This window comes from Phyllobates terribilis, unplaced genomic scaffold (assembly GCF_046119375.1).
Source record: "Phyllobates terribilis strain yellow unplaced genomic scaffold, ASM4611937v1 Scaffold_168__1_contigs__length_4147262, whole genome shotgun sequence".
NCBI classification, from domain to species: Eukaryota; Metazoa; Chordata; class Amphibia; order Anura; family Dendrobatidae; genus Phyllobates; species Phyllobates terribilis.
The window spans coordinates 1-72,089 of NW_027362928.1; the positions used below are offsets into that span (position 1 = coordinate 1).

General features: G+C 45.6%; 2 protein-coding genes across 4 annotated transcripts; both read right to left on the minus strand.

Annotated features, from left to right (window-relative positions):
* Positions 1-11: 11 nt before the first annotated feature.
* Positions 12-11,884, minus strand: SMKR1 (small lysine rich protein 1). Of its 3 annotated transcripts, none has more exons than XM_073664505.1 (3): positions 11,756-11,884; positions 10,852-10,901; positions 12-608 (listed from the first exon to the last, which is right to left on the minus strand). In XM_073664505.1, exons 2-3 carry the CDS (start codon positions 10,852-10,854, stop codon positions 384-386), a joined length of 228 nt encoding a protein of 75 aa, XP_073520606.1. In that variant the 5' UTR covers positions 10,855-10,901; positions 11,756-11,884; the 3' UTR covers positions 12-383. The 3 variants fall into 3 exon arrangements, with proteins under 3 accessions (XP_073520606.1, XP_073520607.1, XP_073520608.1); XM_073664506.1 differs by having other exon boundaries at positions 10,852-10,902; positions 11,774-11,871; XM_073664507.1 differs by having other exon boundaries at positions 10,852-10,894; positions 11,756-11,858.
* A 14,331-nt stretch (positions 11,885-26,215) lies between these two features.
* On the minus strand, positions 26,216-56,551 carry LOC141207937 (striatin-interacting protein 2-like). Its single transcript, XM_073664504.1, has 5 exons — positions 56,542-56,551; positions 55,609-55,681; positions 55,465-55,531; positions 43,529-43,733; positions 26,216-26,732 (listed from the first exon to the last, which is right to left on the minus strand). The coding sequence occupies exons 1-5, from the start codon at positions 56,549-56,551 to the stop codon at positions 26,482-26,484; spliced, it is 606 nt and encodes a 201-aa protein (XP_073520605.1). The 3' UTR covers positions 26,216-26,481.
* Between the last annotated feature and the right edge of the window lie 15,538 nt (positions 56,552-72,089).

Here is a 72,089-nt window from a genome sequence, read left to right on the forward strand (position 1 = left end):
TTGCTGTGCGCCCCGGGTTATTGCCTAATTTTTACTCATAGACTGAAAGTCTATATTGTATATTACCTTGTTTTATTCCCAATTTACCCGAACAATAAATTTTTATTTTATGTGTGGTAGATTGCCTTTAGGAGATTATCATTTGTCATTACAGCAATGCTAGGTTACACATTTTCAGCAATTCACATTTTTTTACAATTCTCCACAAGGAGATCCAGTTAAAACCAAAGAAATGAATATTCTATTCCTAAAAAAATACTTTAAAATTCAATTGTTTCTGATCTAATTTACAATGTAAACTGTGCATTAATATTAACAGTTCATTTCTAGAACATTGATGTTATTATATGGCACCAAGTGGTCATTGTAGATTTTGGTGGAAATTACTTCTTCTTCTTCTTTCCTTTCTTCCCTTTCTTTTTTGGAGCACCAGACCAGCTAAATCCACGAAATTCCAAGCAGTCCACTGCATTATGGGAGATGTAGTAGGCATTCAGCATGGCGGCTGGACTAAGGATGTCCACTTCAGGTTTAGGTTGCTTACTCTTCTTTGACTTTTTTCCTTTGCGGGACTTTGAAGAGCCCTTGGATTTGGCACTTTTTGTGGGCTGAAAACATACAAATTACTTCAGTATAAAATGAAGGCTAACATTAACTATTATAGTGTTATAGCAGAAGATGAGGCCCCTCAAGTTCAAAGACCTCATCTATGCTCGACATTACCCTTATATGTATGGAAGCATTAAAGGGGTACTCCCTCCAAGATCCCAATATGTAGTAAGTGTAATAATAATAATAATAGCAAAAGGTTCTTCTGATAAGCTATGTCACTTACCCCATGTGCAGGGCATTGCAGTAGCTTTGGAATCCATGGTTACGACAACTAACTAACTGTCACTATATGAGTGGTTGTAACCATAGAGAGAGACCGGCCAGAATGCCTCTCTGAGAAGAGTCTGCACAGGCCACGTGCAGAGAACCGTAAGTATAACTGGTTGCTATGGACAATAGCTGTTTTGTTTGACCGAACTGGGACTAGCTCAGCCCTGTATGAGTAGCCAAGATCTGTTCGGTTCTGTTTAGTTAGCACCTGGACAAGGCTAGGGATTTATGTTTGAGTTGGTTTTTGTGCTGTACAACCCGTGGAAAGCAACAAAAACTGCATGTGTTTGGAACAAAACTGCATTGCCTGTGTGAACGCTACCAAATGCATTATGCCTGCCAGAGATGGAAACCCATGGATATCTAAGCTACTGCAATGTCTTGTACATGGGGTAAGTGACATCGTTTATCAAAAGAACTATACTACATTTCTAATTGGAGGTATTTGCTAATATTGTTATTACACCTACTACATAATGGGATAGGATCTTGTGGATAGGAATACACCTTTAAGGACAGCTTTACCTGGATAACAAGAACCTCTTTTATTATTTTTTACATGTCCAAACCATCCATTGTTTACAAGGCAATTTAGGCCAAAATAGTTAATGGGTTCCCTTCTTTATCACCATGTTCTATAAGACCTTTTTTAGGTGGTCAATCATTTCTATGCAATTAAACAGTTAAAGTGTTAGATATTTTATCACTGGATATTAAGAGTCTTATCTGATAATAAAGGAAATCAAGACAGAAGATGCGTGTTCTTGTAGACTTTACTGAAATGCTATATTCACAAATGACGAAAAGACTTGTTATTACTAGGAGTCCGTGGGATGTTATGTTGGACAAGAGGGGAAGATATTTGAGTATGTTTGCTGTCCATACATCTAGTTCCTAGATTGACTGACTGACTGATTTTGTTAAATAATGGAGTTTATGTTGCCATAAAATATCTTAAAGGAGTTGTTCACTACTGGTAAACTTTTTGAAAATAGGCCTATTGTGGCGCTGATATAGACAATCGTACCAGCCGTAACCCTGCTTCTCCTTGTACTGCTGCAGTTGCCACTGCCAAGTTCCAGGCTTCCTGTTATGGTGAAAGCTGTCAGATGTGCACTGTGGCCAATCAGTGGCCACTATTTGGCTGAAGATGCCATGTTCCATCCAAGTTGGAAAAGAGAGCTATGGGACTGTTTCTTCCGGCTCAGACGGAACAGGACGTTGTAGCCATTCATTTATCACCTGCTTTTTTTTAACCCCATTACAGGCCCATTTTTAAAATGTTTAATAAAAGTGGACAACACCATTAAAATAAAATATCCTATCTGGGACTTTGAATTAAATTGACGGTCTGTTAGTGGGTGGTCTGACCCTGGGCACCCCCTCAAATCAGCTCCAAAGAGCCACATTTCCATCATAGTTTACCAGGGATAGTTCTGTACTTTTAGTAGTGGCTGTGCCCAATATTACAACTCACTACAGCACTATGCCATTTAAAGGGAATCTGTCACAGGTTTTTGCTATCTCATCTGAGAGCAGCGTAATGTAGGCAAGAGAAGCTGAATCCAACGATGTATCACTTAGATCACTGAGTGCAGCCGTTCTGACACAATCAAAGCTTTTAGATTTAGAACCCGCAGAGGCGCCTGTTTGAGCGCAAAACAGCTGTTGTCTGTTCATTCTTCCCAGCTCCCCCTGCTTGTTTGTCAAGCCACATGAAATAAAGGACATATATTTTTATGGCATGGTGAGTGCTGCTTTTCTTTTTTTTTTACGATATATTTGAACATTACAGCACGGCATAGCACCACCGCAAGCCTTTAGCGCGGTACCTGGCCCAAGTTACAGGTGTATGTGTAACATACCTGGCGGCGTCCTTGCATGGTGGTCCATCTCCCACTGTGCAAGAGCGCGCACTTGATCTCCAGTCCAGAATGTCTCTCTGGCTTCCCTCCATGCTGTCTGTTTGTGTCTGTTTCTGCTGCTTAAGGGCGGCGCCCGATCACTTCCTGCTTTTTGTACCTGCTGTGGGTCACACCCCTTGTGCGTCCTCAGCCTATTGCTGTCTGTCACCTGGTATATAGCTCAGCTGCTCCCATCTATCCCTGCCTGAGCATAGTGTTTCATTCAGTGTGTGCTTTCACTCTGAAGATGCCAGGTCCCGTTCTTTGTCTCCTGTCTTGCGGTATCAGTTCCCGTGTCTGAACTGAGTCCTGTCTATGTCTCCTGCCTTGCGGTATCAGTTCCCGTGTCTGAACTGAGTCCTGTCTATGTCTCCTGCCTTGCGGTATCAGTTCCCGTGTCTGAGCTGAGTCCTGTCTTTGTCTCCTGCCTTGCGGTATCAGTTCCCGTGTCTGAACTGAGTCCTGTCTGTGTACTCTCGCCTGCTGCCTTTCCTGGAGGCTGTATTTCCAGGCCTGTCTGAACACGCTCCTAGCCTGTTCCTCCCGCCTTCTAGGGGCCGATTACCTAGATCCGTTCCTGTATCTTGTCTGTCCTGTCTGAACACGCTCCTAGCCTGTTCCTCCCGCCTTCTAGGGGCCGATTACCTAGATCCGTTCCTGTATCTTGTCTGTCCTGTCTGAACACGCTCCTTGCCTGTTCGTCCCGCCTCTCTGGGGGCCGATTACCCAGACCTGCTCCTGTATCTTGTCTGTTCTGTCTGAACACGCTCCTTGCCTGTTCGTCCCGCCTCTCTGGGGGCCGTATTCCCAGACCCGCTCCTGTGTCGGTCTCGTCCGTACACTCAGTTCCAGTCTGTACTCTCTCCTATCTTTCATCTGTCTTTTCTCTATGTCCGTTCCTTTCCTTTTTCTGCAGAGTCTGAACTCGTACCTAACTCCTGCCTGTTGTCTCTGTACTCCCGTTTGTGAGTTTGTGGTCCACTCGCTACTTCACTGCAAGTACCCTGTGGGTGTCTGGCTCTGCCTTTCCCTTCCTGTCTGTTCCGTGTGAACAGAGCCCTGTCCCCCCTACTCAGCCTTGCCTGCTCTGACTCCTTTGCTCACTGCTCCGGCGGTTCTAGCCTGCTCTGACTCCTTTGCTCACCGCTCCGGCGGTTCTAGTCTGCTCTGACTCCTTTGCTCACCGCTCCGGCGGTTCTAGTCTGCTCTGACTCCTTTGCTTACCGCTCCGGCGGTTCTAGCCTGCTCTGACTCCTTTGCTCGCTGCTCCGGCAGCCTTGCTCCGCTCTGACCCTTTTGCTCGCTGCTCCGGCAGTCTCGCTCCACTCTTGCTCACCGCTCCAGGCGGCCTCGTCCTGCTTTACTCTTGCTCACTGCTCCAGCAGTCTCGCTCAGCTCTGATCCTTTGTTCACCGCTCCTGGCGGCCTTGTCCTGCTCTACTCTTGCTCACCGCTCCAGGCGGCCTTGTCCTGCCCTGTTCTCGCTCACCTCTCTGGGCGGCCTCACTCTGCTGTGTTTGTCCGCCACATCTGTGGCTCTGTTCCTGAGTCCCAGTGTGTACTGGGTCCTATCCCGCCAGTGTCCCTACCTGCTAGTGCCTCCCTGTCTGCACTCTAGCTGTGCTTGCCTGTACCCCTCTGCCTGTATTGTTCCTGAGTCCCAGTGTGTACTGGGTCCTATCCCGCCTGTGTTCCTACCTGCTAGTGCCTCCCTGTCTGCACTCTAGCTGTGCTTGCCTGTACCCCCCTGCCTGCTTACCCGCCTGCCTGCATACCAGTCGTGCCTGCCTATACCCACCAGTCTGTGTGCCAGCCTACCAGTCTGTTCCTGTATTCCCCTGTGTGGGTCAACAGCCGTGTCCGGGGTCTGTCCTGGAGTAGCACCTGGTCCCTTTGCTCGGTTCCTCCTTGGTGCACTGGCGTCGTATGCCGTCATGCGACCCTGGTCGGATCGGGTGAATACCTAGTTAAGCCCCTCCAGGCATTCACTCTCCGGCATGATCCAGTGGAATCACTACAATCACACGCACACGCCGCTCAGCCCGGGCGTGTGCATAACAGCATGCTCAGGCCATGGTTCCCGTTAAGCCCCACGGCCTTCGCTCTCTGAGAAGTTTTCCAGCGAATACATGCATTAAAATAAATAAATAAATTTTTTTTTCCTTAGCTGAGTTCCAGGCGAATTACGCACCGTCCAGATGGATCTATCAGTTCTCGTTCCTGCGGATCCGCCACGTTACTATGGGGATCCAAGACAGTGTCGTGCATTTGTGGAGCAATGCATGCTACACTTTAAGGCCTACCCTCTCTATTTTCCTTCCGATTGGGCTAAAGTGGCCTTTATGATTGACTACCTAGCGGGTGATGCCTTGAAATGGGTCACCCCCCTATGGGAAGCATGGGATCCTGTCGTCCTTGACCTGCAGGCCTTCCTGGTGGCCTTTCGTATGGTCTTCGAGGACCCTAACCCTGAAGCCCCTGCTGAAGCTTCACTTCCCAATATCCCGGAGCAGCCCCGACGGGTAATGTGTGTGGGTAGCGCAATAGTCCTCCAGCCCAATGAGACTACTGCCCACCCAGAATCCTCACAGGGTGACTACGCTTTCCGGAATACTTCTCCCAACCTCAAGAGGCAGTCCAGACGTGCTAGACGTAGAGGCAAGCCGTCACGCCAGGGTCTGTCCTCCTTGAGACCTCCTGACCCCAACCTTGAAGTCCCTACTGAAGCTTCATCTCCCTGTATCCCGGAGAAGCCCCAACGGGTAATGTGCGTGGGTAGTGCACCAGTTCTCCTGCCCGAAGAGATTTCTGCCGATCCAGACTCCACACAGGAGAACTTCCTGCACCCGGCATTAGATGCTTCACCCACTTTAACCGGTGTGCATGTCCAAGGATGCTCCAAAGCTGTGGTTACCTCAGAGTCTGTGCACCTCTACTACCTGGTGGAGGACCCCCTGTTGCCTCCTGAATCCTCCGGGATACCACTCGATGACAAATGGAGAGAGACTTCTCTACACCCGGTACTCGATACTTTGTCCGCTTCGTCCTGTGAGCCTGACAATGGGTACCCCAAAGTGGTAGTTACCCCCGAGTCTCTACACCCCTCCGACCAGGCGGAGGACCTCCAGTTGTCTCCTGAACCCTTCGGGGTGCTACCTGGTAGCGAAAGGACAGAGACTCTCCTATACTCTGTACCTGATACCTCGCTCGCTTCGTCCAGTGAGTCCAACCTAGTGTACTCCGAAGCAGAGGTTACTCCCGAGTCTCTACACCCCTCCGACCAGGCGGAGGACCTCCAGTTGTCTCCAGAACCCTTCGGGGTGCTACCTGGTAGCGAAAGGACAGAGACTCTCCTATACTCTGTACCTGATACCTCGCTCGCTTCGTCCACTGAGTCCAACCTAGTGTACTCCGAAGCAGTGGTTACTCCCGAGTCTCTACACCCCTCCGACCAGGCGGAGGACCTCCAGTTGTCTCCAGAACCCTTCTGGGTGCCACCTGGTGGTGAATGGACAGAGACTTTCCTATATCCTAGATCTGATACCTCGCTTGCTTCGTCCAGTGAGTCCGACCTAGTGTACTCTGAAGCAGAGGTTACCCGTGAGTCTCTACACCCCTCTGACCAGGCGGAGGACCGCCAGTTGTCTCCAGAACCCTTCGGGGTGCCACCTGGTGGTGAATGGACAGAGACTTTCCTATACTCGGTACCCGATACCTCGCCTGCTTCGTCCAGTGAGTCCGACCTAGTGTACTCTGAAGCAGATGTTTTCTCTGAGCCTCTGCACTCTTCTGACCCGGCGGAGGACCTCCAGTTGTTTCCTGAATCCTCTGGGGTACCACCAGATAACAAAGAGACAGTGACTTTTCCTCATTATGTACCTGATAACCTGTCTATTTCTTCCTGTGAGCTTGACAAGATGTACCTCGAAGCAGAGATTACCCCCAAGTCTCTGTCCCCCTCCAACCCGGTGAAGGACTTCCAGTTGTCTCCTGTACCCTCTGGGGTGCCACCTGAAAATATGTGGAGAGAGACTTCCTTGTGTGCTGTTCCTGGTACTCCACCCGTTTCGTCTGTTGCTGAGGATGGCTGGATAGGAGGTAGCATCCTAGCTAACCAGATGAGATCAGTTTTTCCTGTGGACAGTGGAAGTGATCTCCTTGAAGCGAACGACTAGTCCTCGAATTCCCTGCGGAAGATTCTGGCAGGCCTGAAGAAGAGGGGGCGTAAGGGGGGGGGTACTGTAACATACCTGGCGGCGTCCTTGCATGGTGGTCCATCTCCCACTGTGCAAGAGCGCGCACTTGATCTCCAGTCCAGAATGTCTCTCTGGCTTCCCTCCATGCTGTCTGTTTGTGTCTGTTTCTGCTGCTTAAGGGCGGCGCCCGATCACTTCCTGCTTTTTGTACCTGCTGTGGGTCACACCCCTTGTGCGTCCTCAGCCTATTGCTGTCTGTCACCTGGTATATAGCTCAGCTGCTCCCATCTATCCCTGCCTGAGCATAGTGTTTCATTCAGTGTGTGCTTTCACTCTGAAGATGCCAGGTCCCGTTCTTTGTCTCCTGTCTTGCGGTATCAGTTCCCGTGTCTGAACTGAGTCCTGTCTATGTCTCCTGCCTTGCGGTATCAGTTCCCGTGTCTGAACTGAGTCCTGTCTATGTCTCCTGCCTTGCGGTATCAGTTCCCGTGTCTGAGCTGAGTCCTGTCTTTGTCTCCTGCCTTGCGGTATCAGTTCCCGTGTCTGAACTGAGTCCTGTCTGTGTACTCTTGCCTGCTGCCTTTCCTGGAGGCTGTATTTCCAGGCCTGTCTGAACACGCTCCTAGCCTGTTCCTCCCGCCTTCTAGGGGCCGATTACCTAGATACGTTCCTGTATCTTGTCTGTCCTGTCTGAACACGCTCCTAGCCTGTTCCTCCCGCCTTCTAGGGGCCGATTACCTAGATCCGTTCCTGTATCTTGTCTGTCCTGTCTGAACACGCTCCTTGCCTGTTCGTCCCGCCTCTCTGGGGGCCGATTACCCAGACCTGCTCCTGTATCTTGTCTGTTCTGTCTGAACACGCTCCTTGCCTGTTCGTCCCGCCTCTCTGGGGGCCGTATTCCCAGACCCGCTCCTGTGTCCCGCTCCTGTGTCGGTCTCGTCCGTACACTCAGTTCCAGTCTGTACTCTCTCCTATCTTTCATCTGTCTTTTCTCTATGTCCGTTCCTTTCCTTTTTCTGCAGAGTCTGAACTCGTACCTAACTCCTGCCTGTTGTCTCTGTACTCCCGTTTGTGAGTTTGTGATCCACTCGCTACTTCACTGCAAGTACCCTGTGGGTGTCTGGCTCTGCGTTTCCCTTCCTGTCTGTTCCGTGTGAACAGAGCCCTGTCCCCCCTACTCAGCCTTGCCTGCTCTGACTCCTTTGCTCACTGCTCCGGCGGTTCTAGCCTGCTCTGACTCCTTTGCTCACCGCTCAGGCGGTTCTAGTCTGCTCTGACTCCTTTGCTCACCGCTCCGGCGGTTCTAGTCTGCTCTGACTCCTTTGCTTACCGCTCCGGCGGTTCTAGCCTGCTCTGACTCCTTTGCTCGCTGCTCCGGCAGCCTTGCTCCGCTCTGACCCTTTTGCTCGCTGCTCCGGCAGTCTCGCTCCACTCTTGCTCACCGCTCCAGGCGGCCTCGTCCTGCTTTACTCTTGCTCACTGCTCCAGCAGTCTCGCTCAGCTCTGATCCTTTGTTCACCGCTCCTGGTGGCCTTGTCCTGCTCTACTCTTGCTCACCGCTCCAGGCGGCCTTGTCCTGCCCTGTTCTCGCTCACCTCTCTGGGCAGCCTCACTCTGCTGTGTTTGTCCGCCACATCTGTGGCTCTGTTCCTGAGTCCCAGTGTGTACTGGGTCCTATCCCGCCAGTGTCCCTACCTGCTAGTGCCTCCCTGTCTGCACTCTAGCTGTGCTTGCCTGTACCCCTCTGCCTGTATTGTTCCTGAGTCCCAGTGTGTACTGGGTCCTATCCCGCCTGTGTTCCTACCTGCTAGTGCCTCCCTGTCTGCAATCTAGCTGTGCTTGCCTGTACCCCCCTGCCTGCTTACCCGCCTGCCTGCATACCAGTCGTGCCTGCCTATACCCACCAGTCTGTGTGCCAGCCTACCAGTCTGTTCCTGTATTCCCCTGTGTGGGTCAACAGCCGTGTCCGGGGTCTGTCCTGGAGTAGCACCTGGTCCCTTTGCTCGGTTCCTCCTTGGTGCACTGGCGTCGTATGCCGTCGTGCGACCCTGGTCGGATCGGGTGAATACCTAGTTAAGCCCCTCCAGGCATTCACTCTCCGGCACGGTCCAGTGGAATCACTACAATCACACGCACAAGCCGCTCAGCCCGGGCGTGTGCATAACAGTATGTTTATATCTTTGTTAGTTTGTTGCCAATTTTCTTTTTTTACAAAGCTTTTAGATTTAGAATGCAGCAGAGCTGAGAAAGCTAACCCCGCCCACACCAGGCTCTCAGTGTACATAGACAGTGAGCTGCTTATCACAGGGGGAGAGGGCGTTGCCGAACTAGTGTAGTTCAGCAGTGTTAATCTCTTAGTCATAAATCCTTCACGGTTAGTAAACAACAGTATGCACTTTGACAAGTGACACATCCCTAAATTCTGTGTTTCAGCCTCTATTTCCTACTGTCTTCACATTACATAGCAAAAATCTGCTGACAGATTCCCTTAAAGCGCACCTGTCAACAGGATTGTGCTTAGTAAACTACGTACACTGTCAGGTGGGAGCCTTTACACTGAGTAAAATGATACCTTTGTTGATGAAATCCATCCAGCGGTTCTTTTAGAATCTTTATTTTCAGTTCTGCCATAATGATATTCTCGTGCTTCAGGGTGGGACTTTAGGGAGGGGCTGTAACTGGTGCTCTCATTATGTATGCCTATCTCTGGCCTCTGACAGGTCACTGTGCTTTCAGTGACCTGTCTACTATTATAAATACTGCCTGTGTAATTTCTGTGGCAAGTGAAAATTTACATCCTTCAAAATGGCCGACCGCGCATGCGCAGTAGCATCTTTCGGTTGCCGAGATATGCTACTGCGCACAGATGGGCGCCATTTTGCTTTTGGAAAAAGAATTTGGATGCAGAAATATGGCGCTGCGCATGTGCAGTAGCATCTCTCAGCAATCGAGAAATACTACTGCGCAAGCGTGGGTGGCGGGGACCATATTGCTGCAGGCAAGTTTCTTTTTCCATAAGAAAGAAAAATGAGCTGCACTCACCAGTCCTTAAAAGCAGTATCTTTATTCCATGAGAATAAAAAGTCCGGCAAGCAGGGAGAGCGGGGAAGAAAAAAGCAGACAACAGCTGTTTCGCGTGAAGACGCTTCTACAGGACTGGTGAGTGCCGCTCATTTTTCTTTCTTATGGTTATTTTGGACTGTTTAAACTTTTTTAGGAGCTTTTGCACCTGCAATGTTACCAAGTCCTATTTAAGTGTCTGCATTGTACATGTTCAGCTTTGCACTGACTATTGCAACTGCTTGCAGGTGGTGCAGGTTTTTCACTTTCCTTGCTGTAAGTTCCTTTTTCGTCTAGCAAAACTGCACCTGCGCGTGCGCAGTAGCATCTCTCGGCAACCGATAAATATACTACTGCGCATGCGCGGGCGGTGGCAGCCATTTTGGGGATGTAAATTTTCACTTTGCCACAGAAATTACACAGGCCATATTTATAATAGTAGGCAGGTGGCTGAAAGCACAGTGACCTGTCAGAGGCCAGAGATAGGCATACATAATGAGAGCACCAGCTACAGCCCCTCACTAAAGTCCCGCTAAGAGCAGAAGCATATCATTATGGCAGAAATGAAAACAAAGATTGTTTTATAATCACTGGACGAATTTCATCAACAAAGGTATCATTTTACTCAGTGTAACGGCGCCCACCTCACAGTGTATGTAGTTTACTAAGCACAATCCTGCTGACAGGAGCGCTTTAAGTAATAAGGTACCACAGCTGCACAGATGTGGTATTGGTGAGCTATTCTAAGGAGCAACTTAGTATGGGTACAGTAGTAAAATTAGTAAATAAGAAAAAACTTGTCTTATTACCATTTTTGTTAGTCGAGAGGTGGCTATCTTTCCATAATATCACCTATTACCTATAAAAAAAAGCAGAAAAAGAGAACAAATTAGTGCAAAACTGATTCAAGACCTGAGTATTTCTATATTAAAGAGGACCTGTCACCTCCCATAAGTAAGTGTGAGAGTTTGTGTATTATTATTTATTTTATATTTTTTTTAACCTGGTGTAAATGCTGCTGTTGTCCTGTTGCTGAGATATGGCCCCCTATTCCTTGTATATAAATCTAGTCTTGTTAGCCAAGTGGGTGTGGTCCCCACCTTTTCTCTGTGTGTATCTACAAGAGGACATTGCCTTTTTGGCTACAAAGTCTAGATTTACAGCATTTACACCAGGTAAAACAACACATATTTATGGGGAGTGACAGGTCCTGATTAGAATAATAGCAGCAGTGATATTGTATGGAAATATCCTGAGATCTGTGCTATAGAGAGAAATGACGAGTGGGGATATGGTGCAGCAGGAACCCTAGAAGTAAACCACTACAGGCCATTCGCAGACTGCCTCCTTATCTGCTGCTCTTCTCCTCTCACCCACCTAGTGACACAACGCCCATGGCGGTGGCCTCACGTGACTATGGCGGCCACCGAGCCATTATCAGCTGTCGTGTGATGCAACATCATCATGGACGTGATGTCATCACTTTGCTTTATAATAGAAAGATTTTTCTTTTCCTATAAACTATTGATGGAAGGGAATTTCCATCTTGAAGGCTTATTTCTGGGAGCCCCAATAACCCGTCCCCTAGTAATGATAGTGATGCCTGCAGCCACCATGTCACCCTTATAAGAGCTCATGTGCACTGGCAGGAGGCGCCTCCGGGCTGCTGGCGGCCGCACATGGATGGCTGCCCGTAGGATACTGTGCGCTCACCGGGCGACGCTGTCCCCGGGGCTCGGGCTCTCCGGTGGTTTGATGACTGCACCGCCTGCCTCCTAGCTGTATACTATAGCATCGTTGCCTTGACTACGAAGGCAGCTCAGCATGGAACGGTTGCCGTGGTGACAAGGAATCCCGCCTACCGCCTAGCCGGATACAGGCGTCACGTGCTAGGAGCCAGGTGGGCGGGGCTTTACAGTCGGCAGTTGTGCTGTGGTGGTCACCGAGCAGGTTGTGAGGCTCTGATCTGAGTGACAGGACCGGGCCGCAGTCTTCACCCCTGCGGATGACAGGAGGCGGCCATGTTGTGTAGATGGAGCAGCAGCCGCCTCCCGTTCACACAGAGGCTTTAAAGGAATTGTTCACCTTTGGGGTCAATTTCATTTTTTTTTCCTTAGTTGCTTGTATTTTAGGTTAAAATCATTTTTGCAATTAGGTTTTATTAAAACAGTTCTGCTTTTTCAGGCTCTTTGCTTCCCGCACATTCAACTTTGTTGTCAGACATCTGCTACATTCAGAAAAGACATAAAAGAGGGTTACATAGACCCTATCAGACGACCACAGGGGGCTGCCAGACGGACCCTCAGATAACTCATCCCGACCCTATCAGACCACCATAGCGGACCGCCAGACAGACCCTCAGATAACTCATCCCGACCCTATCAGACCACCATAGCGGACCGCCAGACAGACCCTCAGATATCTCATCCTGACCCTATCAGACCACCATAGCGGACTGTCAGACAGGGTTGGGATCAGTTATCTGAGGGTCTGTTTGGCATCCCCCTATGGTGGTCTGATAGGGTTGGGATGAGTTATCTGAGGGTCTATCAGACCACCATAGTGGACTGCCAGAGAGACCCTCAGATAATAATAATAATCTTTATTTTTATATAGCGCTAACATATTCCGCAGTGCTTTACATACATTATTGTCGCTGTCCCCATCGGGGCTCACAATCTAGATTCCCTATCAGTATGTCTTTGGAGTGTGGGAGGAAACTGGAGAACCCGGAGGAAACCCACGCAAACACGGGGAGAACATACAAACTCCTTGCAGATGTTGTCCTTGGTGGGATTTGAACCCAGGACCCCAGCGCTGCAAGGCTGCAGTGCTAACCACTGCGCCACCGTGCCGCCCTCAGATAACTCATCCCGACCCTATCAGACCACCATAGCGGACTGACAGAGAGACCCTCAGATATCTCATCCCGACCCTATCAGACCACCATAGCTGGCTGCCAGATGGAACCTCAGATATCTCATCCCGACCCTATCAGACCACCATAGCAGGCTGCCAGATGGAACCTCAGATAACTCATCCTGACCCTATCAGACCACCATAGCGGGATGCCAGATGGAACCTCAGATATCTCATCCCGACCCTATCAGACCACCATAGCAGGCTGCCAGATGGAACCTCAGATAACTCATCCCGACCCTATCAGACCACCATAGCAGGCTGCCAGATGGAACCTCAGATAACTCATCCTGACCCTATTAGACCACCATAGCAGGCTGCCAGATGGAACCTCAGATAACTCATCCTGACCCTATCAGACCACCATAGCGGGATGCCAGACAGACCCTCAGATAACTCATCCCGACCCTATCAGACCACCATAGCAGGCTGCCAGATGGAACATCGGATAACTCATCCCGCCCCTATCAGACCACCATAGCGGACTGCCAGACGGACCCTCAGATAACGCATCCCGACCCTATCAGACCACCAGAGCAGGCTGCCAGACGGACCCTCAGATAACTCATCCTGATCCTATTGAACCACCATAGCGGGCTGCCAGACAGACGCAGATAACTCATCCGGCAGTTAGATGGTGCAAATATTTTAATGAAAGTCAATTGAAAAAAGATTTTTCGCCCTAAATACATGCAGTTGTATAATTGACCTTAGAGGTGGACATCCTCTTTCATTGTTGAATATATCCATGTAAAAAAAAAACAAAAAAAAAACAGTGTGAACATGTGATAGAGGTGCGTTCACAGAGGGTGTTTTGACATCAAAAAATGATTCAAATATTCTTTGATGTGAATTATGAAGTAGATTTGCTTCACAGTGCACAAAATCCACGTTGTGTGAACACCCTCCTAGATAGGCAGTTTGCCCTGCTGTTCGTACTGTTGTGGACTGTAGATTTAAAAAATAAAAATGTTATTCTACCATTCTCGTCTAAATTGGACTTTTCCATATACGGCCCGCAGTATACTGCAGTATAAAGTAGTGTTCAAAATAACAGCAGTCCAATATGACTAACCAGATTAATCACTGTTTGGTATAAATTATATTACCACATCTTAAACAATGAAGCTAATCACTTAGCAAGAAGTCCCCGCAAAGTCCCACTGTTAAAAAAAAAAGAAGACATGTACTGAAGCGGATACAATTTGCCAAAGAACATATCACCTGGCCTAAAGAGAAATGGAGAAGCATTTTATGGACCGATGAAAGTAAAATTGTTCTTTTTGGGTCCAAGGGCTGCAGACAGTTCGTCAGACGACCCCCAAACTGTGCATTCAAGCCACAGTACACTCTGAAGAAAGTGAAGCATGATGCAAGCATCATGATGTGGGCATGTTTCTCTTACTATGATGCCGGACCTACAAGTGCTTCTCACTAAATTAGAATATCGCCAAAAAGTTAAATTTATTTCAGTTCTTCAATACAAAAAGTGAAACTCATATTATATGGAGTCTCCACGAGTAGATACATAACGCTCAAGAACATCCTACATGAAGCAAGCATCCAGCATATCAGCAAGGCAAAACAGTAAAAAGCAAAAGATATCACTCTGGACAAACACATTTTTAACCCCTTTGCCCCGAAGTCTGTTTTCCCCTTCCTGATCAAGCCAAATGTTTCCAATTCTGACCAATGTCACTTTATGGAGCAACAACTCTGGAACACATCAATGTATCCCAGTGGTTCTGAGACTGTTTTTCGTGACACATTGTACTTTATAGTAGAGGTAAATTTAGGTTGATATTTTTTAATGCAATTTTCAAATTCTTAATTTCTATGCCCTTAAACCAGAAAGTTATATCACCCAAAATAGTGTACTCTATTATTAATTTATTTATTAACTATCGCGCTGCTCATTAATCACAATCTATCATAAAACTAATCTGAACTACATGTCTAGATCACCAATTGGAATGTGCATACAATATGGTGATATCTCCTCAAAACATATACAAGTGCTTCTCACTAATTTAGAATATCATCAAAAAGTTAATTTATTTCCGTTTTTCAATACAAAAAGTGAAACTCATATTATAGAGTCATTACAAACAGTGATCTATTTCAAGTGTTTATTTCTGTTATATTAATGTTGATGATTATGCAAGCACAAAAGTCATTATCTCAGTAAATTAGAATAATTAACAAAAAACACCGGCAAAGGCTTCTAATGCTTTTTGGGACACAGCACAATAGGGAGGAGAGGTAACACAAAACCCACATTTCTGATATTTTGATTATTTTTCTACTTATGGCATTTTCCGTAGGGGTTGATTAATTTCATATTTTGATAGACTGGACTTTTACAGCGAAACCAAATATGTTTTTTTTTTTATGAAGAGTGAACAGTAAAATTTTAGCTGAAGCAACCACAATATAGGAGATTGTGGTTGGATGCTAACCTGGTCCCCTGTGGCTGCCATATTTGATGTAACAGCTCGCTCCCACTTGCGATGAAGCCAGGCAACTAGATGTACCAGACAACTGGATTACCTTCATGTCAGACAGATGAGGATTATGTTGGTTTATTATTTTTATTCTTTTACAGGGGACATAGGTTTCAGTGGATTAAAATTAAAGGGGAGTATAACTGTGCTTTTTATTTAAAATAAAGGTGTCTGTCAGGAAAACATTAATGTCAGGGACATATTAACAGAATATTAGCCCCTTCTCCCATGCCCTCTCCTGTAGTGTTTGTCCAGAGATGATAATTATACAGTGTCTTACTGCAAATTATCACCACTTGTCAGCACCGAGCTGTCCCATTTTCCTCAGCACAAAAGCCCCAATTAACACACGCCTGGGAAATAGCTTATGCAAACAATGCCAGCCAAGGAGGCTTGCACTAATTTGCGTGTAACCGTGAGGCTGCTTCCCGAACCTCAAAGGGAAATTTGCAGACACGCTGACTCCGATATGAACTATGAAATATTATGATTTCCATACGTCCGACAGTAACGGGACCCATATGTTTAGTGACAAAATCAGCCCAGGAATGTATAGGTAGTTGTCCAGAGCTGTAGGCAAAATCAGGGAGCTGTAGCGCATAAACACCATAATAGCAGACTGCACCTATGTGATGTGTGGTCTCTAAAGATAAAATCATAAGGGAAAAAATGGCGCCGTTTGCAAGCTTCTGCGATCAACAAGCGATGAGTTATTGCCGAAGTTAGCGTTTTTGATAAAAATTGACAGGCAGGAGACTGGCTCACATGATGTCACCACAAGGGGCGTGTGGGCAGATCTCCCCTTAGGTATAAGAGAACTTATGGACAGTACAGAAGCACTCATTGCCAGGGGGGAATAAGAATTATAAGCAGCGGGTTCAATAACAGCATAATCCATCTGGTGAGCCCCTCCTCCACCTATATTGAATAGTCTCCACGATCGTATAGTGTAAGTTATCTTCTTTCATCCTGTTTATTTTATGTAACTGCATATGCATTTTAATGTCTCCTTTGTAACATCCTTATGTATATTGTTTTCCTAAACACTGCCTCCCTTTTGGATTAAACATAAAATGTAATAGTTCTGTTTCTTTTGTTCTGTAATCGTTCCCTTCCCCGAAGCCATATACGCTACCAAAATGCTGGCATCCGGCCAGGCCTGTATTATATTTCAAACTCGGCCGGTGGTGGCAGCGAATATTAAAAACTGGGCTATTGTGAAGCTGACAGTGACCATACAGAGGGCGTTAAACACGGATTCCAGGCGTTGAAATCCCTGAAGTGTGGCGCCATACGCTCACTTGCCGATATCCACATAGCGAGTAGTCTGGATTGCGTGCTCGCAACTCCGGACGAAAGACGGACGGTGTGACGGCAACGGCGAGATATTGCGTGATCTCCCCGGTGTCGTGCCTCAGTGTGGGTTGGAATTCCTGACAGTGTCATTGTGATTATTTCAATTAAAAGAACTTTATTTTGGGTGTTTTCTATTTACAATATGACTATGGGGTTAGTAATGGGGGCATCTTATAGACGCCTCTCCATTACTAACCCATGGGCTTGATGTCAACAGCCAGTACAAAGCTGACATTACCCCAACCCTACCCCACTTGCCAGTGCACCAGGTCAAGTGGGAAGAGCGGAGGCTAAGCCCCAGAATTGGTGCATCTTCTGGATATGCCATTTCTGGGGAGGCTGAGAGCTGATTTTTTAGTCTGGGAGGAGGCCAATATCCATGGCCCCTTCCTAGCTTATTAATATCAGTCCGCAGTTGTCTTCCTAGCCTTTGCTGGTTAATAATAAGGGGGGGGGGGGGCACGTTTTTATTTTGGGGTCCCCCATTTTAATAACCAGTAAAGGCTAAGTATACAGATGTGAGCTGATATTTATAGCCTCGGAAGCTCCATGTGTATTACCCCCTTCCCAGGCTATAAAAATCAGCCCCTAGCTGTCCGCTTTCCCTCTGCTGGTTAATAACATTTTGGGGGATCCCACGCCATTTTTTTTTTCAGAAAGTTATTTTTTTATTAGTAAAATACATGTACAGTAAGCTAGACACGCAAAGCACTGATTATATATGTCACACATTTCTATCTACAGTGGGGAAAATAGGTATTTGTTACACTGACGATTTTGCAAGTTTCGCCACCTACAAAGAATGGAGGCGTCTGTAATTTTTATCGTAGGTTCACTTCAACTGTGAGAGACAGAATCTTAAAAAAATCCAGAAAATCACATTGTATGATTTTTAAATAATTAAATTGCATTTTATTGCATGAAATAAGTATTTGATCACCTACCAACCCGCAAGAATTCTGGTTCTCACAGGCCTGTTACTTTTTCTTTAAGAAGCCCTCCTACTCTGCACTCATTACCTGTATTAATTGCACCTGTTTGAGTGTGTGGACAGGTATCTTTTATCCAGGTAACGAGTTTAATTAATCACACTCCAACCTGTCCACCATGGCCAAGACCAAAAAGCTGTGTAAGGACACCAGGAACAAAATTGTAGACCTGCACAAGGCTGGGATGCGCTACAGGACAATAGGAAAGCAGCTTGTTGAAAAGGCAACAACTGTTGGCACAATTATTAGAAAATGGAAGAAACACAAGATGACAAAATGTCAATCTTCCTCGGTCTGCACTCCATGTAAGATCTTGCCTCGTGGGGTAAGGATGATTCTGAAAAAGGTTAGGAATCAGCCCAGAACTACACGGGAAGACCTAGTTAATGGCTTGAAGAGAGCTGGGACCAGAGTCTAAAACATTACCGTTAGTAACACACTACGGCATCATGGATTAAAATCCTGCAGGGCACGGAAGGTCCCCCTGCTCATACCAGCACATGTCCAGGCCCGTATGAAGTTTGTCAATGACCATCTGGATGATCCAGAGGCGGCATAAAAAAAAGGTCATGTGGTCAGATAAGACCAAAATAGAACTTTTTGGTATCAACTCCACTCGCCGTGTTTGGAGAAGGATGAGTACAACCCCAAGAACACTGTCCCAACTGTGAAGCATGGTGGGGGAAACATAGTACTTTGGGGATGCTTTTCTGCAAAGTGGACAGGACGACTGCAATGTATTGAAGGGAGGATGGATGGGGTCATGTATCGCGAGATTTTGGCCAACAACCTCCTTCCCTCAGTAAGAGCATTGAAGGTGGTTTGTGGCTGCGTCTTCCAGCATGACAATGACCTGAAACACACAGCCAGGGCAACTAAGGAGTTGCTCCATAAGGAACATTTCAAGGTCCTGGGGTGGCCTAGCCAGTCTCCAGACCTAAACCCAATATATAATTTTTGGAGGGAGCTGAACCTCAATGTTGCCCAGTGACAGCCCAAAAACCTGAAAGATCTGGAGAAGATCTGTATGGAGGAGTGGACTAAAATCCCTGCTGCAGTGCGTGCAAACCTGGTCAAGAACTACAGGAAACATCTGACCACTGTAATTGCAAACAAAGGTTTCTGTACCAAATATTAAGTTCGGTTTTTCTATTGTTTATTTCATGCAATAAAATGCAATTTAATTATGCAACAGTCATATAATGTGATTTTCTGGATTTGTTTTTAGATTCTGTCACAGTTGAAGTGTACCTACCATAAAGATTACAGACCTGCCAATTCTTTGTAGGCGAGAACACTTGCAAAAATCGGCAGTGTATCAAATACTTTTCCCCACTGTATATAGATATTGAAGAATATTTACTTTGAAAACTATGTTTAAATGACAGAGAATTACTCTATGTAAAAGCTAATGTTAAAATCGCATTGCATAAGGATTGCATTTTGATGCTAGGTGATAAAAAAAAAAATAATAATAATAAAATAAAATCGCATTATACTCTCATGAAAATCGCATGCCACCCGTCCGACTCTTGTGCATCAAAATTGGACCGATTTTAAAAACGTTAGTGTGTCTTTGGTCTAAGTGTTCTGCTTAGACACTTAGGCACCGGAAAAATAAAACTGGCAACCTCCAGTGGCTGAAGAAAAAAATACATCACTTAATTTCAAACAGCCATAAATACATTTTTAAACAAATTATAAAACATTAAAGAAAAATTTGACACATTCTACTTAACAATAACAATCTACACTATATCCACGTTCACATGTTCAGCATTCGGTCAGTATTCTACATCAGTATTTGTAAACCAAAACCAGGAGTGGTGACGTGTTTCTATTATACTTCTCCTCTGATTGTTCCTCTCTTGAGAGAGATATTATAACGTTGCTTATTTTCATGTGTACTCTTGATTTATGAAATAAAAATGAAAAACGACGGTTACTCTTTAATCCCAGAGTACATCACAGCTTCAATTGGCAAGTTTTGCAAAGCAGTAAATGGGGCATATTACAGTATGACGACTATAGCCTTATGCAAATATGCCCTGTATTATATCATGCCAAGTCATCTCCTTGTGTCAGTATTAGAAAGCTGCCCAGGTGTTTGTCCAGGGAAGGGCCATAGCTTAGGGCACGTGCACATCACAGAGGTTTTATGAGCAGGTTCGCTACGAGAGGAGGGAAGAGGTTAAGGTGGAAATCGCTGAAACCGCTTGAAAGATTCTCTTATTCTTTGTTATTGTAAAACCACTTTGCTGTATTTTTTTTAGCTTTTTTTTGTGCTTCAAGCTTTGAAAACTGCCCGGTGGGAGAAAAGAAAATCTATGTCAATTCTTTGAAGCATCTCCTAATGGAAAACACTCGAAACTAAGAATTGTCCAAACAAAAAGCTATGAAAAAATGATTAAGAAAATAAACTCTTCAAACACACTTGGAAAAATTATTCAAAACCACTTAAAAAAACAAACAAAAAACTGTCCAAGGAACATTTCCTGAAGCCCTTTCCATTGGAAAACTCGTTATTTTTTTTACCACACACCCTAAAGATTTCATTCTGCTGAGTGTATTTTCTGTCTGTGCAAAAAGTAGTAAGACAAGGACCAAAGTGACTGTGCTAATTCAGATGCGGCATTGTCACACAGATTGTGTGTCCGTGTGAAAATAAATAAAAATGAAGCAGCGTGCACCATTCTGACTTGTTTTTCAAGAAACTCGCGCATAAAACTCAATGTGTGCATAAAAAATGAATGCCAAATTGACATTTTATATGGCATCCGTTTTTAACCAATCCAATGTAAATATAACAGATACTGTATTACAGTATTATTGTTTTCCGGTGTGGATGTAAAAAGCAGACATACAGTGAACGTATAAATGTAAAGAATGGACATGCAAATGAAAATAATCACATTTTTTAATGTGGAAAAAAACTGGATTTTTTTTGTATGCTAAAATTGGTCTTGTGCTACATTTACACATCCGTGTAACACATCCTAGTGCTTTGTTTTTTTTTTCTCGGACAACACACTGACCCATAGAGATTAATTAAAAAACTGATGTGTATATGGATCAAACTGTCCGGTCTGTGAGACTCGGAGCTTGTTACATAGGTTGAGAAAAGATCTAGGTCCATAAAGTTCAACCTTCCTCCAAAAATTGTCCATTTTGTCACTAATTTAACTATAACCCTCAATGTTATGTGTACTGAGGAAATCGTCCAGCCCTTTTTTGAAAGCTGTTATAGTGTCGGCCATTACTACCTCTTGGGGTCGGGCATTCCACGGTCTGACTGTAAAGAACCCTTTCCTGTTTAGGTGACGGAATCGCCTTCCACCCGTAATGAGTGCCCCCTGGTCCTTAGTGTGGTCTTTGGAAGGAATAAGCCATATTCTAGTCCTTTGTACTGACCACACATATATTTATACATGTAAATGAGATCCCCTCTGAGGACTATTTTTTCTGAGCTAAACAAGCCAAACTTTTCCAACCTCTCATCATATGAGAGGCCTTCCATCCTTCTAATAATCTAGTTGCCCACCTTTGAACTGACTCCAACTTCTGAATATCCTTTTAAGCCCCAAACTGGATCCCATATTCTAGATGTAGCCTCACCAGTGCTTTATAAAGGAGCAACAGTGCATTGGGATTACGGGATTTTCTCTCTTTTTATACACCCTAAAATCTTGTTTGCGCTTGACATTGAGTACTGCTGCTCAGCTTAGTTGTAACCAGGATACCCAAGTGCCTTCTCCTCTTCTGTAGTCCCGAGTATACTCCCATTTAATGTGTATACAGCAATAGGATTACTCCATGCTAGGTGCATTGCTGTACATTTATCTACATTAAACCTCATCTGCCAAGTGTTTGTCCATTCAGTCATCTTATCCAGATCGTTCCGCAATATCATGTCAAGATCAGATTTTAATATCCTACATAGTTTGGCATCATCAGCAAAGACTAACACTTTATTAATGACCTTGGGGATGGGATTGAGAGTAAAGAGTTTAAAAAGAATCGGTCCTAGAACAGATCCCTGCGGTATCCCACTGCTGACTATGCCCCATTTAGAGAATGTACCATTTATGATGACTCTTTGTTTCCTGTCATTTAGCCAATTCCTTACCCATCTGCATATAGTTCCCCCAAGTCCTTGCTTCTGTAGCTTCAGTATAAGACTTATGTGGTACAGAATCAAATGCCTTTGCAAAGTCCAGATAAATCACATCAGCCGCATTACCAACATCCAAATTTGCACTCACCTCCTCATAGAAACCCAACATGTCTTATTCTTATTTGTTCTGCGGATCAGACTACCATTAAAGTCTATGCGGATGCATTAATATTTTAAAAACGGAAGCCTTACCATGTTCTTCATAGTTCCATCTGTTTTTCACTGGTCCATTGTTAAGAGTCAATGTTAAGGGACTGAGTGATTCACATAAGGAATATGTACAGTGGGGACTTATATGTAAGAATGTTGCCATACACTGGACAGAGATATTAATAAAAAAAAGAGATGGAAACTAACGGATCAATGGAGAAACTAGAATGAGAAGCTTGCTTGCCCGAGAGGAGGAGAGACCAGAGTCACAGGAACACGTGATATACTGCGACACAGAAAATATAAAAAAAAAACCCCGAGGCCAAGGCAGGGGGGTGGTTCATTGGCCAGATTTGTATCAAGTCAGATGTGCACTGTCAATTGAACTGGCTTAAAGCCGCAACTCAAGAGAAGAATTGCTCAGAAGAGCAGCAGGACTGATCTTTAAGCCAGGGTCAGATGGTCTACTTAATGGGACGGTCAACCGAGTGAGCTGAAAGGCCAGCTTAATGGGACGGTCGACCGAGTGAGCTGAAAGGCCAGCTTAATGGGACGGTCGACCGAGTGAGCTGAAAGGCCAGCTTAATGGGACGGTCGACCGAGTGAGCTGAAAGGCCAGCTTAATGGGACGGTCGACCGAGTGAGCTGAAAGGCCAGCTTAATGGGACGGTCGACCGAGTGAGCTGAAAGGCCAGCTTAATGGGACGGTCGACCGAGTGAGCTGAAAGGCCAGCTTAATGGGACGGTCGACCGAGTGAGCTGAAAGGCCAGCTTAATGGGACGGTCGACCGAGTGAGCTGAAAGGCCAGCTTAATGGGACGGTCGACCGAGTGAGCTGAAAGGCCAGCTTAATGGGACGGTCGACCGAGTGAGCTGAAAGGCCAGCTTAATGGGACGGTCGACCGAGTGAGCTGAAAGGTCAGGAGTTCTACTTAATGGCACAGAAGGGATTTGAGCTGCGCTCCAGGAGATGCAGGCAGCCAGTATAGCTTGCTGCTACAAGACGTTGCCAGTAGACTACAGCACAAGATTTGCATTTTAATGGGGAAACAGAGCAGAGCTTAGGTGGGTATATCAACACAATAAATAGAAAAATTGTATAACTGCTCAAAGTTTTGTGCATTATCATTTGCCAGACCCTGCATCTTTGGCTACTTGAATTGTAAATCGTTACTAAATAGCAAAATTGTTTTTAAAAACGGATGAGGAAAAAAAAACAGGTGCATCACAGACATTGTGGAAGACGCATGAAGAAAAAAATGTTTTGTTTTTCAATGATGCAAAAACTAAAACGGATGTTTAAATGTAAGCTTATTGCTGAAGAGGTTAGGAGTGGAAAGTGACCACCAAAAGAATCTGTCTTTCTGTAGGATTTATCATATAAACGTATTACAAGGACAGACCACTGATCTCTTAGGATTTCCCCTGAGGTGGTGATGCATTGGAAAATTAACTCTTTGCTGCTGGGTTCCCCAACAGTTTACAGCTATTCAGAGTTGCAGCATGGAGACACCCTGCAAAAAGCTTCATGTTAGGGGGACTAGGTAACAAATGAGGCGATTCAAAATGGACAACCCTTTCTGGCCATCTGTACATTTATTGCATTGTACTTATATGCGGAGTTGCTACAGTGGCTTTCCAAGACTTTTTTATTTGCTTGTGGGGCCAAGCACTATCTCAGCCGAATACAGTGGGGAGCGGACAGTCAATCAGTAGGACACCGACAGTGACGCCCAACTGACAAAGCAGACCAGAAGAGAAGACACTGCTCTGTCAACATGACATCTCCGGAGGCAGGAGCGGTCCGTCACTGCTCTTATTCGGGAGACATTGTCTCAGGGCAGAACAGCCAGGTAGTGAGCAACTATCTGATAAGTTCTTAGCCCCAAAGGAAAAAAAAGTCCTCGACAAATCCTTTAAGCTGCATTTACACTGAAAGATAATCGTGAACATGATAATCTTTCAGTGTAAACAGGCTGCCGATCACCTGATAAATGATCAAAATGCCTGTTCATCAAATGAAATGATCTTTTGGTTTGCAGAAAATGTGATCGTTCTGTGTAAACAGGACTTGCTCTGCCAAGAACTATGACAGCCTATGTGCACTGAGCAATGTATTACAGATCTCTCAGTGCGCATCATTTAGTACAGTCTGCCTGTGTAAACAGGCTATTAAACAGCAGCCGATCAGTAAAGGCTTACCCATCTGTGGTCATTAAGAGCCTCCCGTCAGTCCCCATGTAAATGGACCCTTACTTCATAGGAGAGTAACAATACGACAACCAACGCATTATGTCAGCATACTGAACCTGAGGCAGACGGAGAATGTGCCATAAACGAAGATTACACATGCATCATCATTTTCTCTAGGACATGTGAGAAGCAGCAAAGTAGTGTCACCAATAGTTTATATTCCACAGATTGTAAAACATGGTCTCTTTGCCAATAATAATTACAATCCAAGAACCGGATGGAAAGCAATAGCCTTAATTTAATATTCATTTTGTTATAAAAATCTTCAACAGGCAAAATAGAGAAGCAGCAAACATTTGGTGTTTCCAGTGAATACTTTGTATGTATGAACTTGAAATACTGTCTGGTGAGGTGAAACATGTCACCCCAGAGGTCCTTCACTGCTCTCACATTTAAGTAATGTCTTATGAATCAGTTCTGATCAAAGTTTTTCAGAAATATCCTTAACAAGGCCATTTTTTCTACTTGAATTCATGTATTTTGAGCTAAAAATCACTTTTAGAAAGTGGGTTTCATTGAAAATATTCCACATTTTGCCTTTTATAACCTCTGTGTTGCACTGTCTATTGCTGGCTGCAGAATGAGGTATCAGAGAATCCATCAGTAAGCTCACTATGATGGTCTGACAGGGAGTCTGTAACTCTTATCTGTCTTTTTCTTTCTCTCAATTTTGATGTCCTCTTTGGTTTTAAATCAGCTGAATATACAAAAAAATAAAGCCTGTAAAAGAAAAATGGTTAAAGACTTTTATTTAAACCCATTTGGAGAAATAATTTTTAGTCCTCAACAATACATGTATTTAAGGAAGAAAAAATAAATAAAAATAAAATGTCCCCAGAAGTGGGCAACCCCTTCAAGGTGACTGTCCACAAAATGGAAAGGTTGCACAGCCATAAATTGGCCATATGTTCTCATCCATATTAATGCTAGTCCAACTACAGTTCTTGTGATCCAAATTATTAGTGTAATAAGCATATTTGATGCGGTTAGTTTGGGTCACAAAATGTGTGGTTGGGCCAGGAATGGTCTCTGTGAGGGCGCAGTCAGACGGCCGTATAACACGGATGATGATCACATAGCAATGCTTGGACTAGCCGACAGCCCTCATGACCCGAGCGTGACAGCTGCATAGAAATACATGCTGTCATGCACGGATCAAGAGAGCTGCCGGCCAGTCCGAGCATTGCTATGTGAGAGTCATCCGTGTTATACGGCCGTCTGACCGCCCCTAATAAGAACATACAGGTATCCTGTAGCCGTGTGAATTAGTCCTTTTCTGTCTAAGGCATATGGGTTCAGGATCCACCACTATGATCCAGAGAGAAGAGTTGCTTTCCTTCTGGAGGACCCAGCCTATCGGTGCAAAATATTGGCGTCCCATTGATTTTATTGAATAAGTGCCATTGAATGCTTCATTTATTCATTGCTTTCCCTGGAAGCAGAAGCTGATGGCGAGATGGGGGGGGAGGGGTTGCCGCATTGAGTGCAATGTATCTGAAGAGGTATTCCAGTTTAAACATTTTAACTAATTAACTGTATAATAAAGTTTCTTGAGTACTTTGAGTATCAATTCTTTACAGTTTTTAGTCATTTTGAACATTCATAAGGTTTTTTCTACGAATATAAATCGGTCGTTGCCACGTGACGTACACACAGATGCAGTGCATGGCACCGGAAACACTAGTCTGTATACTGTGACAGGCCGCGCTGGTGTGTGACCATCACAAGACCCGGACAGATTGCTAGCCTCAGGAAGCAATCCAATATGGTTCTCATTCAGTGACTACAATTAGAGATTTTGAATACTGTGAGGAATTGGTACACAAGGTAGATCACGTTTTACTTTATAACAAATCACCTTTACTTGCCATTATTGGCAACCTGAATAATGGGTAGACAAACCAATATAGGCAGCTTGGTGTAGGATTACAGGAAAAGTCATCTCAGCTTGGCTTCTAATTGAATTCCTGCAAAGTTGGGGGAGCAGGATAGGGATACATTTATAGCTACTTGGATCTATGATGGGTCTTTTTGACAAGTGATCTAAGACAGTGGACCAAGAAAAGGACGAACAGCAGGTGCTACATTCATCAGTCAGGAATATTGTAGAAGGTCTTCCCACTGGATTGGATTGGAGAACACCTCCCTTTCCAGCCAGAGCTCATAAGTATAATGGAAATCTTCAGGGAGTTCAAGATTTTGTCCCACAACACTCTGCAAACAGTTATCCACCGGGGCAAACTCCCAGTTTGTATTCTTCTCATATCTCCAACTGTTGAAACTCTCGATGTTTCCCCGCAAAGTGCACTCTTCAGCCTGGAAGTCCCAGGGTCTGGCATCTATGTCTAATGTAATAAATAGGGATAGAAAGTCACCAAAATGTTATTTAACTATGCCATTACTAAGAAACATGAATGGGTGGACAATGACCTCTATATTCTGCTGCAATCTCCAGATTTCACACTACAAACTGCATACATTACTAAATTGATCTCTTAGGGTATGTGCAGAAGATCAGTAAACGCTGCGGATTGGTCGCAGCACACTTGCACTGCGTGCAATCCGCAGCGGCCAGATGTTACAGCATAGTGGATGGGATTTGTACAAATACCATGCCCACTATGCATTCCCGTGCTCATGCGACTCACCAGCGGAGATGGACATGCGGCGCGTCTTCACAGAACGCAGCATGTCAATTCCTCTTGCGGAGACGCTGATCTCCACAAGAGAGATTCAACCAGTGCAACGCACATGCGGCTTCACCTGTGTGCAGCGCTTTGAACGCAGCATCAAGTATGCTGCATTCAAAGTGCTACCATTCCTGACGGTGTGCACATACCCTTAGACCCGATGAGGATGCAGAGGTTAATTTGAAGAGCCATGTCAAAGTGGCTGCATAATCCCTTTATGAATATTTAAAGGGGTTTTCCCACAAACGAAAGCTGATTTTAATCAATAGATCTTGGAATAATAATAACTTCCACAATTGGATGTGTTAAATAAAATGTTCCTGTGCTGAGATAATCTTATAAATGTGCCTCTGCTGTGTACTGTGTAATGGATGTGTCTGACCCTGCAGGAACATGGTCTGATCGTACCACAGCTCCTGGACAGGGGAGGAAGCAAAGGAGTATACAGACATTACAGCACGGGGTCACAGCTGATTCTTTTTGTGAGGTAAAACGTTTCACTGCCTGTTTTTAAACAATGTTTTACTTCAAAGAAAGAATCAGCTGTGATCCCGTGCTGTAATGTCTGTATATTCGAGCTGTGGTATGATCAGATCGTGTTCCATACACGGTCAGACACAGCCATTGCACAGGGGAACATTTATAAGATCATCTCAGCACAGGGACAGTTTATTTAAACACATCCAATTGTGGAAATTATTATTTAAAGATCTATTGATTAAAATTAACTTTTGTTCGTGGGAAAACACCTTTAATTCAATTTCACTCTACCTAGCCAGAAAGCGCTTCAGGGACCCTCCTGCTGCCGAGATCTCACATTGCTCAGTACAAGCCGCAGCTCTCAGTCCAGCTAGATGGTTGGAAATTGTATTCACTTGAATTAATGAGCCATTTCTTTCTACGGCTAAACTAAAAATGATCACCTTAATATCTTAACACGTATTTTAAAAGTAAATAAATTAATCTCTTAGACCTGATGAGGTTGGTATAATAAATGCATTTTTTGTGTATTGTGAAAACTTGTGACTGATCCACTTTAAAGGGCATCTGTTAGTAGGTTCAACCCTTCTAAGCAGTTTATATGGGCATGTAGGTCATAAAAAGTGGACTAAAATGCTACCTTAATATCTGTAAACCGATATAATATTCCACAGATATTCATGTTTTTCCTATATGTAATGAGCTGTTAAGATCTATTGGCCGGACATAGATCTGCATGAGAATCTGCCTCCAGAGCTTATTTTAAATTAAAGGGGACGTCACCATGGCGGACTGGAGAGGGAAGAAGGAAAGAAGAAAAGGGGAAGAGAAGGAAAGGGAGTAGGGGAAGGAAAGAAAAGGAGTAAAGTAGGGAAAGGAAAGGAAAGAAGGGGGGGGATAAAAAAAAAAAAAAAAAGAGAAATAAAGGTCTCCATGGGGGGGACTTACTGTAATATTGTAAAACGAGTACTATCATGTAATATCTGTTCCAAGTTTTGATATGTTTAATAAAAATTTATCCGATTAAAAAAAAAAAAAAGGGGGGACGTCACCAACCTGAGACATGTAGATCAAGAGAGCAGACTTTCAGTCATTACATGTCTCATACTGGTAAAGTCCCTTTTCATTTAAAATAAGCTCTGGAGGCAGATTGTCATGCGGATCAGTGTGAATGCACCATGCAAACAATGTACTAATATAATTCCAAGTAATGGTTAAAAGGGTAACGGTCACTTTCATTTTTCTTTCATAAATCAATAGTACACATGAAGGTAAGCAACTTTGTAATATATCGTATCAGAGATCTGCTTCTTTCTGTGACAGAAATGATCAAATTATCAAAATTCTCAATTCTGAGATAAAATCTGTATTCAGTGAAGACATTTTCCCATTCCTGAGATAGGTTTGCATCAATAGCAGCTGCCAACTCCTATGTAGACGGGAGGAGGAGCTAGAGACAGAGCTCCTCCCCCTACATAGAATTGTATCAGTAGTATCTGCCATCTCCTATCTCAGGAATGGGAAAGTCTGTCTTCACTGAATACAGATTTTACCTCAGAATCAAGAATTTTGATAATACCTGATCAATTCTGGCAAAGAAAGAAGCAAATTAGTCTGATAAGATATATTACAAAGTTGCTTATTTTCATGTGTACTATTGATTTATGAAATAAAAATTAAAAAACGGCGATTACGCTTTAAGTATTAACCCCTTAAAAGCCCAGGGCGTACTAATACATACCTGCGCCCTGGGCTTTAAGAGCCAGGTACGTATTTGTACACCCGGTTGATTTTGCCTGCACACAGGCTGTGCGGGCGCGATCGCCGCCGGCTGTCAGATTACACCCGGTGTTATGTGCTGGGAGCGGTCCCACACCGCTCCCGGCACATCGATCACAGCATTGCGGAGGTAAGCGCCGATACGCACCTCTTCCCCGGCGTCCCACGCTGTCTGAGGCCGGGTCCCGTGGTTGTCATGATGACCCGGATGTCGACATGACAACATCTGGGTCACCAGACAGCAGGAAGGTACTTTGATCATGCGCAGTGCATGACCAAAGTATCTTCTGAATCTGCAGCGCTTACAGCCTGTATAGCACAGGGATGGTGCTCCATCCCTATGCTATACAGGCGATCAAAGTAAAAAAAAGTGAAAGTCCCATAGTGGGATAAAGTATAAAAGTAAAAAACTGTTAAAAAATGAAAAAATAAAAATAAAAAAAATAATCCACCAAAAATAAAAATATAATGTACCCATCAATAAATATTATGAAAAAAACCAAAAACAATAAAAGTACACATATTTGGTATCGCCGCGTCCGCAACGACCTGACCTATAAAACTGTCCCACTATTTAACCCCTTTAGTTAACACGGTAAAAGACAAAAATAAAAAACGATGCTTTATCATACCGCCAAACAAAAAATGGAATAAAACGTGATCAAAAAGACTAATATAAATAAAAATGGTACCTCTGAAAACGTCATCGTGTCCTGCAAAAAACAAGCTGCCATATAGGTCCATCAGCCGAAAATAAAAAAGTTATAGCTCTCAGAATAAAGTGATGCAAAAAATATTTTTTTTCTATAAAATAGCTTTCATTGTGTAAAAGCGCCAAAACATAGAAAAAAGATATAAATGTGGTACCATTGTAAAAGTACTGACCCGAAGAATAAAGATACCTTATCAATTTTACCACACGCAGAAACAGCATAAAAAAAACAAAAAAAAAACAAAACACAATTCCTGAATTGTTGGTTTTTGTTTATTCTGTCTCCCAAAAAACGGAATAGAAAGCGATCAAAAATGTCACGTGCATGAAAATGGTACCAATAAAAACGTCAACTCATCCCGCAAAAAACAAGCCGTCACATGACTGTCGGCCAAAATATGGAAAAATTATAGCTCTCAAAATATGGCGTTGCAAAAACTAGATTTTGCAAAAAAAATGCGTCTTTTAGTGTGAGACAGCGGTCAATCATAAAAACCCGATATGATTCTGGTATCGCTGTAATCGCACCGACCTGAAGAATAAAGTCGTCAAATCACTTATACCGCACGAGGAACGGCGTGAAAAATAAACTCTAGGGTTAGTGTTGGGGCTAGGGTTAGGGTTAGGATTGGGGTTGTATTAGGATTGGGATTTTTTTCAAAAGTAAAAAAAAAAGATGACAATATGGTGACTAGTGTTGAGCGCAAGTGCATGCTACTTGAGTTTGCATCGGGTGCTTGGGTATACACTAAGTGTCGCGGATGCTCGAGTGATATGCTCGTGTCTCCGCCCCATATGCTTCGCGGCCAAAAAAAAACTCGCAGGGATTGCCTGTCATTCACAAGCGATCCTTTTTTGGGTGTCTAATAACCGTAAAACATGCGGGCGGGGACTCGAGCATGTCACTCGAGCACGCGCGATACATGGTGCATACCTGAGTACCCGATGCAAACTCAAGTAGCGAGCACTTGCGCTCAAGACTAATGACAACTTATTCAATATGATGACCTAATGTTATCAAAATCTGTGTCGTACATCTGGGTTCAAAATGTTCACTATACCCCTTGATAAAATCCTTGAGGGGGCTAGTTTCCGAAATGGGGTCACTTGTGGGGGGTTTCCACTATTTAGGCACATCAGAGGCTCTCCAAACGCCACATGGCGTCCGCTCTCAATTCCAGCCAATTTTGCGTTCAAAAAGTCACACAGTGCTCCTTCCCTTCTGAACCCTGCTATGCGCCCAAACACTGTATTTTCCCCACATATGGGGTATTGGCGTACTCAGGAGAAATTGCACAAAAGTTTTTGGGGTCCATTTTCTCCTCTTACCCTTGTGAAAATAAAAAATTTGGGGCTAAAACATCATTTTTGTGGAAAAAGTTTGATTTTTTTTATTTTCACGGCATCATGTTATAAACTTCTGTAAAGCACTTGGGGGTTCAGGGTGCTCACCACACATCTAGACAAGTTCCCTGAGGGTTCTAGTTTCCAAAATGGTGTCACTTGTGGGGGGTTTCCACTGTTTAGGCACATCAGGGGCACATACGCTAATTATTCAAGCAAATTTTACATTCAAAAAGTCAAATGGCACTCCTTCCCTTCCGAGCCCTGCCGTGCGCCCAAACAGTGGTTTTCCCCCACATATGGGGTATCTGCGTGCTCAGGAGGAATTGCACAAATTGCATGGTGCAATTTCTGCTATTACCCTCATTAAAATGCAAAATTGGAGGCTGAAAAACATTTTTGTTGCAAAAATGTGAAAATTTTATTTTTACAGTTCATTGTTCTAAACTTCTGTGAAGCACCTGGGGGTTCAAGGTGCTCACCACACATCTAGATAAGTTCTCTGAGGGATCTAGTTTCCAAAATGGTGTAACTTTTGGGGGGTTCCGACTGTTTAGGCACATCAGGGGCTCCCCAAACGCAACATGGTGTCCGTTAATTATTCAAGCAAATTTCACATTCAAAAAGTGAAATGGCGCGCCTTTCCTTCTGATCCCTGCCTTGCGCCCAAACAGTGGTTTTTACCCACATATTGGGTATCTGCGTGCTCAGGGGAAATTGTACAACAAATTTTGCGGTCTATTTTTTCCTGTTATCCCTGCAAAAATAAAAAAAATTGGGTCTAAAGTAACATTTTTGTGAAAAAATGTAAATGTTCATTTTTTTCTTCCACTTTCCCAAAATTCCTGTGAAGCACCTGAAGGGTTAATAAACTTCTTGAATGTGGTTTTGAGTACCTTGAGGGGTGCAGTTTTTAGAATGGTGTCACTCTTGGGTATTTTCTGTCATAAAGACCCCTCAAAGGGACTTCAAATGTGATGTGGTCCCTAAAAAAATAGTTTGGTAAATTTTGTTTTAAAAATGAGAAAATCGCTGGTCAACTTTTAACCCTTATACAGTGGTGGCCGAAAGTATTGGCACCCCTGCAATTCTGTCAGATAATACTCAGTTTCTTCCAGAAAATGATTGCAATCACAAATTCTTTGGTATTATTCTCTTCATTTAATTTGCTTGCAAGGAAAAAAGACAAAAGAGAATGAAGCAAAATTCAAATCATTGATCATTTCACACAAAACTCCAAAAATGGGCCAGACAAAAGTATTGGCACCCTCAGCCTAATACTTGGTTGCACAACCTTTAGCCAAAATAACTGCGAACAACCGCATCCGGTAACCATCAATGAGTTTCTTACAATGCTCTGCTGGAATTGTAGACCATTCTTCTTTGGCAAACTGCTCCAGGTCCCTGATATTTAAAGGGTGCCTTCTCCAAACTGCCATTTTGAGATCTCTCCACAGGTGTTCCATGGGATTCAGGTCTGGACTCATTGCTGGCCACCTTAGAAGTCTCCAGTGCTTTCTCTCAAACCATTTTATAGTGCTTTTGGAAGTGTGTTTTGGGTCATTGTCCTGCTGGAAGACCCATGACCTCTGAGGGAGACCCAGCTTTCTCACACTGGGCCCTACATTATGCTGCAAAATTTGTTGGTAGTCTTCAGACTTCATAATGCCATGCACACAGTCAAGCAGTCCAGTGCCAGAGGCAGCAAAGCAACCCCAAAACATCAGGGAACCTCCGCCATGTTTGACTGTAGGGACCGTGTTCTTTTCTTTGAATGCCTCTTTTTTTTCCCTGTACACTCTATGTTGATGCTTTTTCCCAAAAAGCTCTACTTTTGTCTCATCTGACCAGAGAACATTCTTCCAAAACGTTTTAGGCTTTCTCAGGTAAGTTTTGGCAAGCTCCAGCCTGGCTTTTTTATGTCTCAGGGTAAGAAGTGGTGTCTTCCTGGGTATCCTACCATACAGTCCCTTTTCATTCAGACGCCGACCGATAGTAGGGGTTGACACTGTTGTACCCTCGGACTGCAGGGCAGCTTGAACTTGTTTGGATGTTAGTCGAGGTTCTTTATCCACCATCCGCACAATCTTGCGTTGAAATCTCTCGTCAATTTTTATTTTCCGTCCACATCTAGGGAGGTTAGCCACAGTGCCATGGGCTTTAAACTTCTTGATGACACTGCGCACGGAAGACACAGGAACATTCAGGTCTTTGGAGATGGATTTGTAGCCTTGAGATTGCTCATGCTTCCTCACAATTTGGTTTCTCAAGTCCTCAGACAGTTCTTTGGTCTTCTTTCTTTTCTCCATGCTCAATGTGGTACACACAAGGACACAGGACAGAGGTTGAGTCAACTATAATCCATGTTAACTGGCTGCAAGTGTGATTTAGTTATTGCCAACACCTGTTAGGTGCCACAGGTAAGTTACAGGTGCTGTTAATTACACGAATTAGAGAAGCATCACATGATTTTTCAAAGGGTGCCAATACTTTTGTCCACCCCCTTTTTTAGGTTTGGTGTGGAATTGTATCCAATTTAGCTTTAGGACAATTCTTTTTGTGTGTTTTCATTGAAGACAAATTAAATAAAGATAATAATACCAAAGAATTTGTGATTGCAATCATTTTCAGGAAGAAACTGAGTATTATCTGACAGAATTGCAGGGGTGCCAATACTTTTGGCCACCACTGTAGCTCCCTAATAAAAAAAATGTTGGTTCCAAAATTGTGCTGATGTAAAGTAGACATGTGGGAAATGTTATTTATTAACTATTTTGTGTGACATACAGTACAGACCAAAAGTTTGGACACACCTTCTCATTTAAAGATTTTTCTGTATTTTCATGACTATGAAAATTGTACATTTACACTGAAGGCATCAAAACTATGAATTAACACATGTGGAATTATATACTTAACAAAAAAGTGTGAAACAACTGAAAATATGTCTAATATTCTATGTTCTTCAAAGTAGCCACCTTTTGCTTTGATGACTGCTTTGCACACTCATGGCATTCTCTTGATGAGCTTCAAGAGGTAGTCACCGGAAACGGTTTTCACTTCACAGGTGTGCCCTGTCAGGTTTAATAAGTGGGATTTCTTGCCTTGTAAATGGGATTGGGACCATCAGTTGTGTTGTGCAGAAGTCTGGTGGATACACAGCTGATAATCCTACTGAATAGACTGTTAGAATTTGTATTATGGCAAGAAAAAAGCAGCTAAGTAAAGAAAAACGAGTGGCCATCATTACTTTAAGAAAAGAAGGTCAGTCAGTCAGAAAAATTGGGAAAACTTTGAAAGTGTCCCCAAGTGAAGTTGCAAAAACCATCAAGCGCTACAAAGAAACTGGCTCACATGAGGACCGCCCTAGGAAAGGAAGACCAAGAGTCACCTCTGCTTCTGAGGATAAGTTTATCCGAGTCACCAGCCTCAGAAATCGCAGGTTAACAGCAGCTCAGATTAGGGACCAGGTCAATGCCACACAGAGTTCTAGCAGCAGACACATCTCTTCAACAACTGTTAAGAGGAGACTTTGTGCAGCAGGCCTTCATGGTAAAATAGCTGCTAGGAAACCACTGCTAAGGACAGGCAACAAGCAGAAGAGACAAGGAATGAACATTAGACCAGTGGAAATCTGTGCTTTGGTCCGATGAGTCCAAATTTCAGATCTTGGGTTCCAACCACCATGTCTTTGTGCGATGCAGAAAAGGTGAACGGATGAACTCTACATGCCTGGTTCCCACCGTGAAGCATGGAGGAGGAGGTGTGATGGTGTGGGGGTGCTTTGCTGGTGACACTGTTGGGGATTTATTCAAAATTGAAGGCATACTGAACCAGCATGGCTACCACAGCATCTTGCAGCGGCATGCTATTCCATCCGGTTTGCGTTTATTTGGACCATCATTTTTTTTGGAACAGGACAATGACCCCAAACACACCTCCAGGCTGTGTAAGGGCTATTTGACCAAGGAGAAGAGTGATGGGGTGCTATGCCAGATGACCTGGCCTCCACAGTCACCAGACCGGAACCCAATCGAGATGGTTTGGGGTGAGCTGGACCGCAGAGTGAAGGCAAAAGGGCCACAAGTGCTAAGCATCTCTGGGAACTCCTTCAAGATTGTTGGAAGACCATTTCCGGTGACTACCTCTTGAAGCTCATCAAGAGAATGCCAAGAGTGTGCAAAGCAGTCATCAAAGCAAAAGGTGGCTACTTTGAAGAACCTAGAATATAAGACATATTTTCAGTTGTTTCACACTTTTTTGCTAAGTATATAATTCCACATGTGTTAATTCATAGTTTTCATGCCTTCAGTGTGAATGTACAATTTTCATAGTCAGGAAAATACAGAAAAATCTTTAAATGAGAAGGTGTGTCCAAACTTTTGGTCTGTACTGTATCTCTCTGATTTAAGGGCATAAAAAGACGGATTTTGGTAAGACCTTACCTGTAAAATCCTTTTCAGCGAAGGAAGGAAGGGAGACACAGGATCATTACTAGTGGGTAGGCGGAGCCCCACAGGATAGTTCACCTCAGATTTATAAAAAGTGACGACCGGCCCCTCCAGCCTAGGCTCCTCCTACTCCCATGATTCTCCAGTCCGTACACAAGCTAAGGAAGAGCAGATAACACCAGCGGAGCAACACAACCTCTTCTGAAAACTCAGAAAAAAATGAGAGAACAGGTTATGCATATAGTAGAAGAAACCACACAGTCCCAGGTACTACTCACTGGACCTGACAACTGCGATGAGCTGGCAATGCTGGAACAGAGCCTTTGCGCGCCAACCCCAACCCAGATAACCGCCATCAGAGAGGGGTCGCGCCGCATCTGAAAAACTATAATAAACTTCTGCCATGGGAGGGTGCTGTGTCTCCCTTCCTTCCTTCGCTGAAAAGGATTTTACAGGTAAGGTCTTACCAAAATCCGTCTTTCAGCAGCAGAAGGGAAGGAAGGGAGACACAGGATCATTACTAGTGGGACGTCCCAAAGCAGTCCAGAACTTAAGGGTGGGAAACAGTGGCAGAATCGCCAACACCCCAACAACTTAGATAAAAGCGCAACCAGCGCTAAACTAAAGTTAAAGAGATAACCTAAACCACCGCAGCCTGCAGGACCCTACGTCCTAGGGCCGCATCAGCGGAAGCACTGACGTCCACCTTATAAAATTTTGTAAAAGTGTGAACGGAACGCCAGGTAGCTGCCCGGCAGAGTTGAGCTACCGAGGCCCCTTGGTGAAAGGCCCACGACGACCCCACAGCTCTAGTGGAGTGAGCTCGAACCTTAATAGGGCAAGGCTCGCCTCTAAGCCGGTACGCCTCTAGGATAGCCGACCGTATCCACCGAGCTCTAGTGTCTTTGGAAGCCCGCTGACCACGTCGACGACCAGCAGGAATCACAAAAAGAGAGTCCGACTTCCGAAACCCTTGCGTGATTGAAAGATAAAATTTCAAAGCCCGCACTAAATCCAACGAGTGCAAGGCCCGCTCCTTTGAATTCCTTGGTTCTGGACAGAGTGAGGGCAACACGATGTCCTGATTAACATGGAAACGTGACACCACTTTAGGCAGAAAGTCACAACGGGGGCGAAGCACCACACGATCCGAGTGGAATTCCAGAAAAGGGGGCGAGCAAGACAGTGCCGCCAATTCAGAAACCCTTGTCAAAGAGGTGAACGCCACCAGAAAGGCCACCTTCCAAGAAAGCAAAAAAAGCGTAGCAGAATCCATAGGCTCAAAAGGTCTGTGTTGAAGAGTCTCCAAGACTAGATTAAGACGCCAAGGAGCCACAAACTTCTTCCGAGGCGGAAACTGACGTGTTACCCCGTGAAAAAAGGAACGCACATCCCTGCGCGAGGCAATAGCCTTCCGAAAAAGCAAGGATAGAGCAGATACCTGACCCCGCAAGGTACTGACTGCCAGACCCTTGTACAATCCATATTGCAGGAAGGCCAAGAAGTTGGGAATGGAAAAAACCCTCGGGTTTCTTGAAGATCCAGAACACCACGAAAAGAAGGCCTCCCAAGTTTTGTGATAAACCCTAGTCGTAGGAGGCCCTCTGGCCACTCGCAGAGTGGCAATGACCTCGGCTGAAAACCCTTGACGGGTCAAGATTTCGGTCTCAAGAGCCACGCCGTCAAACGAAGAGACTTCAGGCCCGGATGACGAATGGGTCCTTGGGTTAACAAGTCCGGGCGAAGAGGTAGTGGAAACGGAGGTGCTGCCAGAAGCGACACCAGCGTTGAAAACCACGCCCTCCTTGGCCAATCTGGCGCCACCAAAATTGCCGAGATTCGCTCGAGTTTGATCCGTCTGATCACCAGAGGTAGTAAAGATACCAGTGGAAATACGTAGATCAGCTCGAACTGGTCCCACGGGGCTACTAGAGCATCCACCGCCACGGCCTCTGAGTCCTTGTACCTGGACATGAACGTCGGAATCCTGGCGTTCAGCCTGGATGCCATCAAATCCACTTCGGGAGTTCCGCAACGGGAGCACAGCAGTGCAAACACTTCCGGATGAAGACTCCATTCTCCCGGATCCACTTGCTCGCGACTGAGAAAATCCGCTGTGATATTCCGCACTCCTGGAATGTGAATCGCGGAGATGACTGGAACCCTGGACTCGGCCCATAACATGATCCGAGAGACCTCCATCATGAGTCTGGAACTCCTCGTCCCGCCTTGATGGTTGATATATGCGACCGCTGTCGCATTGTCCGTCTGAACTCGGACTGGCAGACCGCTCAAAGGGACCGTCCAATGGCGGAGGCAGAGAAAAATTGCCCTCAACTCCAGGATATTGATCGGCAGAGAAGACTCTTCTGACAACCAGACTCCCTGAATCCAGAGATCGTTCCAAACTCCCCCCCAGCCCGTCAGGCTGGCATCGGTGGTTATGACCGACCACCGTGGAAGGAGGAAAGATTTCCCCAGGGATAACACCTCCGGACGTAACCACCATCTGAGAGACTCTCGCACCCTGCGGGAGATAATGACACTGCGATCCAGCGAAGCCGGCGATTGATCCCAATGGGTCAGAATGAGATCTTGGAGACCCCTGGAATGAAATTGAGCAAACGGTGGTGACAATACCATCAGACCCAGAAGGCGCATACACCTTCGAAGGGACATTGCCGTCGTCGACCTCATGGCTTGAACCTGGTGACGAAGGTTTGCTTGTTTGTCCGGAGGCAGGGACACCACTGCCCGTACCGTGTCGAAATGCATTCCGAGGAACAGGATTGACTGTGACGGCTCCAGAGATGACTTCTTCCAATTGACCAGCCACCCGAAGTCTTCCAGGTGCTGAAGGGATAGATCGCGAGCTGTCACCGCCTCCTCCGCTGTGGATGACACTATCAACAGGTCGTCCAGGTAGGGAAAAATCGTAATCCCTTGTCTTCGGAGAATTGCCATAAGTGGCACCAGAATTTTTGTAAAAACCCTGGGCGCCGAGGCCAACCCGAACGGCAGGGCCACAAACTGATAATGAGCCTGACCTATGGCAAAACGCAGGAAGCGCTGGTGGGCCCTTCCAATGGGGACATGCAAATAGGCATCTCGGATGTCGATTGACAACAAAAAATCGTACTGTGACAGGGCCGCCACAACAGAGCGAAGAGATTCCATGCGGAACTTCCGGGTCCGGACATGAAGATTCAACTCTTTGAGATCCAGAATGGGGCGAAACTTGTCCTCCTTTTTGGGAACCACAAAGAGGATGGAGTAAAACCCCCTTCCCCAGTCCTCCGGTGGAACCGTAACCACTACGCCGTTCTGCAGAAGAGAATCGACCTCCCGCAGCAGTGCAGCTGCCAGCTTGGGCTCGGACGGGATGCGAGACTGGCAAAACCTGTCTGGGGGTTGAGAATGAAACTCTATGAAATAGCCTGCCGAGATAACCCGCGTCACCCAGGCGTCCGATACGTGGAATGCCCAAGTCGACTCGAATTGGAGCAGACGACCCCCCACCCGGGAACCCTCGGGTGAGCACCTGGCATCAGTCCGCCTTAGCGGGCTTTTTGTCAGTTTCCCGTTTGTCTTGACGGAAATTCTGTTTCCAGGGAGTACGGGATTTTTGAGAGGTCTTCTTTCCAGAAGACGAGGGACGACCCGATCCCCAAGAGGGCTGACCGAACCGTCCCCTGGGCCGAAAGGACCGACAACCACCACCGACACTAGACTTGCCAGACGTAGACGCCGCTGCTCTCCGCTGCGGCAAAGCCGTATCCTTTGCTTTGGCCTTAGCAATCAGCTCCGTGAGGTCAGAACCAAAAAGCTGACCGCGCTTGTACGCCAGACTCAGCAAACCTTGCTTGGATACAGCGTCTCCAGTCCACTGCTTCAGCCACAGCGCTCTTCTGACTGTGACGGCCGAGGATTGCGCTCTGGACAGAACCGAAGTAGTATCCAGAACTGCGTCTCTGCCATATCGGGCCGCCTCTTCCAACAACTGGATGAGTGTTTCTACCTCCGATAACGGGGTCCCATCTTGCCACGCCGTCCGTAGCTGATCCAACCACCGCAGAGACGCCTCACCAGCACACATGGCTCCTAAAGATGCTCGGAATCCATGACCCGCGGCCTCGTAGATGGATTTCGCCGCTAACTCTGTCTTTCTGTCTAGCGGATCCTGCAGACTCGCCTTCCCTTTAACAGGAAGCAGAGAAGATTTACTCAGCTGAGATAAAGGAACGTCCACCTCAGGAGAGGGAACCCAATTAGTGACCGTCTCCGTGGAACAGGGGTACAGAGCATCAAAAATCCATGTCCCCTGAAAACGCTTATCCGGACACAGGCGTTCTTTCTCCACCGCTCGCTAAGCTCATCAAGTGATGGCAGAGTCGACCGAGTCCGACGCGACTCCTAAAACAGCCGGGCCGACTTACCAGGGCGTCTCGATACCTCATCAGGCAACTGTAACGCCTCTCTCATAGCCACAATAAAGGCATCCACACGGCCCAAAAGTGAAGCAGAGCGCCCCTGCCGATCCTCTTCGTCAGAATCGGAGATCTCCCCAGCAGAGCTTGTCGGAGTTTCTGAGGCCTCCGTCTCGCTGTGCGGAGGGGACAGTACCGGCCTGTGGCGCTTCTTGCCACGAGAAGTCTGTTGGGATTTAGCTTATACCCAATGACCTAGAAGGCCAGACAGGCTATCAATGGAGCGAGTGAGCGCCTCCACTTTAACATCACTGAGCCCCCCGACCAGCGTTAAACTTGACGCCGTCGAGGACTCCTGCGTGTCAGATACGCGAGACAGATCCTGAAGCGGACCTGGGAGGCGGTCCGCGCCTTCTGGACCCTGATCCGACATGCCCTCACACAGAAATTTGAAAGGCCGAATAACCCCTTAAAGGTGTGGTCAGTAACTAGGACAGAGTGATCCCGTACCACAGCCTGTTCTTCCCAGGGGAAACCAAGCGCTGAAGGGTTACAGCTCCTCTAGGAGAGAAAGCTACCCCAGCTGCCCGACAGAGCAAGGTTTAAGGGTTAACTGCCTTCGAGGGGTTAATGCTGCAGACCGCGGACAACCTCTGCTTTTTTTAAAAGAGGTGTGCGAGCCCCAGAAATACCTCAGCTGAGAGGTAACAGCGGCAGGTACAGCACAGTCTGACTACCTTAACAGGGTTGCAGAGAGGTGCCCCGCGCTGCGGAGGTGAGAAAGGAACCTTCTGCCTTAAAGACAGAAGCGATTCACCCAGCTGGCCGCGGTGACTGCTCTTCCCGGTCGGAATGAGGGAGAGAGAGAGACGAGAGACGAGCTAGGAGCAGGAGGACGCCGCTCGGTATGGCCACCGTGCATGAAGAAGCCGGAAGAGGAAGGGGCGGGAACCGCTCCAGCGCGCGCTTAGAGCGCTTCCTGCCCGCAAAAGACAGGCAGCCGAGGGGACGCGAGGCCACGCCCCCCGCTGCCGTTCAAAAAAGCGCGCGGCTTCTCCGTCCTCCGCTCCCGCTCGTCTGACACCTCACTGCAGGGATTCCACCTGCGGATAAAAAGAAAAAAACAGCAGTCACCGCATTGATTAAAGTAGCAGCGGCTGCCGCAGCAGCCGCTGATGGACTCATACATACTGAGCACTTACCCAGCTGAGCGCCACAGGGACCCCCAGGGATGTGTGGCACCGTGGCCCTTAGCTTCCCCCACGGTGGAGAGCGCAGGGACCCCACAGGCGCGGTTTGCGTTTCCGCCAGGAAGCGCCCTGTATCCCCCGGGGCCGGCAGGGTTCTGCGGGGACCGCCTTAGGGGGTACGCAGATCCGCCAGGGGAGGGATGGGGGTCCCAGCAGCGCTGAGACCCCCTGAGACCTCTAGACCAAGGGGGGTCCACATCTCCGGGATAAAAATAAAAAAATCTTCTGAGGAGCTGCAAAGGCAGCGACTATCGTCTGCGACCTCAAATTTTAGACTGGAGAATCATGGGAGTAGGAGGAGCCTAGGCTGGAGGGTCCGGTCGCCACTTTTTATAAATCTGAGGTGAACTATCCTGTGGGGCTCCGCCTACCCACTAGTAATGATGTGACACCCCAGGGGTCTGGTTGCCACAGTAATAGAGATATTATGTCTGAGAGCAAGTGGGAGGTTTCTCTGGTCAGGAGAGCCTGGAGTAAAGTTCCAGACACAGGAAAAGATACATCAGGAGCTCTGTAGGAGCAGAGGCAGAAGGCCAGGGGCTGTGAGCAGAGATATAGCTCGCCCTGGCTGAAGTTACTAAAACCGGACACAGGAGTCCGAGGCTGTGGGGACTGATATATACCCAGCAGCAGAAACCAGCCGGCAGGGGATTCCAGGTCCTCTGGCCATAGAAGCCCGGAGGCTCAGTCACAAAGAAGGGACCAGCGCCGCCATCCAGGAGCGGAGGCTAACAGAAGGCCCCAAGTCACCAGCCATACGGGTGAGCACCACACGGTATACTCAGGGACGTGGGCTACTTGTAACCGCTGACAGCAAGGTAGCCAGGAAGAGTGCAGATAAACGGGGAGGCCTACAACTCCACCTGGCCAGGGGAACTCCTGCTTGCTCTCAGACTGACCAGGCCCCTTATACTAGCCAGTACTCCCGGGAGGGTCTGCCTTGTACCATCAGTAAAGACCCTGAACTGCACCTCACGTCTCTGTGATTCCTTGCCGCACCAGCACCATTAACATTGGGACCCTCACACCATCACTCCCATCATCTCTCACATTAGCTGCCCTGAGGCAATACTTCTCCCGTGGGGAGTTATCCCATACTCGGCTGCGCAAACAACATCAGCCTCAGCGGTCGGCAGCGCAGCGGCGGTCCCCACTGACCGCAATCCATGGGTGGCGTAGTCGGACATTTGCTATACATTAAGACTGCCACTGGTTTGACCACCCTGGGCACGGACCGGGTCACCGCCACACGGAGACTACAACCCCCAGCATTCTACAACAGGTCCGATTCCGGGTTCCCCTGCACAACACAGGCCCAGGGGGCGCGTCAATGATCCTGTGTCTCCCTTCCTTCCCTTCTGCTGCTGAAATTCAAATTTAGAAAATTGCTAAATTTTCAAAATTTTCGCCAAATTTCCGTTTTTTTCACAAATAAACACAAGTGAAATTGAATAAATTTTGCCACAATCATGAAGTACAATATGTCACGAAAAAAAAGTTTCAGAATCAGGGGGATCCGTTGAAGCGTTCCAGAGTAAATTACCTTAGAAAGTGACAGCGGTCAGAATTGTAAAAATTGGCCTTGTCATTAACGTCTAAACCACCTTCGGGGATAAGGGGGTTAAACCTTCACTAAACTTCCATATTAACCCATGGCCTTCATGTATAACTTCCATCAGTACATTATTTTTTTCACCCTAAAGCACCAGAAGAAGTATTGAGTATTAAATACCATCACTAACCACAATACCAACCCAAGTACAAATCTATGATGTAATTTGTGGAGAAAGTTGGCAAAGTCCGAGTAATTGGGGGGATTTTGCAATTTTTTTTCTGAAACACCAACACACTGGGAAAACTCGCTTTAAAAATCCTGAGCTTGCCCCTGGGGTTACAGTACTGAAAGAAAAAGGACATTTGTCACGTGCGCTTTATCTAGAGAAATCAAGGACCTGAAAGGAATTAAATGAATTCTCAGTGGAATTTTACGTTGCCGCCAGTTCCTTACCATTGCCATAGGCCCAGTCATCATTTATCCTGTGGCGCACCATTTGGTAGATAGCTGACATGGTTTTCATGTTGCTCTTTCTCCACTGTCGTCCGAGGTATTTTGTCTGGAGCTTCAGAAGTTTTAGCACATATAACTGCATCATTGCCTGCTTAACCTTCAGAGCACGTTTTAGAATGGGGGCAGATTTAAATACCACCAACATCTGATAAGAGAAGACAAGAACATAAAACCGCAATTAATGTTTAATTACCATGAAACTGTTATTTCCACTGTGGAGATCTTCCCTACATCGGTGTCCTAAAACACAATTTCAAGAATACATCAAAATGGCTTAAATGTAGTTAAAACGGCTCTCCGGAATCTTAAGCCCCCTATACACAAGATTGCTGTTGGCTGAACGATGGTTAGACTGGCAGCGATCTCACCCGGCACTCGCACACACAGGAGCACTTTCTCCACCAAGTCCCCCATGTATTCTCTGTAACAGAGTCAATACCAGACACTGGTGCCCATGGCCAGATCCTTAACTTCCCTGACAATCATCTGTCCAGGGCCTACAATCACACAAGACTTGTCAACTGGACCTGTCGATATCAGAGGGTTCAGCTGACGTTAGTCTAATGGATGGGGGATGGGGACACTGGTGGCCTATCAGCTATGAACTGAGCATTGTATGCTGTGTGTACTAATTTTAATATATAAGAAAATAATTTTGGTGAGTCCCAAAAATAATTAAAATCCTCAATTTATTACAAAATAGTTTAAAAGATCATACAGGTTGGGGATACATCTCAACGCGTTTCTGGCAAAAAGCCCTTATTCACTGAGATACAGATTCCTTATGATACATGGTATAAAAACAAATGGTAACCAACCGTTGATCAATAAACACATATGTTAACAATCAATCACATTAAAGAATAATTAGCATAATCACAAGGCTAAATCACAAGGAAAACCAGAAGGAGAGGAAAAAAAACCTGCATTCAAATCCCTAAGATTTAATCTAGGTAAAGAGTATCATTCCTATGGTTCATGACGTTGGGGTATTTTGTTTCAAGTTTAATGATCAAAAATAATTCTCTTAGGAGGAGTTTTTTCCTCCAATCCCCTCCTCTAATAGGAATATCCACTTTTTCTAGCCCATAGAATGAAAAATTGTTTAATTCCCCTTTATGTCTCTCTACAAAATGCTTGCATGCTCCTGAATAGGATGCGTTTTTATTTTTGAGGTTGGTGACATGTTCTGCCATCCTTTTCTTTAATTTGCGTATTGTGCAGCCAATTTATTTTATTTTACATTCTTTGCAATATATGAAACACACAACATAATTTGTATTGCAATTAATAAATCTTTTTATATCATTGGCTGCATCAGTTTTTTGAGTTTGCAATGTATACTGGCACATCGTACATTTGGAACATGCACATTTAAAAAAACCTTTACAACTTAGCCAGATTTTTTTATCACTTTTTTGTGGCCTGTATAGACTTGGGGAAAGAGTAGCACCTAATGATCTCCCTTTTCTCGGCACACATACTAAATAAAATCCTGAAAAATGGATTAAGTCCCGATCTTGGAATAATATAGGGACATATCTGTTTAGAATATTTTTTATTTCCTGAAATTGGCGGCTATATGGGGTACTGAAGATGTTTTTTTTGTCCTTATTATTTGATTTTGTTGTAATTGGTTTCTGGCTGTTATTAATACCATCATCTCTGTTTAAATGAGTATGTCTCACAAAAACTTTTTTTTAATGCTGAAGCAATATGTCTTTTCTTATACCCCCTTTCCATTAATCTAGATGTTGCTACATTGGCTTGTTCATTGAATAGTGTGATATCAGAGCTATTCCTATAAATTCTATTTAATTCACCATAGGGGATTGAATTCACAGTATGTGCGGGATGGCAGCCGTCTGCTCTAAGTGTAGTGTTCCCACTAATAGGTTTTCTATAGTTGCGATATCTAACCTTTTGTTGTTTAACATTCCCTAATGAGAAACAAACCCAAAAAACTGATTTTATCCTGCGGTTCAGTATAAGTAAATTTTAAATTTACATCATTAGCATTGATATAGGATAAAAAAATATGGGATTTTTTCCACTTCTCCGACCCATATTAGTAAAACATCGTCCAAATATCTAACATATAATTCAATGTTATTTTTAAAAGGATTTTTGTCTGTGAAAATAGTGCTTTCTTCCCACCATGATACAAAAAGTACGGCTAAAGATGGAGAGAAACATGTATTATATATATATTAATATATATCCATATTGTGAAGACATGGGTCAGTGGGTGCTCTTGTCCGCTGGCCCGGCTGTCTTTAGAAAGATCGCATGGACCAGGGCTTATACCACTGAACACCCGCTCTCTTTTACTGTGGGCAGAACACTACTCAGACAACACAGGGTGATAGTAAATAGTGTGGTAATAATTTATTGAACCACCAACAATTAATAACATATAGAACAGTCCCAGCAAAACACAAGATGGTGCAAATTACAGAGTCTCACCCTTCCGCTGGCTCGCCAGGATTAGGGTAGTGAGATATGTGGCCAAGTGACCTGATTGAGACGATTTGAAGAATCCAGGTTGGGACAGAGTTCAGCAATGTTCAATGGATCTGTTCTGTATTTTTCCAGCCAGGGTTGTGGTCCCTTAGGCTGACATCCTGTAGAGTCTCTCAGAACAGATGCAGAGACCCCCTTTTTATAGTTCACATTTGTCCTTTCAAGCCATGACTCACAGGTCAAGGGTCAGGGATCATGATATTAATTCACAATGCTCGAGTATCCACAGCTCATCCCCCAATGTTGGCAAACACCCTACAATGGAATTGAACATATCTAGCAAACATCCATTGTTCAACAACCCTGAGTCGCCGTATTGCAAAACTGGCAGACAATAGATTGTAGGAGCGGATGTAAGATGTAGATAACAGCCATTCATCAATTACCAAATATCAACTCTAGTGATCAATATTCAGGTTTATAAGAACAATAGGCTGTGTTGACCAACCAAAGAAGAACACAAGTTCAAAGGTCAACATAAAAATAAAGGTATATTGCTCCTGGCCTATGGAATGTACAGTACAGACCAAAAGTTTGGACACACCTTCTCATTTAAAGATTTTTCTTTTTTTTCATGACTTTGAAAATTGTACATTCACACTGAAGGCATCAAAACTATGAATTAACACATGTGGAATTATATACTTAACAAAAAAGTGTGAAACAACTGAAAATATGTCTTATATTCTAGGTTCTTCAAAGTAGCCACCTTTTGCTTTGATGACTGCTTTGCACACTCTTGGCATTCTCTTGATGAGCTTCAAGAGGTAGTCACCGTAAATGGTCTTCCAAAAATCTTGAGGGAGTTCCCAGAGATGCTTAGCACTTGTTGGCCCTTTTGCCTTCACTCTGCGGTCCAGCTCACCACAAACCATCTCGATTGGGTTCAGGTCTGGTGACTGTGGAGGCCAGGTCATCTGGCGTAGCACGCAATCACTCTCCTCCTTGGTCAAATAGCTCTTACACAGCCTGGAGGTGTGTTTGGGGTCATTGTCCTGTTGAAAAATAAATGACGGTCCAACTAAACGCAAACCGTATGGAATAGCATGCCGCTGCAAGATGCTGTGGTAGCCATGCTGGTTCAGTATGCCTTCAATTTTGAATAAATCCCCAACAGTGTCACCAGCAAAGCACCACAACATCATCACACCTCCTCCTCCATGCTTCACGGTGGGAACCAGGCATGTAGAGCCCATGCGTTCACCTTTTCTGCGTCGCACAAAGACACGGCGGTTGGAACCAAAGATCTCAAATTTGGACTCATCAGACCAAAGCACAGATTTCCACTGGTCTAATGTCCATTCCTTGTGTTCTTTAGCCCAAACAAGTCTCTTCTGCTTGTTGCCTGTGACTCGCCCCCTGGGCCGTGGAGCACTCGGAGCCGGGCAATCGGGAAACGATGGGGGTAGTAGTGGCAACCCGGTTCCGTGGTTCAGGGTGGTCAGACCATTGGTAGTCTGCGACGCGCTGTTGATGTGTCCGACTACGCCACCCGTGGATTGCGGTCAGTGCGGACCGCCGCTGCCAGGTAGACCGCTGGGGCTAATGATGTATGCAGCTGGGATAGCGTGACTCCCCACGGGAAGAGTGCGGCCCCAGGGCAGTATAATGGAAGATGGGGGTGATGGTGCAGGACGTCCCAGTACCGTTAGTGCTGGACGAGCAAGGAGCACACAGACAACAGGCTGCAGTCCAGGGTCTTTACTAGAACAGGTGAACTGACCCACAAACAGGCCCGGCTAGGAGGGGGCCTGGACGTCTGAGAGCAAACGGGAAATTGGCCCTGGTCAGGGTGAGAGTGTAGGCCTACCGTGCTCTCTGCGCTCCTTCTGGCTATCTCCTCCTGGTAGGGTAACAGCCCACGGTCCCGAGCTCACTGTGTCCTCTCGCCCGTATGGTTTGCAACGTGGGTTCCTTTCTACTCCCGGCCTGGCACGGCTCTGCTGGTCCCTTCTGCTGTGGCGGAGCCTCCGGGCTTCTTAGGCCAAGGAACGTACAGTCCCCTGCGGACTGGTTATCTGCTGTAGGATGTGGAATCCTCACAGCCTCAGACGCCAAAGTCTGGTAAATTTGGTTCTTTATCTGCCAGGACAGGCGTCCTTCACCTCTTGTCCCTGGCTTGTGGCTCTCCTACTGCCACCCGTCCTCTTAGGGTGCAATACAACTGTCCCTCACTGCTCTGGGGCACCTCTCAATCCAGAGACAGGTCGTCCAGTTCTCTCTAACCCTGCCCCCAGTTCCAGCTTTTATAGGGGCAGCCTGCTCCCCCTACTGGCCTGAGACAGAAGGTATTGCATGCTAATGTTCCCCTGACCAGAGAACCTCCCCCTTGCTCTCAGACACAGCTTTATTATATTTGTGGCATCCAGGCCAGGGTGACACATTCCCCCCTAGTAGAATTTAGTACTCCGGGACTAAACAGTAAACAAAGATAATATACATGACTATAAAACATTAGTAGACAAACGACGCACAGATTGAGTTCTTAAGGTCACAGTGTGGTCTGTGACCGGGTGTCCATATCACCAATACAACGGGGAGCCTTAACCAGGTGGGGGTCTGTCCTACCCCAAGTCCTTTACAGTCTTAGTTCATTCCTTGGTCAGGCTCCGAACGCAGTCCATACAAAGTCCCGGTTATTAAAAGTCCATAACCTTTGAGTCCGTACGGTAACTGCAAGAAACTGAAATACACTATTAATAATCATGCAGGTAACTTGGCAAACATTTCAACATTTGGCAACATGGTTATTTACAATTTTAGTGCACCCTATATTCTCCAGCGAGCGGGTATCTGACCCTTTGTGCTCCTGGTTGACCTCCTTAACCCACTGTCTGGTGGTGGATCGACCTGGCTTTCCCCACTAGCGTTAGGGGTACAGCTACCAGCTGGGTGTACAGGTAGGGCAGGCAGCTGTCTGCGGGTCCTTTGGCTCACCGCAGGCATGGCAGGCTCACTGTCAACAGAGGGTTGACTCTCCTGGGCTGCTGGTTCAGGCTCTTCTGCCTCTGGAGCTGCTTGCTCTTCTTCACCTTCCGGCTCTGGTGTAGGTTGTTGCTGAGCCGGTTGCGGGAAATGCTGGACGGGTACCACTATGGCATCGTTTATTCGAGTCCAGGACTGGGGGAACTCTCCGAGAACGGTGCTGATCATTTCTTCCTTGTCCTCTGCGGGTTCAAGATCACTTTGATCCTCTTCTGCACTACGGAGTTCCTTGGGGCACCTTTTTAGGTGGTCTCTGGAGACGGTACTAGTGGTTTCTCCTCCATCCTTGGTGATCACGCACACCTTCGGGTTGTCGTGATCAGACTGCAGTACGGTGTAGGGTTCCCTTTCCCACTGGTCGTCCAACTTGTGAAGCCTTCTCTTTCGCTTCAGGACCTGCTCACCAGGTTCTAGGGGACCAGCAGGGGCGTGTTGGTTGAAGAGTTTTTCTTGCCTCTCTCTCACCTGGGCCAGGCTCTTCTCCACACTCTCCTGTACCTTCTTGTACTGCAGTTGCCTTTCCTTAAAGTCAGTTAGGGCATGGGGCTCCCCTGAATACTTAGGCAGCCAGGCCGCTCCAGGGATGTAGGGCAGGGAAAATGGCATCACCGCTGCTGCAGCTGCGCTGGTGGTAGTGGGCGCCTCTGTGTCCGACATCTTCCTCCCCCCTAGTTAAGCGTGGCCTACCTTCCGACGATCCTCTTCTGTAGGCCGCGGCTCTGCTGATGCTGCTCCGGACGAGGACCTTGCGTCGCGTCCTGATGACGTCAGTGTCGCTCTCTCTCCCTTCCAGGACCTTGCGCAGCGTCGGTGCGTGGGGCGGAGCTTCGGGTCTCGCGCGGTTTGGACGTCCATGCCCCTCTTCTTCCCGCGCGGCGTCCTGAAGATTGCGTCCGATGGCGGGAAAATGGCTGAAGATGGCGGGAACCGACAGAAGATGGCGGGAAACGGCTCCGGATGGCGGGAAAACTCTTCTTCAGGTACGTGTACAGTATTTTTCAGGCACGCAATACCCGTTTGTGGCGGGTTGGTTACTATCCTGCCGACTACCCCAAAGCTGACTCGCCCCCTGGGCCGTGGGGCACTCGGAGCCGGGCAATCGGGAAACGATGGGGGTAGTAGTGGCAACCCGGTTCCATGGCTCAGGGTGGTCAGACCATTGGTAGTCTGCGACGCGCTGTTGATGTGTCCGACTACGCCACCCGTGGATTGCGGTCAGTGCGGACCGCCGCTGCCAGGTAGACCGCTGGGGCTGATGATGTATGCAGCTGGGATAGCGTGACTCCCCACGGGAAGAGTGCGGACCCAGGGCAGTATAATGGAAGATGGGGGTGAAGGTACAGGACGTCCCAGTACCGTTAGTGCTGGAGGAGCAAGGAGCACACAGACAACAGGTTGCAGTCCAGGGTCTTTACTAGAACAGGTGAACTGACCCACAAACAGGCCCGGCTAGAAGGGGGCCTGGACGTCTGAGAGCAAACGGGAAATTGGCCCTGGTCAGGGTGAGAGTGTAGGCCTACCATGCTCTCTGCGCTCCTTCTGGCTATCTCTTCCTGGTAGGGTAACAGCCCACGGTCCCGAGCTCACCGTGTCCTCTCGCCCGTATGGTTTGCAACGTGGGTTCCTTTCTACTCCCGGCCTGGCACGGCTCTGCTGGTCCTTTCTGCTGTGGCGGAGCCTCCGGGCTTCTTAGGCCAAGGAACGTACAGTCCCCTGTGGACTGGTTATCTGCTGTAGGACGTGGAATCCTCACAGCCTCAGACGCCAAAGTCTGGTAAATTTGGTTCTTTATCTGCCAGGACAGGCTTCCTTCACCTCTTGTCCCTGGCTTGTGGCTCTCCTACTGCCACACGTCCTCTTAGGGTGCAATACAACTGTCCCTCACTCCTCTGGGACACCTCTCAATCCAGAGACAGGTCGTCCAGTTCTCTCTAACCCTGCCCCCAGTTCCAGCTTTTATAGGGGCAGCCTGCTCCCTCTACTGGCCTGAGACAGGAGGTATTGCATGCTAATGTTCCCCTGACTAGAGAACCTCCCCCTTGCTCTCAGACACAGCTTTATTATATTTGTGGCATCCAGGCCAGGGTGACACACCTGTCCTTAGCAGTGGTTTCCTAGCAGCTATTTTACCAAGAAGGCTGAAGAGATGTGTCTGCTGCTAGAATTCTGTGTGGCATTGACCTGGTCTCTAATCTGAGCTGCTGTTAACCTGCGATTTCTGAGGCTGGTGACTCGGATAAACTTATCCTCAGAAGCAGAGGTGACTCTTGGTCTTCCTTTCCTGGGGCGGTCCTCATGTGAGCCAGTTTCTTTGTAGCGATTGATGATTTTTGCAACTGCACTTGGGGACACTTTCAAAGTTTGCCCAATTTTTCACACTGACTGACCTTCATTTCTTAAAGTAATGATGGCCACTTGTTTTTCTTTACTTAGCTGCTTTTTTCTTGCAATAATACAAATTCTAACAGTATATTCAGTAGGACTATCAGCTGTGTATCCACCAGACTTCTGCACAACACAACTGATGGTCCCAACCCCATTTATAAGGCAAGAAATCCCACTTATTAAACCTGACAGGGCACACCTGTGAAGTGAAAACCATTTCCGGTGACTACCTCTTGAAGCTCATCAAGAGAATGCCAAGAGTGTGCAAAGCAGTCATCAAAGCAAAAGGTGGCTACTTTGAAGAACCTAGAATATAAGACATATTTTCAGTTGTTTCACACTTTCTTGTTAAGTATATAATTCCACATGTGTTAATTCATAGTTTTGATGCCTTCAGTGTGAATGTACAATTTTCAAAGTCATGAAAATACAGAACAATCTTTAAATGAGAAGGTGTGTCCAAACTTTTGGTCTGTACTGTATGTCTGGAAGAAACATTAAGAAGAAAAGCTGTGCCATCACACAGATCTATATCTATCTATATATATACACACACACACACACACACACACAGTTAAGTTATTCCTTCTATCCTTAGCAGATAGGCCACCAGTATTCTATTGGATGCGCACCAGCCACATCAAGGCATACCTCTTTGATGGGACCCCAACTATTAGACTCGCTTCTCCTGGGTCAAGGCCTTTAAAATGACGATAGGATCCAGAACTGATTAAAAACAATGTAAGGGCTCCTTCACAAGTCAGCACTCATATGAGAAAAATTATTTGTGTTATTCATGGATAGCACTTGTACGTATTATAGTCTATGGGGAATTTCACTTCTGATTTGTGTTCCTATGACTGAGTTGTTCGTACAAAAGCATGGAGACTTGTTCCATATTGATCCGAGTGTCAGATCAAACTAGTCAACACAAATCTATATGTCCATGAAAAAAAAAACAGCACTAGGATACCATCCGTATGCGGTCCCTTTTTCACTGACTGTTTATTATGAAAAGCTTGAGAAACCTTCATTTTTTTACTTCATCCAAGAAAAACTGATGAAACTCTGACCAAACTCTGATGAAAATCAGATCAAAAATACCATAAAACATGAACCGTTTTTGCATACGAAAAAAAAAATAATTAAAATATGAAGGATGGGAGGAGTGCTCAGCCAACAAAGGAGAAAGTTGATTCCTACAAAAAACCAATCTGACCATACCGACTAATAGAATAAAGGAATTGTAAACAGGTGCAAGCTGTGGTGACTGCAATATATACATCCTACCTTCCCTTTAATTTTGTAGGTTTTTGAGGCAAGAGAGGTATATATGGAAAAGTAGGGTCTCATCACAGAAAGGGACGACTTGTCATGGCTTGTGGGCACACACAAGTTGCCCAAGTTATAAAGGACAAGTAGCAGTAATGTGGTTTAAAATTCATATATTCAATGTTTTCTTGTTATGTTATGCAATGTTTGCTGCTGCCCTCTTTGGTACTGATTGCAGACGGGGGGCCGTGTGTCTGCTGCACACTCACCATGGTACGGGAATGCTTCCATTTAGTGAGCTTGTTGAGGACCCTCAGCAAATTAAGGCTGCGTTCACACATTGCGTATTTTCGCGCGCTTTTTTGCGCGCGCTTTTTGAAAATACACAATGTGCTTTGTGTCTGCCAGCAAAGTGAATGGGAAATTCACTTTGCCGTTCAGACACTGTGTAATTTTACGCAGCGGGAAAGCGCAGCTGCGTAAAGAATTGGCATGTCAATTCTTTACGCAGCTGCGTCCTGCGCTTTCTCTCTATTGTGCCCATTATAAGCGATGGAATTACGCAGCGGTGTTCACACACTGCGTAATTCCATCGCTTTTTTACGGAGGCGCAGGATGGATACTCACCTATCCGATGTCAGGGGAGAGGCGTCCGGTCCGGTCCGCTCCAATCCCGCGCTTCCAGCATCTGCCGGTGAAGCGATCAGCTGTTAGCTAACCGGCTTGTAACCGGTCGGTCAGCTGATTTACAAGCCGGTCAGCTGACAGTCTGCTGATCGCTTCACGGCAGATGCTGCAAGCGCGGGACGGAGCAGACGCGTCTCTCATCCATCGGGTAGGCGAGTATCCATAGTCTGTACATACACTGCTAGGGACACACACACGACACATAGACACACAGACACAGACAGTACACATGTCACACTGAAATGAAGTGTGACATTACACATGTCACCCTTCATTTTCACACTGCGTTTTTTGCTGCGCTTTTTTACGCAGTGTGTGAATGGAGGTGCTTTTTTTACCTGCTTAAAAAAATGCAGGTAAAAAAGGCAGGAAAATACGCAGCGTAAAAAAACGCAGGGAAATACGCAATGTGTGAACGCAGCCTTATGCAGGAAAATAGATTTCTCCAGCAAAACTGATTATTGTCCCCAGACTCCTGCATGATGGAAACAAAACAGAATACATGGTTCTTATTCTCATGTCCTTGTCACAGTCCTACAATATTTTTTTACACTAGGACACAAAAAAAGTAAGTAACGATTTCTTATTAACATATTTTCAACATATGCAGTGAATTGCTTTTACAAAAATGTACTAAGGTCTTTTTACATTTGCTTTTATTTCAGAGATTGAAAAGTAATGAATTGCAATGTCACAAACATTGCTTGCCCAAGCTAGTAGGATTAACGGTCTATATTTCTTAATCAATATACCATGTACAAAGAAACAACTAGCCAGACATCATTCCCTAAAGTAACAAATTATATATGCAATGGAGCCATTATCATAAAATGTGATCCTATGATAGTGCATAAAAATAAAGGACACACCTAAAGCAAATACACAGGTGAATCCATATTGTATGAATTGCAGTACCAGCAAATGGCCACTTGGTGGCAGCAAAATATCTGTTTTTCTCTCTATGTAGAGATAGATCTATAGATGGATAGATTAGATATAGATATATCTAGATGGAGAGAGAGAGATCTATTTATCTATCCTACAGGGAATATCTTACTAGTAAAGTTAATAGGAAGCCATCGTCACAAAATTACCTGTTGTTTAACTTTTAAAGTCTGTTTTTTATGTGATATATATTTTTTTCTTCCATTTCATGATCTTTATAAAAAAACAAAAATTAGCAATCTTGCAATTTATACACTAGCCCATGGGGCTTTTTTAGATGACTAATTCCTGTAGTTTCAGAAAGACTTTTCAGCAGGCTCGGTATGATCAGAGGCGGGATTATAATGACAGGTGACACCTCTATACACAGCTGATAACATAGGATCCCGCAAACACAATAGGTGATATCACAGCGGTCCCTGCTCTCCCTCCCTTCACAATGACTTTTGCACACACTCATTAGATGCTTCAATACAAAAGAAAGGGTGGTTGGGGTTTGACCATTATAGTTAATGTGCAGGTGTTTTTTCCTGAAACGACAGGAAGTTAAAGTTTAAAAAAGCCCAAATGGCCAGTATACAAACTGCAAGATTACTTTCTTTTTACTAAAAAGATTGTGATATGAAAAAAATATTGGCAAAAATGTTAAAATAAAAATAAATAATAATACAATTTTCCTATGATATCTTCCCTCTAAGTAAGAAAACAGTCATTAGACCAAGAGGGATAGAGGATACTGCCTTTACAATTAGCAAAGGTTTATGTAAGCCCTCATAGGCTATACTATACTGTAACTTTGGTTGCTTGACTTTTAGTCTACGCCAAACCGCCGATAGATTGCAGGTAGATTGCAGTCACGTTCAACTTGCATTTTGTGATAGTCAGATCACTGTTTCTTTAGATGCAATGCGACCCCATTTACAGTTAGTAGGTGTTATGTTGCAGAGCATCATTGTGATCATCATGTATCCCTGGCCTTACCCATAAAACGTCAGGAAAAAAAGCACAAAAGATGGTGCTCATCTTGCAAAAGAAAAAGGCTATGAATGTAAAGTTGCTGTCAGCTACAGATCTCTTACCAGGCTTTCAGCTGTAAGTTCAGGCAACTCATGGACAACACATGATGGGAACTCCAAAATAGAAATACTAAGGAATCAAGGAGAAAACACAAAAAATAACAATTTTTGGGGATTACTACTGTATATACATCTATGACTTCTCACAGCTTTAATTCAATAATCTTTTTTTTTATAAAAAGACTCCACTTTTCTTTCTTTCCTTGGGCAGGAGGGGGAGCTAAAGAGTATACAGACATTACAGCAGGGGATCACAGCTGATTCATTTTGTGAGGTAAGACATTTCACTGCCTGTTTTTAAGCAATGTTTTACCTGAAATAAAGAATCAGCTGTGATCCCGTGTTGTAATGTCTGTATCCTGTCTTTTGTGTCCTCCCCTGCCCAGGAGCTGTGGTATGATCAGACCATGGCCCTGTAAGGTCAGACACAGCCATTACACAGTACAAACCAGGGGCACATTTATAAGATTATCTCAGCACAGGAACATTTTTTAACACATCCAAATGTGGATCTTATTTTTATTCCAAGATCTAGTGAATAAAATTAACTTTTGTTCATGGGAAAACCCCTTTAAGTGCATGAAAGCACAAGTATAAGAGATCAGGGCCATAAGTAAAATCTAATTTATACAAATGTAGCCTATGTTCTTTGTGGTAAGGGATAGGTGCATTTTTTGTTTTAGGATCACCAATAATGGTCCAACCACAGATCCCTATGATCCTGTTAAATCGGGTCATTAAACCTGCAGTCAGGCCATGAACTGCACCTGTATTATGATCGTGTGAAACTAGTATATGGCAAAACATGACAATTACATGCTAACTTTGCCAAAACCAAAGCTTAATCAAGTGAAAATTAAATGGAATCTGTACCCATATTTGAGCGATCTGACCTATTAACATGGGCATACAGGTTGTAGACTGCTGAAATTAGTCATCCTTGTATGCCTCATGGATGATGGCTTGTTGTTGAGAAATCTTTATCACTTTATGTAAATGATCTCTTCAAAGCTATGGGAAGGACACTGCCTGAAGATAACGCTGTCTCCTTGCTTCATTATCCTATATATGTCTCCTCACCTCTCGCCATTGTGTCTGTGACGTCAGGTGCGTGGTTAGAAGTCCCGCTTCTGCGCATTCTGATTGCCGTTGCTCCTCTTCACTGTTCCGCCCTTCTCTTTAGCTTTACTTTTGTTCTGCGCAGACGCCGGAGAGTCACTGTAACTTCGGCTCCCAGTGTTCTCCAGCATGCAGAGAAGGTGCACTCCTGACTTCCTTCCTCCCGCCTTGCATAGTAAGCATGTTATTTGTAACTTTTCTGGCCGCCGGAGAACACTGGGAGCGGAGGTCACAGTGACGCTCTGGCGCATGCGCAGAACAAAAGTGAAGCAAATGCCCATAGAAGGAACAGTGAAGAGGAGTGACAGCAGTCAGAATGTGCAGGCGCGGGATTCCCAGCCGTACCCCTGACGTCACAGAGACACAGTGACGAGAGGGGAAGAGAAATATCAGATAATGAAGCTCTGGAGGCAGGGATATCTTCCAGGCAGTGTCATCTCCAGAGCCTGGAAGACGTAATTTACATAAAGAGATAAAAGATAATTTCTCAACAACAAGGCATCTGATATGAGACATACAGGTATCACGCTCCTCAGCAGTCTATAACCTGTATGCCCATATTAATAGGTCAGATCACTAAAATGTGGTGACAGATCCCCTTTAACAGGAGGGCAAATGTGAAGGAATCAGTCAGTACGTTATTACATAAGAAAGTAGTGATATGAATGTTTGGGCACTTTTATCCCAAAAAGAATGATATCTTTGTAGAGATCCGATGTGCCAGTCACAAGAAATTTATCGTATAAGTCTTGAGTAAAATCAGGCCAGAAGTGCACTGGGGATGTTAATGTACTTGTACCTTATTTTATATTGGCCATATCACCACTTCTATAATGTAAAACCGTTCTGACAGGTTCCCTTTCATAGTTTCTTTATATGGTTCAGTTTTGACAGCAGTTTCTCTCTAGGGGAAACAAAATGTATGGTGAAATGTAGCATATGATCATTGAATAACACTTTGTAAAACAAGAGGGTTAATGGACTATTCACAACGTGCTTTATATTGGACCAAAAGAACACCACCATTACAATTAGCTACATAAGTAGCAGCAATCTAGAAAAGAGAGTTTTCAATGAGAAGAAAGAAGTAAGTCATGTACTGTACGGTGTCCCCAGGGATAATCAGACTACAATGGGCTTTTGTAACCTGAAATCTCATCCAATTAATGCCACAGTGCCAAACTGTGCCACATACAACTGTCTGAAAGACTCAATCTATCATAATGTGCACTGAACAAGTGAAATGCCAGTGACTAACAAACCAGTGCATCAAACTTGGTGCAGGCCAATAATGGGCTCTGTATTATGGTATGACTGGTGGTCTACTTACGGTATGACTGGTGGTCTACTTACGGTATGAATGGTGGTCTAAGTAAATCTACAAGTACTGTACTGCTCTTTACCAGTGTATGGCAAGTTACTCTTTGGCTATGAAATGAGGATGATTTTGTTATATTTCACTGAGCTCTGACTTCTGTACAGGATCCTCAACAAAGAAAGTTATTTGCAGCTTCCAGCAGCTGTTCCTGGCTGTATAGGCGGGAGATGATGCCCTCATCATCTCCTGCCTCGACTATTGCAACCTCCTGCTCTGTGGCCTCCCTTCCAACACTCTCGCACCCCTCCAATCTATCCTAAACTCTGTAGCCTGACTAATCCACCTGTCCCCCCCACTATTCCCCAGCCTCTCTTCTCTGTCAATCTCTTCACTGGCTCCCCATTATCCAAAGACTCCAGTTCAAAACCCTAACCATAGTATACAAAGCCATTCACAACCTGTCTCCTCCATATATCTCTGACCTAGTCTCCCGGTACATACCCGCACACAACCTCCGATCCTCACAAGATCTTCTTCTCTACTCCCCTCTTATCTCCTCTTCCCACAATCGCATACAAGATTGCTCCCGTGCATCCCCCCAACTCTACCCCAACATATCAGACTCTCTCCTACCGTAGAAACCCTCAAAATGAACCTGAAGACCCACCTCTTCCGACAAGCCTACAACCTGCAGTAACCACCGCTCCACCATACAGCTGCACGACCAGCCCTACCATCACCTACTGTATCCTCACCCATCCTCTGTAGACTGTGAGCCCTCGCGGGCAGGGTCCTCGCTCCTCCTGTACCAGTCGCCGTCACGTTTTGTTCAGGATTAGTGTAATTGTTTTTGCTATGTATACCCTTTTCTCACATGTAAAGCGCCATGGAATAAATGGTGCTATAATAATAAATAATAATTTAGCCCTTTATCGCAAAAGCCTATTTCTCAGATGCTTCATTGGGGAACACAGGAACAATGGGTTTATATGCTGCCACCTGGAGGCTGACACTAAGAATACATACATCTTAGAAAAAAAATGATTCCTCTCCAATAGGTTACTCCTGGGCAGAAGTCACCCAGCTGTTCAGTTTAGCTTAGTGTCATTCGGAGGCACACATGGGTCTGAGTAGCTGATCCGTCTTAACCTTAATTAGGCAGGTTAGGAACTAACCTTCTTCCCCTTGTCTTTCTGAAGACGTGGGCTGTGGCCCGAATTTTTCAAAGGATGGGTAACAGAGTGTGAATTAAGTCACTCTTAGTACAGCCTGTATCCTCTCTCATGAGTATGGCAGGACCATGTACTTTCACGATCGGCAATCCGGTACCTGGGCGGTTGGTCCTTTGACTCCTGCCCGCCCTGCCACCATAACACGGCACGTTTGCATGGAGCAGAAGATGGAGTCCAGACATACCGGCACCTGTATGTAGGATCAAGCTTCTTTTTTTCAAGGTGTCCCCAGATTTTCTGCCCTTGGCAATGCATCATCCCTGGGTAGTGCACCACGTTAGACAAAATTAATGGCTATTCTAGTCTCCCTTTGAGGTGGTTATTTGAGTACTTTGGTTCTTATGAGATCTTGATCCACAGGGCGGTCTCCATTTTACCCCAGTCTTTCACCTGGAGTCATTAATGGCTGGGTTAGAAAATGCTAGCAATGTTTCCATCCTTTCACCTCCAATGGGAGAGCTGGTCAAGTCCATCTCTTTCAAGGCTTAAAGCATGTCATTCAGATGATCAATTTTTTGTTGCATTACCTGGACAGCCTGGGAGTTTGGAGATTTTATGCCTTTTATGGTCTCCCAAGAAGCCTATTACCTCCACTAGAGATTCCACTGGTAGGTGATGGGTCAGGGTGAAGGTCAAGGCGCTTCTACATTCCAGAGGAATCTTGGTCTTTCCCCATCATTGCAAGATTCTCCTCTTCTACTCGGCTTTGGGCCTTTCATAATAGGTTTGTCTGGCAAGGATTAGGAAACAATGCTCTTAGAAGTCACATTTCTACCATTACATTTAAAAAGCCTCTTGTTCATAAGTGAGAACCGATCGGCACTTGTCCTAAGGTTAAGGTGGTTCCCCTTTTTAATTTTTGCATGCCTGTCTTGAGCCAGGGCTGACTTCCAAGGGTCAGGTTCCTGCCTTGGCTATCCTGTTCTAGCAAAACTTGACTTGTAGGATACAGGTCAGGATTGCCCACCTGGGCAGGGCGAACTCAAGGCTACTGAAGGAGTTACCCTGCATCTGGGTAACCTCAGCTCAGTCCTCTACTTTCAGTCCAATCAGATATATCTTTCCATTTCGGCTTTCCAGCAGGATGATTTTAACTCTTTAGCTATTTCTTCCATTAGGCGAGGCTCTAATGAGGAGGCTCTCACCTGTCTTTCTCCTTCTCTGGAACACGAATCTAAAGGCCCCGTCACACTTAGCGACGCTGCAACGATCCCGACAACGATACGACCTGTCAGGGATCGTTGCTGCATCGCTAATACATCGCTGGTGAGCTGTCAAACAGGCAGGCTCACCAGCGATCAGGGGAGCAGCGACATCGTGGAAAGAATCTTTCCACTATGTCCTGCTCCTGGTTATGAGCCTGCTGAAGCAGGAGCAGGCTGGTAACTATGGTAAACATCGGGTTACTAGGGGCACACGCGCACCTAGTAACCCGTTGTTTATCATGGTTACGAGCCAGCTAAAGTGAGCGGTAACCTCCCGATCACTGTAGCAGAGTGGTAACCATGATAAACAACGGGTTACTAGGTGCGCGTGTGCCCCTAGTAACCCGATGTTTATCATGGTTACCAGCCTGATCGCTGCTCCCGCTGGTCACACACTGCGATGTGTGCTGACCAGCGGGAGGGCAACGACCAAAAAATGGTCCAGGACATTTTGCAGCGATCAGCGACCTCACAGCAGGGGCCTGATCGTTGCAAAGTGTCACACGTAGCGACATCGCTGGTGAGGTCGCTGTTGCGTCACCAAAACCGTGACACAGCAGCGATCTCGCTAGCGATCTCGCTATGTGAGACGGGGGCTTAAATCACATTGGACACCTGTGGAAATTTCTTATTCTTCAATTCTGACCACTGTCACTTTATGAGGTAATATCTCTGGAACGCTTCAACGGATCCCACTGATTCGGAGATTGTTTTTTCGTGACATATTGTACTTCATGATTGTGGTAAAATTTCTTCGATATCACTTGCGTTTATTTGTGAAAAAAACGGCAATTTGGCGAAAAGTTCGCAATTTTCAAGCCCTTAAATCAGAGAGATATGTCACACAAAATAGTTAATAAATAACATTTCCCACATGTCTACTTTACATCAGCACAATTTTGGAACCAAAATTTTTTTGGGTTAGGAAGTTATAAGGGCTAAAATTGACCAGCAATTTCTCATTTTTCCAACAAAATTTACAAAATCTTTTTTTTTTTTTTTTTTTTTTTTAGGGACCACATCACATTTGAAGTCATTTTGAGGGGTCTTTATGACAGAAAATACCCAAAAGTGACACCATTCTAAAAACTGCACCCCTCAAGGTGCTCAAAACCACATTCAAGAATTTTATTAACCTTTCAGGTGCTTCACAGAAATTTTTGGAAAATGGAAGAAAAAATTGAACATTTACATTTTTTCACAAAAATGTTACTTTAGACCCCAATTTTTTTATTTTTGCAAGGGTAACAGGAAAAAATGGACCCCAAAATTTGTTGTGCAATTTCTCCTGAGCACGTCAATACCCCATATGTGGGGGAAAACCACTGTTTGGGTGCATGGTAGGGTTTGGAAGGGAAAGAGCGGCAATTGACTTTTTGAATGTAAAATTTGCTTGAATAATTAGCGGACGCCATGTTGCATTTGAAGAGCCCCTGATGTGCCTAAACAGTGGAAACCTCCCACAAGTGACACCATTTTGGAAACTAGAACCCTCAGGGAACTTATCTAGATGTGTGGTAAGCACCTTGAACCCCCAGGTGCTTCACAGAAGTTTATAACATTGAGCCGTGAAAATAAAAAAATCAAACTTTTTCCATAAAAATTATGTTTTAGCCCCAAATTTTTTATTTTCACAACGCTAAGAGGAGAAAATGGACCCCAAAAACTTTTGTGCAATTTCTTCCAAGTACGCCGATACCCCATATGAAAGGGAAAATACACTGTTTAGGCGCACGGCAGGGTTCAGAAGGGAAGGAGCACTGTGTGACTTTTTAAATGCAAAATTGGCTGGAATTGAGAGCGGACGCCATGTCACGTTTGGAGAGTCCCCTGATGCACCTAAACAGTGGACATCCCCCACAAGTGACCCCATTTTGGAAACTAGACCCATCAAGGATTTTATCAAGGGGTATAGTGAACATTTTGAACCCAGAGGCACTACACAGAAATTGATAACATTAGGTCATCATATTGAATAAGTTGTCATTAGTCTTAAGCGCAAGTGCTCGCTACTTGAGTTTGCATTGGGTACTGCGGTATATATCATGTATCGTGGGTGCTCGAGTGACATGCTCAAGTCCCCGTGCATGGCAGGTAATCCCCGCGAGGTTATTCTGGCCGTGAAGCATATGGGGCGGGGACTCAAGCTTGTCACTCGAGCACCCGCGATACTTGGTGCATACCCGAGCACCCGACGCAAACTCAAGTAGCGAGCACTTGCGCTCAACACTAGACCCCATATCATCATCATTTTTTTTTTCTTTACTTTTGAAAAAATCCCAACCCCAGCACAACCCTAACCCCAGCACAACCCTAACCCCAGCAGTAATTTTTTCCGCCTTTCCTTGTGCGGTATAAATGATTAGACGACTTTATTCTTCTGGTCGGTGCGATTACAACGATGCCAAATTTATATCGGGTTTTTATGAGCTGTCACACACGAAAAGACGCTTTTTTTTTTTTGCAAAGACTAGTTTTCGCATCGCCATATTTTGAGAGCTATAATTTTTCCATATTTCGGCCGACAGTCATGTGATGGCTTGTTTTTTGCGGGACGAGTTGACGTTTTCAGTGGTACTATTTATATTTACATTCGTCTTTTTGATCGCGTTTGGCGGTATGATGATAAAGCATCGTTTTTTTGCTTAGTTTTTTTTTTTACCGTGTTCACTAAAGGGGTTAACTAGTGGGACAGTTTTATACTTCAGGTTGCTCCGGACGCGGTGATAACAAATATGTGTACTTTTTTTTTTTTCATAATATTTATTGATGGGTACATTATATTTTTATTTTTTGGAGATTATTATTTTTTTTTAAAATATTTTTACAATTTAATTTTTTTTTTCACTTTCTGACACTTTTCTTACTTTTATACTTTGTCCCACTATGGGACTCTCACTTTTTTCAGTCTGATCGGCTGTATAGCATAGGGATGCAGCAGTATCTCTGTGCCATACATCCAGTCAGATCTGTACAGGGAGAAGATACTTTGATCATGCACATAACAACCACGGGACCCGGCCACAGACACCGCGGGATGCCGGCGAAGAGTTGGGTAGTGGCGCTTACCTCCTCTTGCCATCGGAATGCTGCGATCGACTTCGATTGCAGCGTTTCGGGGGTTAATGTGCTGGGAGCGGTGTGGCACCGCTCCTTGCATGTAGTACCGGGAGTCAGCTGTGACAATCAGCTGACATCCGGCGGCGATCGTGCCCGCACAGCCTGTCTGCGGGCGAAATCGCCAGGGCGTACTAATACATATCATGCTCATAAGGCCCAGATATGTATTAGTACGCCTTGGGCAGGAAAGTGGTTAAAATTGCTGTTGGGAGAAGGCGCCCTTCAAATATGAGAGACCTGGAGCAGTTTACAAAAGAGTGTTCCAAAATTCCAGTTGAGAGGTGTAAGAAGCTTGTTAATGGTTATAGGAAGTGATTGATTACAGTTATTTATTCCAAAGGGTGTGCAACCTAATATTAAGTTGAGGGTGCCAACAATTTTGTCCAGCCCATTTTTGGAGTGTTGTGTGAAATTATGTCCAATTTGCCTTTTTTGCCCTCTGTTTTTTTTTTGTGTTGTTCCAATACACACAAAGGAAATAAACATTTGCATAACAAAACATTTGTAATTGCAATAATTTTCTGAAACAATTTCAAGGGTGTCAACACTTTCAGCCACGACTGTATATATTACACATATTTATGCATCTGTAGCTTTGTTGCCTCATAAAAAAAGGGGGCCCAGACATTTCTTGCAGACGGGCCCCAAGCAGTCAATGTCCGCCCTTGTCACCAGAGAATTCCAACAGCATGCACTGTGAGAATTCAAAAGTCTGCAGTCACATAAAGGGTTGTCCAGGATGGGAATCAAAGTCTGCAATCTGTCTAAGTGCAGAAAGAACAAGATTCTCCAGCGGTTTGATGCCGAAACGTGGTGGTTCTGTGGTTTGCCGATAATATTGGATTTTAAAGGTTTGTAAAGAAAAAGTGAAGTTTTATGCTTACATCACCTGCCATTGCTGGAGAATCTTGTTCTTTCTGTATTGCTACTTCGACCCAGACTAGGGCGGCTCCGTGTGGTCATGTTCATTCTAACAAGGTGCTACTGAATCCGTTGAGCTAACTCTCCTGTTCCCTTCCCGGCTTCGTATTAACCCCTTTAAGTGGGTTGCCCAGGACTTAAAAGGATTTTTCCTTTTGAGTAAATGAAAGTCATCAGTTGCAGGTTGTTATAAAGAAACAAACCGTGCTGTACTCACCTCCCCGAGGTCCACGATGAGTCTTTGCCGCTGCTCGCGGTGGCCGGCATTGGCTGATGTCACATTGACAGTGCAGCAGCCAATCGGTACGCTCAGTGGCTCTGTCAGTGTAAACTGAACACCGCGTAGTTGACATGACTTTCAGGTCGCAGCCAATGTTAGACACTGGAAGCTGCTGCAGACACTTGCCGGTGGACTCGGGGAAGGCAAATACGGAACGTTTTGTTTCATTATTACCATCTGCAGTAGGGGACATTCATTTATTGAAAGGGAACAGGTGGGCACTCTTCGTCTCTTGTTTTGATTTTGAGCTACACTTCCATCCAGTGGACAAGAATGTTAAAGCAGATGCTCTGTCTTGATATTTTGAAGTGACTATTTTCGTGGAAGAGGCTCAGTATATCATAGATCCGGCCAGGATTGTTGAAGCAGCCCTTGTCCTCCTAAAAGACATTCATCTGGGGAAAACCTTTGTTCCTAGTGCTAAAAGAAGGAAAATACTGTCATGGGGACAAGAATCCAAGCTAGCCTGCCATGTGGGAGTACTCACATCCACTGAGCTAATTGCACACCGCTTTTGGTGGCCATCGCTGTCCAAGGATGTTCAGGACTTTGTGACCACTTGTCCGCAGTGCCCAAGAAACAAGTCTCCCAGGAACAAGCCTGCTGGTCTCCTTCAGCCTCTGCCAGTTCTTTCCGCCCCCTGGCAACATATCGCTATGGATTTCATCATGAACCTGCCCCTCTCTGAGGGTTACAACACCATCTGGGTCATGGTGGAACAGTTCTCTAAGATGGGTCACTTTATCCCCTTGGTCGGCCTACCTTGGACTCCCAAGCTTGCCACATAGTTCTTCCAGCATAAGTTTCATCTTCATGCTTTCCCTCTCCACATTGTCTCTGACCGCAGAGTCCAGTTTACATCTAAATTTTGGAGAGATCTTTGCAAGCTGCTGAATGTCCAGCTGGATTTCTCCACCGCGTGCCATCCACAGAGCAATGGACAAGTGAAACCAGTTAACAAAACTCTTGAAAACTACAGTATGCTTGCTCCTTTATTTCTGCTCACCAGGATGACTGGATACAAGGTCTTCTATGGGCAGAGTTCTCCTACAGCAACCACATTGGACTCACAATAAAACGTTCAAAAACGAAAGCGAAACTGTTTTCCTGTGAAATATGTTAAGGAACATCCTTTCCAGGGTAAAGACTTGTGTATAAGGTAAAATAAATAACCAAAAACAAAAATACTCCTCCACACCTTGGGCTATGTTTACAAGTAGCATTTTTTATGCGTTTTTGCACTTTTGTATTGCTTTCAACCGTGACAAATGCATTCACCAGGAAATGTCATTTTAACATTTTACAACCTTATCTGGCCATGTGCTGTGTGACACATGCATACAGTGCTGAAAAGACATGGGAACAGCATGGGGAAGACCCCTGGAAGCATCTCTGACACCCAGGTCAATTCCTAAAAGTGTGCCCATTGGAAGTGATCCTTGCTGCATCAGAAGATGCAGACTTGCAATTATCCCCGTGCAAGTCCTTGTCCCAGGGCAGTGTTCAATTATACCTCCCCCATTCCTTGCAATGCAAGCGCAAATATGCAGCCAACCACCCACCCACCTGCAGGCTGCAATACTATACTGCTAGCTTGGACTTGAAATGGGGCCTTTTAGTTTGGAGAAGGCCGAAGCTGGCCACTACCTCATGGCTGCGACGGCGGCGAGGTCTGCATACTCAGTCCCCAGCCGCCACTATTTTCCTGGGAACCTTCCCCACACTTTTCTTAGCTTGGCCTGCTTTAGGGCAGCATTGGACGAGCCCACCAGACAACCAGAGACTCCTCCGGTGGGCCTTGGCTTCTCCATCAGGGGAGTTGAGAGTGCCAAGGTGAGGAGCATGATGATGATGATAGAAGTTAGCATCTGCTTTGTTTTCTTGTAATGTAAGCGTAAGTGTGCAGCCTGCCACCCACCCCAGGCTGCAATACCATACTGCTAGCTTGCACTTGAAATTGGGCCTTGTAGTTTGGAGGAGGCCATAGCTGGCCACTACCTCATGGCTGCTTCGGCAGCGAGGTCTCCATACTCAGTCACCAGTCGCCACTATTTGTCCCGGTAACCTTCCCCACAGTTTCTTAGCCTGGCCTGCTTTAGGGCAGCATTGGACGAGCCCACCAGACAACCAGACTCCTCCGGTGGGTCCTGGCTTCTCCATCAGGGGAGTTGAGAGTGCCAAGGTGAGGAGCATGATGATGATAGAAGTTAGCATCTGCTTTGTTTTCTTGGAATGTAAGTGTAAGTGTGCAGCCTGCCACCCACCCACCCCCAGGCTGCAATACCATACTGCTAGCTTGCTTGCACTTGAAATGAGGCCTTTTAGGCTTGTGGAGGCAGACGCCGGCCACCATGTCATGGCTGCATCGGCGGCCTGGTATCCATACTCAGTGCCCAGCCGCCCGGCGGCCGGGTCTCCACACTCGGTCCCCAGCCGCCCCTATTTGTCCCGGTGCACCTTATACATAAGCACGCATACCAAAACATTACCTGTGCCCTCCCCAGTGCATTTAGTGGGAAGGACAGCCTAACCACAAACACGTGGACAAGTGAATGTGGCCAGGGATGGTCCATCTCACTGACGCCTTCACACTGGGTTAATATTGTGGAAGCCGGGACACAGTTGAACACTGGGATGCAACATGTCCTCTAGACATAGAGGATTGCGGGTCCTGGGTAAATCAGGCTTCAACACAAAGTTCAGAAGGTAGACAGCAGCAGTGGTCGGCCTCCTACACAACGAGTAAATTATTCATGATTATGAGGCCATCCATCTCCTTAGCTTTCTGTTCCTTGGAATGGAAGCGCATGTATGTAGTAGCGGCTAGGCCTGAGGTGGTCAGCGTTTTGGCGCATATCCTACCTCCTCCGAGGATTGCTGGATGTTTTCCTGCTACTATCCCAGTTCTATGACTCCCATTAAAACAAAGCTTCAGGTGATGAATGATGGATGAGGTGGTGGCAAAGGAGAAAGAGCAGGAGGAACAGGGACCATTCACATCAATATCAGGCCAGTCAACCATACATGAAAACCGATTCACCGACCATTTAATGTATGGTCTGCAATCCCTATGAAGACATCAAAACCGACAAAAAACCCATTTTGAGAGACAGGAGTTTACAGACAATGAGGGGAAAGTAAACCTCTTATGACAAATGATCACCTCAATCTACCTGTTGATAGTCCCAAAATGACACAAAAGGGATTTATATCATAAAATATAAACTTTATTGAAACATATACATTAATATATTATTACACAATTCCATAGTATGAATAAAGAGAAAAAAGAGAATAAAAAAGGGGGAAGGGAGGGGAAGGGGGGAGGACAGCTAAAGAAAGCAGGATGAGATGATAAACGTCCTGCAAAGGGACTACCATCCCCAGATCAGCATATTAAATGTAATAGATGTAAGTCTGTGCTGCCAGCTAGGTAGTGCAAGATTATAGTCAAGTAAAAATCCTAGTCCAGATTCGGTCAGGTGATTTAAAGTCACAGAAATCCGCATTAGTGGGACCCTATGGTAGAGAAAGATATGGCAAATAACGATTCCCCCTGTATAGGATGTCAGGTGTTGAAGGGGTTAAATGCAGGACACTGAGTACTACTTTCTATTGTTATGTTATAACAACACCCACATCAACGGAGCAGGGAGAGTGGCATCAAAAGATTAACATTACCTTGGGTCATGTTGGCAGAGTCTGGGGCAGCTTAGAGCGAGATGCTGGGGATGTGCAGTAGCCTCGACGCGCGTTTCGCCCGGAAATGGCTTCGTCAGGAAGCATATCCTACCTCCTGTGAGGATTGCTGGATGTTTTCCTGCTACTATCCCAGTTCTATGACTCCCATTAAAACAAAGCTTCAGGTGATGAATGATGGATGAGGTGGTGGCAGAGGAGAAAGAGCAGGAGGAACAGGGACCATTCACATCAATATCAGGCCAGTCAACCATACATGTCTTGTAGGATATGTTTCTGTACCAAAAGGAGCAGTTTGGCTACACAGTTGTAGGGCATACAGTGAGTGCAATGCCTACCAAAAATTTTGAGGCACTCCAATGCCCCTTGGAAGTGACATGGAGGTCAGAGGGCCTTAACTAAACCGTTTTTTTCATTTATAGCAACTGGGTCTCCTGTACACTTTTGGCCTAAGCAGTGAATGGAAGGCTTTCCAAAAATTATGAGGAACTGCAATGCCCCTTGAAACAGACGTGGATTACAGCATACTAAAAACCTTCTACCCATTATTGGGGAGTGGGTCTCCCTTAGTGTTCGCCTATGCATTGAAAAGCAAAAGCTGACTAAAATTAGGAGGAAATGCAATGCCCGTTGGAAGAGTCGTGGAGGTTAGAGGTAATTAAAAACAACATTTCAATGCCCCTTGGAAGAGCTGTGGAGTTCAGAGTGGTTTAACAAGACGGTTTTAATGCCCCTTGGAAGAGACGTGGAGGTCACAGTAGCTTAACAAGACGGCTTTAATGCCCCTTGGAAGAGAAGTGGAGTTCAGAGTGGTTTAATAAGACGGTTTTAATGCCCCTTGGAAGAGACGTGGAGGTCCCAGTGGAATAAAAAGACAATATCAATGCCCCTTGGAAGAGTGGTGGAGGTTCCAGTGGAATAAAAAGACAATATCAATGCCCCTTGGAAGAGTGGTGGAGGTTACAGTGGAATCAAAAGACAATATCAATGCCCCTTGGAAGAGTGGTGGAGGTCGCAGTGGAATAAAAAGACAATATCAATGCCCCTTGGAAGAGTGGTGGAGGTCACAGTGGAATAAAAAGACAATATCAATGCCCCTTGGAAGAGTGGTGGAGGTCCCAGTGGAATAAAAAGACAATATTAATGACCCTTGGAAGAGATGTGGAGGTCACAGTAGCTTAACAAGACGATTTTAATGCCCCTTACAAGAGCCATGCAGTACAGCATATTAAAAACATTATTCCCATTATTGGGGAGTGGGTCTCCCATAGTCTTTGCCTATGCCTTCCAAGCAAAAGCTGCCAAAAATTAGGACGGAGGAACTTGCAATGCTGGAAACACGGACAACGGTCACCCTGGTGGTATAGTGGTGGTGGAGGCTGAGGAGAAGGAGAAGAGCAAAAAACAGCCGAAATGAGGAAGCGTATACCCATGTGTGGGTGTGAAGCGGTGCATGGGAATACACCTCCCGAAATAACACAGTGGTTTTGACTTTATATTACTCTGCTGTCATTTGGTGGTGATGAGAAGTCTGGCCCAATCCAGCCCTTGTTCATTTTGATAAGGGTCAGCTTGTCAGCATTGTCAGTTGACAGGCGAGTGCGCTTATCAGTTATAATTCCTCCAGCGGCACTAAAAACACGCTCCGACAACACGCTAGCGGCAGGGCAGGCCAGGACCTCCAAAGCATACAGAGCGAGTTCATTCCAAGTGTCCAGCTTGGATACCCAATAATTAAAAGGCACAGAGGAATCACGGAGGACGCTGGTACGGTCGGCAAGGTACTCCATCACCATCTTTTGAAACTTTCCACTCCTTGTGAGAGTACCCCGCGCCTCAGGGCCTGTAAGCTGGGCGGGTCTCAGAAAACTGTCCCAGAACGTTAACAGTGTTCCCCTGCCTCTGCTGGATTGGAGTTGCGTCTCTTTCGCATGTATGCCTTGGTTGGGCAACAAATTGTGACCTCTGCCGCTAGCACGTTCAGATGGGAATTTTTTTAACAGTTCTGCAGCTAGGGCCTTCTGGTACTGCCCCATTTTTGTAGACCTCTCCACCTCAGGAATAAGAGAGTGAAAGTTCTCCTTGTAGTGGGAGTCTAAAAGTGTCACCAACCAGTAATTACAGTCACCCAACATTTTGACAACGCGAGGGTTACGGTTAAGGCAGCGTAAAATAAAGTCAGCCATGCGTGCCAGACTGGTAACGGGCAAGATTTCCGTGTCCTCACCAAAATGACGACTGACCATGCTCTCCTCCTCCTCCTCCCCCACCCCCCTGTCCTCAGGCCACCCACGCTGAACCGACGGTATGTCAATTGTACAGGTACTACCGTCTACAGCGCATGATACCAGCTCCTGTTCTTCCTCCTCCTCTCTCTCATTGTCCCCAATGCACGTTAGGATGAGATGAGGCTTGATTGTGTGTAATTGCCCGCTACGGCTTCTTGATCCATCTCATCATACTCTGGCTGCAATGCCTCCTCTTTAATTCTCTGCAGAGAGCATTGCAAAATACAGACAAGTGGGATGCTGACGTTAATGATGGCGTCATCGCCACTCACCATCTTGGTGGACTCCTCAAAGTTTGTCAGGATGGTACATATGTCAGACATCCAGGTCCACTCCTGAGGTCTTATGTGTGGAGTCTGACCTGAATATCGACGGCCTTGTTGCAGCTGGTACTCCACAACTGCTCTCTTCTGCTCACAAATCCTTTGCAACATGTGGAGGGTAGAGTTCCAACGTGTGGGGACATCACACACCAGTCGGTGTGCCGGAAGCTGCAAACGCTGCTGCAACACAGCAAGGGCGGTGGAAGCTGTAGCCGACTTCCGAAAATGAGCTGACAGGTGGCGTACTTTGACGAGCAGATCTGGCAACTCGGGGTACCATTTAAGAAATCGCTAAACCACGAGATTAAGCACGTGAGCCAGGCATGGTACGTGTGTGATCTCGCCTCGCCTCAGAGCCGCCACCAGGTTACAGCCATTGTCACACACGACCATGCCTGGATGTAGGTTCAGCGATCTCAGCCACAGATCTGCCTGCTCTTTCACAGCTGTCCACAACTCACAAGCAGTGTGAGGTTTATCACCTAAGCTTATGAGTTTCAGCACAGCCTGTTGCCGCTTGGCTGGGGCAGTACTGCAGTGCTTCCAGCTTGTAACTGATGTGGTGATATCTGAGATGGAGGCTGAACATGAGGAGGAGGAGGAGGATAATGCGCAGGAGCTGTACACTGTGGGGGCAACTCTGACTGACATAGGGCCCGCAATCCTCGGTGTGGGGAGGATGTGTTCCGTCCCAAGGTCCGACGGGGTCATGGCTTCCACTATGTTTACCCAGTGTGCCGTCAGGGAGATGCACCGTCCCAGGCCACAAGCACTTGTCCACGTGTCCGTTGTCGGGTGGACTCTCCCAGCAACTGTGTTGTTGATGGCACGGCAGATGTTTTGGGACACGTGCTTGTGTAGTGCGGGGATGGCACACCAGGCAAAATAGTCTGGCTGGGGACCGAGTACCGAGGGACGGCCACCGCCATAAGGTTGCGGAAGGATTCCGTCACCACCAGCCTAAAAGGCAGCATTTCCAATGCAAGCAGTCGTGAAATGTGCAAATTTAGGACTGTGGCCTGTGGGGCGTTTGGCTGCGAATTTGCGCTTTCGTTCAAATGTCTGGGATATGGACAATTGAACGCTGCGGTGGGACATGGACGTGGACGTTGATGCTGTTTCT

Bases quoted from the DNA above. Each gene is read 5' to 3' on its own strand.
- LOC141207937 (XM_073664504.1), bottom strand. The intron at 55,532-55,608 runs GTGAGAAGTCAT...TTGATTCCTTAG, and splicing joins AAGATTATTGAATTAAAGCT to TATTTCTATTTTGGAGTTCC. The intron at 43,734-55,464 runs GTAAGAGATCTG...TTCTCTTATCAG, and splicing joins AACTTACAGCTGAAAGCCTG to ATGTTGGTGGTATTTAAATC.